The sequence below is a fragment of the Etheostoma spectabile genome, unplaced genomic scaffold (assembly GCF_008692095.1).
Source record: "Etheostoma spectabile isolate EspeVRDwgs_2016 unplaced genomic scaffold, UIUC_Espe_1.0 scaffold00570140, whole genome shotgun sequence".
In the NCBI taxonomy this organism is placed as follows: domain Eukaryota; kingdom Metazoa; phylum Chordata; class Actinopteri; order Perciformes; family Percidae; genus Etheostoma; species Etheostoma spectabile.
In genome coordinates, this window is record NW_022605559.1 from 1 (window position 1) to 52,781 (window position 52,781).

The 52,781-nt window shown below is 41.6% G+C and overlaps 3 non-coding genes and 2 pseudogenes across 3 annotated transcripts; 3 read left to right on the forward strand and 2 right to left on the reverse strand.

Moving 5' to 3' along the window:
- Positions 1-10,163: 10,163 nt before the first annotated feature.
- LOC116685659 (uncharacterized protein K02A2.6-like) lies at positions 10,164-11,451 on the reverse strand (annotated as a pseudogene).
- A 16,074-nt stretch (positions 11,452-27,525) lies between these two features.
- LOC116685660 (uncharacterized) lies at positions 27,526-39,462 on the forward strand (annotated as a pseudogene).
- Positions 30,097-30,168, forward strand: trnae-uuc (transfer RNA glutamic acid (anticodon UUC)). Its single transcript has one exon. It is a non-coding gene; the product is annotated as a tRNA-Glu (tRNA).
- trnas-cga (transfer RNA serine (anticodon CGA)) lies at positions 32,223-32,304 on the reverse strand. Its single transcript has one exon. It is a non-coding gene; the product is annotated as a tRNA-Ser (tRNA).
- A 5,895-nt stretch (positions 39,463-45,357) lies between the features above and the next one.
- trnam-cau (transfer RNA methionine (anticodon CAU)) lies at positions 45,358-45,429 on the forward strand. The gene has a single exon. It is a non-coding gene; the product is annotated as a tRNA-Met (tRNA).
- The last annotated feature ends 7,352 nt before the right edge of the window (positions 45,430-52,781 follow it).

The following is a 52,781-nucleotide window of genomic DNA, read 5'->3' on the forward strand; positions in this document are numbered from 1 at the left end:
TCTACAGGGGGCAGTACCTCTTTGTACCTGATATCATCTTCCTTTTTTATCCAATTTTCCTCCTTTTTCTTTGTAATCTCCACTTCCTGAGTCTCACACATCTCTACTCCTTTTCTATTGCTATCAGTTTTCTCCCTCTGATTCACTGCTATCTCTCTAATTTTCCTTAATCCTGCAGCGACCCATACCTGTCTTACCTTTTGTGCTTCTCCTGTCTCTTGATCTCTTTCCCTTTCTCCTTTCCTGTCCCTTAAATCTTTCTCGTACCTTTCCTCCAGATGATCTGCTCTCTGCTTGTGGCCTGAACTACCTGTTTCCTGTATTCCTCCGCTGTTCAAGCCTCATTCTCTGACTGAATGGCATTCTCATAACTTTCCATTTGCTGCTCTGAGAGTGCGCGATCCTGTTCTACAGAAGGAGAGGAGCAGAGAGGGAGGGGCTCGGGGGCGCGCTTGGCTCTGTCCCTGTCTGGTCTGGTGCCTGAGTCAAGGAAGAAAGTAGACTGTGTGCCGCTTGTCACATCTATTATTGGCTATAGTCCGGGGGTCTGGGGGGCCTTTAGTTCGTCAGTCTGAGTGGTCGGATGTAGCAACATAGGATTGTCATGTCTGGGTTCTGATTCTGTCTTGTTCTGAAACGTAGGATCTTTGGCTCCCTGGACTCCTTCGTTTTTTTTTTTTTTTTTTTTCTGGCATGAATTACTCACGCTTTGCCCCATTAATGCTAATTCATGAATTTTTCAGACCCTGGGCCTCTAATTCTTTTACCCTTTTCTTGAGTTTGATCGCGGTATCAAAGCCTTTGAGTCAAATTGTTTTATACTCTTCTAACTCCTGTCTATATCTATTTCTGACCTTTCCACAAATGTGCCAATATGTAGTTGTGGTGTCCCTCTGCGTAATCCTGAACGAGAGGCCACACACTGTCTTTGTTTCTTTTTTTAAAACCTTTTCCTGTCTTTTTCAGCTGTCTTACCTACCATTCCGCGCATTATCAATTCAATTTGTTTTTTTTTTTTCCAACGTTTATAGGGCCCGACGCCTACACCATAAGTTATGATCCCTTTGGCCTCCTTACGACTCCAATTTATGATTTATTATTATTATATTATTATTTATTTATTTATTTATTTAGTTTTTCAGAGAATTATTTTAAACTTGAGACTACCTTTCACACTAAATAGTCAATGTTAGTGCTATCCTTCATGATCACCTCAGTGTCCTACCTTTCACGACTCTTTTTTAGACGCTACTTTCGTCTCTGACTTTCTTCACACTAATTAAGCCAATATAGTTCTGCTTTTTTCATGTCTACTTCAACATTACCCTTCACACTTTTTCTTTAAAGTGCTACCCCTTGAGTCTGACTTTCTTTATATTATCACAACAAAATTAGTCACATATGGTACGTTCCTAGAATCCAACCTCTATGTCTTGATGTCAAGATTAATCAAAATACCTTTTCTAAATTGTCAACCAAACCAAGGACCTCACCCATTCAATTTAGTTTTCTCCAATATAGCAGATTTGATATCACAGGTTCTGCTTACCTTTTAGGTGGCCACCCTTGGTGAATGATTAGAGTTGTCCGGTTCTGTTTGTTTGTCCAATAGAACCTCTTCCTCCTGGCTAGCTCGCCAAAATGTTGGGGCGACATCCTGCCCTTCTAGATTCTTTCAGGAAGAAGGGTTCAAGTCCGTAGTTGGATGAAAGAACGTTTAATACATGGAATATTCCAGAGACAAGGTTAAAGAGAATTATGCATCCATAGCTCTCCCTAAGTTTGTCTCACTCTTTTCCCTTTCTGCCATGATCTTATGTGCACAGGGGCAGTTCATTTGCTACCACGTGACATGTTTGTGGCCTGTGTTTTGTCTTCAGAAGGTTAGTGCCAAGCAGAGCTTGCCTGCAAAATAGATAACAGGTCTCAGACTTCTACTGGGAGAGACCTTCACCCCCAAACACAGGACGTGTCCCTACACCCTTGGCCCTGCTTTTCAGAATTAGACTCACTCGGCAGAGCTATGGTTGACACATTGTACCATACCACTTATCAAAAGCACAGTAAACTTTATGAACTATCACACTGAAACCTAGCAGACTATGTGTAAGCTTTTGCTCTTTAGCTCAAAATATAATGACTTTAACACACATTATTATATTGCACTACCTGATTGAATGATGTTCATGCACCATGATATAATATATTTAATCCCAACACCGGTCAGGAATGTTCATCATTGATGGTCATAAAAACTTCATCTGCCTCTATTAATATAACAATTCTTTTCCTTTCTTCAAGCAGTAACTAAACCCCTAACCAACATTTTTTACCTGAAAACCAATGTATGTGAGTGTCAAGTAATGTTATTGTTGGATTCAGGTCCAAATTTGGACATTTTAGTGCAATGCAAAGGTGCATAACAGATTGCTTTCTACTTACCTGGAGCGATGCAGAGCAGGGGGGGCCAACTAGTCAAGGAACAGCAAGAGACTTGGTATTTAAGAATACAAACTGACTATGTGACAGATGTGTAATCTGTCATCTCCTGCCTTCTGAAGCTCTAGCCAGGCGCCATTCCTCGCCTGAACAATATGAGTCATTCCAGTAAGTGAAAAGGAAACTCACACCTACAAAAATAAGTTTGACGGATGTGACTCCCTGATGGTCAAGTGGCTAGGATTCGGTACTCTCACAGGTGCGGTCTAGGTTTGATTCCCGGTCAGGGAATGGTCAGGACTTGACACACTGTAAAAAAAAATCTGTAAGTTTACATATGTTTTTAAATACAGAAAAACACCAATAAATTACAAAAATAAACTGAATTTAAGGGACAACTAGTACGTGTGAAACCACCTGTGGGAGTGGAACATGGATGTGTAGAGATGGGCTTTCAAACAATGCACCTTTTGACATTTTGACATGTCACAGTAGGAAAAGCAAGGGTATGAATAAAAATAAATTATGGCTCAACTCAATTTACATTTTTACAGTAGACATAAGGCATTACAAAGTCAAGAAACTACAGTGAGGAAAATAAGTAATTGAACAACCTGCTATTTTGCAAGTTTTCCCACTTAGAAATCATGGAGGGGTCTGAAATTGTCATGGTAAGTGCTTCTCCACTGTGAGAGACATAATCTATGAAAAGAAATCCAGTCGGCTTCCCCAATTTCTGAGTAACAGGAAAATAGCCAGATAAGCATACATGTGCAGCTTAACCTCAAAAAAAGCCATAAAGCAAATGCTTGTGGCTTAAAGATCGAGCTCCCGCTCATTGTCAAACGTATCACTTTATAGAGGCGCAATCAGTCACACAATGCTCATTCTTGGCATTGGAATGTCTAAACATTACAATTCTGAATAGAGATAAATAACCACTGAGTCAAACGTATCGCTATTTGGAATTTTAATGTTCAGACAGAAGCTACATGCAAATGATGATGAGTGTAATATCGCAACGGTTCAGGAATAAGTTAAACATGTTCTGAATGTATTCTAACAGTGATAGCAGACTGCTGAAACACAACTTTATCTCGAGCAAACACTTACCTGAAAACCATGGATATGTTATTAATGGCGCTGGTTTAAATAAACTTTTGGGTGCCCTGTCCTCTATCTTGACGCAGACTACATGGTGTATACGGAAGTCAGGCAGTTCAGGGACACCTAAAAACAGATGCTTCCCATACTGGCGGGGTTGTGAAACAATTGTTTGTACACTGATCAAACCACTTGACGAAATGTGAAATGAATTATGTTCTGGGAAAATCTTTTTATTCATAAATTCTTATTTTATGTATTTTTATCAAATACAGTTAAAAAACGAAATCAAGAACACATGTATTGTTTTTTTAGCAGTCTTTATAAAGCCAATCATTTTAGAGTGAATCTCAATGTATACAACCAAATACAACCAAAAACAACCAAACGGGAACGTTGTGTGAAGGTTCAGCGCAACCGCAGGGGAACGTTAAAGTTGGTTGGTTCTCTTATGGCGATTTTCCACTGCGTGGTATCTACTCGACTCGCCACGGCTCTACTCGCTTTTTTTGGTTTTCCATTACAAAAAAAAGTCCCTGGGACCTGCTACCAGGTACTTTTTTTAGTACTACCTCAGTCGAGGTTCCAAGCGAGCCGAGGCGATACCAAAAGGTGACGTGGTTACCTGCAGACTGCTGGTTGGTCGGAGAGAATCGTCCCTTATGACCGCGTTTTTAGCAAACAAGAGTGCGGAGTGTGTGTCCAGAACAAACGGAACATTTAATACAAATCTAGCCGGACACCGACAGATTATCCACTCTCTGCACTATTCTCACTTTTCAACTGTTCGGGCTACTAGCGGCTTAATGTCGTTTCCAATATTGCACACTGTTACTTTAAAAAACAAGACAATATATATAACAAAAGTTTTTATTTAGCTTTTCAAGTAGCGCATCAAACCCTCCCAAACTTCCCGGTCTTCTTCCTCTGCACCCTGTGACAGTGTCCCCCCCGGCTCTGCTGTCCCAGATGCATCCCAGTAGTTGTCATACGTCTGTCCGTGACTCTCATAAAGATTATACGAAGCCCAGTAGTCAGAACCAGAGGTTTCACCGGTCGGACATCGCCCACCAGACGTTCTGCGGCGGCGATTTTACAAAGCGTGAATGCTCTGAAACACAAACAGTACACATCAGTCATGTTGGTGTGTAATCATGGTTGTTCATGTACTTTATAGCGTATAGTAAATACTGACTGCGACGCTGAACACATGCAGATGTTAGCTAACGTTACCAGGAAACTTAACTTACCCTGTTGTGTCGGCGAACAACCGTCATGTCGACGTCTGAACTCCGTCAGAATTCCCAAACTCCCGTTTTTTTAGCGGTGATTTTTGTTGCTTCCTTCAGCTTCTTTTGAAACAAAACATTTCTTCTGGCCGCGGCGAGTAGCCGACGTGCTGTTGTGAGTCGCGCTGAAAATTACGTCATCACGCGTTGCTATGGTGACCAGCCACGCTCAGGCTTTACGCAATCTGCAATGGAAAACGAACATAGAATGGGCCGAGGCGAGCCGAGCCAAGCCGAGGCGAGCCGTTACCAGCAGTGGAAAAACGCCATTAGGGAACGTTATAACCTAGAGAGAACGTTCCCTAAACGTTAGTTTTTGGTTTGGCTTGAACAAACCTTTAGAGAACCAAAAACTAACGTTCCCTAAACGTTCTGTGTTAGTGGGTATCCAACTAGTATCACAACTTAAAACAGCTGTTACTGTTAAGTCTTTAGAAAAAATCCTGAGATCCAGTTGTCAGGAAAACAACCCCATAGATTAGCACTAACTAAAATCCATCCAATGCCAATGCTTGAGTTAGACCAACGTCAAAGTCTTACAGTAAGCAACCTCCTTTGCTCATGATCTTCTCAATAGTTGTCTCTTCTGGCATCTTCTGTGTAGTGATATAGAAGCAGTGGAAGTGGTTCCTTACACAGATTTACCATCTTTAATACTGAATGCAGCCATTTCCACTCAACTCCACCTTCTTTTTGATCAAGTGTCAGTGGTCTTGACTATTGTAAGTAATGAATGGCTTCATGTATAGACAACCATCATCCCAATGTATGCCATTAACAGTCTTTGAGTGGTCAATTAGAGTCCAATGACTTTCTTTGGTGCAACTCATTTTTCCTCCAGATAGAGCTCATTCAGCAATAGAAAGTACCAGTTAGTGCTGAATATCTATTCAAAAACTCCTATTCTTTTATTTATTTAGCTAGCGGTGGACAACTGCTGAAATGTACTGCCTCTGCATGTGTTAGTGTCTGATGATGAACTCACAACCAAGACAACCCCAAAGAGAAGCACTTATGGACCCAATAATCATCAGTGTCTCCATTTGAGATGATCTGAATGTGATTACAATGACATCCATCTTCATTTACAGTCTGTAGCATTGTCACGTTCAACTGCCCCAACAAGTAGCACTTACTGAATTCAGCAGTCAAGTCAATGCTAAAGTTAGAGTAATAGGAATGACTTACCAAAACAATCATTTATCCAGAGACACAATTTGGAAAGAATTATAACACATTTTAGCATTCTAAACAAGCATTCTCCCAGCTAACAATTTTTGGTTCCCAGAAGGTTCTGGAAACGTTTGTTTTTGCTTGCGGGAACGTTGCGTGAAGGTTTGGTTTGGTTGTCTGGTGTTTTAATTGGAAAGTTTTCTTAACGTTAAGGGAACGTTAGTTTTTAGTTCTCAGAACATTCGATGTTACCAAAAACGAACGTCCCCAGAACGTTAAGAAAACCTTTTTGATTAAACAACATACAACTAATCCTAACCTTCAGGGAACGTTCCCGTTTTAGATTCCCCTAACTTAAAAAAAACACAACCTTACACCCATACCATTTGAGTGTATGTACGTATATACACATACATACATAAATTAGTTATATTAGCAGGAAAGAATGGACAGGCAAACTTTAATATTCACTTCAAAACTTTAATATTCAAACAAAATAAATACAAAAAAAGATAAGGGTGTAGTGTAAATGTAGTGCAAGATGTATAAAAATGTGTTTGTAAAGTATGGGCAAAATAAGTCAATAAAAAAAAAATATATATATATATATAAAAAATAAATTAAAAAAAAAGGGGCTCCATGGTTTCACGGTCAGTCCTTCTCAGCTGGCCTATAAAGAAATAAACAAAATTTAGACATGCAATACTAAGAATGAACACATTGACAAAAGCAATTTTTTATGAACATCACGCCGAAGAACTTCAATTTACCGTCTGTGTGGGGCAAACTTCACAACTTGCCCAATCAAATCCTCCGCTTCTGCAGCAGTCAGAGCAGGGAAGTTTTTCTGGCAGGCCGCTAGAGTAGAAGTCCAAATGAAGCAAAGTTAAAAGTCAAATTAAAACCTCTTGTCAGCCAAGCTAAGCATAATACTAATGTGAAGAATAAAATAACACCTGCCTGTTATAACCCTGCATACAGCCAGGTCCTGGAAGGCTTTCTTTGATTTTCTTCCCCGCAGGCTGTAGTGTCTCAGGACATCATTTGTTGGTGGTTGTACTGGCATCACCTCCAGTACAACCACCGAGGGTTGACAGGAAAATTTGCTGTAAAACATTTTGTAACAAATTATACATATAGTGTAGAGCTTGTACAGTCAAATTTTGTAAGAGAAATCAGTTCACATTGGAATTTAGATATTAAAGATATTGGAATTTATGCAATTATATAGTGTTTGTCTTAGGGCAGGACTATGGCCACTTAATTACCATATTGTTCCTCCTCTCCGGTTGACAAAGAGTCCTGTCAAACTCCTGCAGCTCGGAGACAGTCGAGCAGGGCGACAGCAGGAAGTCTTCAACGGGAGGAGCAGGAGGTGACAGGGAGCGCTTTAAGAGCTCATCTATCTGATCCTTCAGGTCATGGATGACCTGTGCCATGAGGTGCATGGATGCCCTCATGCCTAAGAAAAAAAAACTGTTTGTTTAGTACTCAGTTATCATACACACACTCACACATATGAACAACTTCAGTCTTCTTACCTCTCATTTCCATCTTCCTGTCCGAGCCACCTCCCTCTGTAGGACTACTCACCTCCTTCTGTGTGAGTTCTTCTGTTTACAACAACAAAAACGTTATGTTACTCTAGTGCTCCTTATCATTAAATTGTACATCATTGCAAATGCGAAATTCTAAGCAACTGTACCTGTTGAAGGTAACTCTGGATGCCCATTGGCTTTCAGTCCCACAAGAAGATCATCAAGAGCAGAGTGCTGAATCTGGTGTTTTAAGGCCCAGTGTTGTAAGACGTTTCTGAGGGAACTTTGTGGCTTGCGTTCCTCGCTGCAGGAGTCACTGGTCTCATTCATAAGTTTGTCCATGGGCGTCTCCCACATTTCCTGACAAGTTGCAGAAGCAACGCTGCTGCTGTCCACCTTATAGCTGCTGGCATTATTCACAGCAAGTTCTGGCTCCTCTTCACACTCCTCAGGCATTTGCTGCAGTGGGTGTTGATGAGGTGGTGGTGGTGGTGGTTGTTGTTGTTGTTGAAGAAGAGCCCGGTCCAGTAGTAGCATCTCTCGTTGGGCCCTCTTCCAGCGCTTCGTGTAATCCTGCCTATCTTTCCTTTTCACCGTGTACAATTGTACTGCAACAAATGTGTTCCTGCTGAAATCAAAAAATGTGCAGTGTTAACAATGCACGTGGCAGGATTTCTAATTGTAGTTTTTAATGGGAAGACAGCAAAATAAATTAAATTTAGTAACAGGTCTTATTTGTAAAAAAAGAAAAAACGCAAGCAGGTTGACATGACACAAAACACAGATTGCATGCAAAGCATGTAACACTGGTTGTGGTGATTAGCTGGACGTAGGTTCAATCTGAACCATTGATCATTTATTCTCAGTCAATATTTTCGGCTGTGACAGTAACTAAAGTTATCATAGCGTTACAATAATTGTGTCAAACTCGCTATTTTTAAAGACACAATGCTCGATACAGCAGGAAACTTTGGTCGTGCTACTAGCTAGTTAGCAGCTAGCTAGCTAGTAGCACAAAGCTAGTAGGTTATCCTGCAGTTTCGTAAACAGAGCTTCTCTGTTGCCAGACTATAACAAAGTGTTACAACCACAACATTATGTAACTTTATCACTTACTTTTTGTGAGAAGTGTTGCCGTTGTTTTTCCAAGACAGTAAACGCTGTACTAGGCTCTTCTGCATTTATCCCTTTCTTCCAGCCAATCAGGAACGTCCATGTTACTTCACACATCTTGACGTCAGGTAACCTGGCCAATCAGCCTTTTAGAATGTAATTTCAAACTGAAAAACTCATGAATGGAGTGTTGCTCTCTCCGGCACATACGTATCCCACAATGCAGTGTGTTCCCGGCATTGTCTGAACTGAATAGGTATGAATAACCATTGTCAAACGTATCACTTTATAGAGGAGCAATCATGGTCACACAATGCTCGTACACAGCATTGGAATGTCTACACATTACTATTTTGAATAGATATGAATATCCATTGAGTCAAACGTAAAACTTTATAGAGGCGCAATCAGTCACACAATGCTCATTCTTAGCATTGGAATGTCTACACATTACAATTCTGAATAGAGATGAATACCCATTGAGTCAAACGTATCACTATTTGGAATTTTAATGCCCAGACAGAAGCTACATGAAAATGACTGAGTGTAAAATTGCATTGGTTAAACGTTAGTTTTTGGTTTGGTTTGAACTATCCTTTAGAGCAATGTTTCCCAAACTTAGGCTTTACCAAAACTATTCGGAATGGAGAAGAGAGGCCTCAGTGTGTATTATGTGGGGAAGTACTCAGTAATGAGAGTTTTAAAATGAATAAACTGGACAGACATCTTCAAACAAAACATTCACAGCATCGGGGAAAGTCCAAAGAATTTTTCCTTTACAAAGAAGAATCCCTCAAGAAACAGTGTTTTGACAGCGGAAAAGTAAGTCAATACATTTTTTCTGTTGGTGTACATTAGCATTTTAGATGTTTTTGTGTGTCAGTTAATTTGTGACGGCGTTGCTAGCTAGCTAGTGTTGGGGCGACATCCTGCCCTTCTAGATTCTTTCAGGAAGAAGGGTTCAAGTCCGTAGGTTGGATGAAAGAACGTTTAATACCATGGAATATTCCAGAGACAAGGTTAAAGAGAATTATGCATCCATAGCTCTCCCTAAGTTTGTCTCACTCTTTTCCCTTTCTGCATGATCTTATGTGCACAGGGGCAGTTCATTTGCTACCACGTGACATGTTTGTGCGCTGTGTTTTGTCTTCAGAAGGTTAGTGCCAAGCAGAGCTTGGCCTGCAAAATAGATAACAGGTCTCAGACTTCTACTGGAGAGGACCTTCACCCATACACAGGACGTGTCCCTAACCACCCTTGGCCCTGCTTTTCAGAATTAAACTCACTTTGGCAGAGCTATGGTTGGACACATTGTACCAAAACAACTTATTAAAAGGTCACAGTAAACTTTATGAACTATCATACTAAAACCAAGCAGACTATGTGTAATGCTTTTGCTCTTTAGCTCAAAATATAATGAATTTAACACACATGATTAATATAATGCACTACATGATTATAATGATGTTCATGAGCACACATGATATGAATATATTTAATCCCAACAATCCCCCTTTTGGTCCCACCGGGACCACCTTCATTGGATACCTATTCAGTGATCAGAACAAAATGACAAGCGTCCCGGAATTCAATCATAGAGCATCCCAGGATACATTAAGAAGGTTTCCACTCCCCCTTTTGATCTTTTTTAAAAGATCATCATTAACTAACCACCTACTGAACAGATCCCGGAAATTCTCTACACAAAATCAGAATCACAGTCACAATTACAACAGATATTACAAATAACAATGCAAAACGCTTCATTTGGGAATGGAATTTCATCTTGACTGTTGACTGGGATACCTTTATACCAGATTCAGAACCTCTAACCTGGGCGTTTTCAACCTTCACTCTTCGTCAACCTTGTGTCCACTTCTTTCTTCAACCAGGGATTGGACTAATCACCTGGAGTTGGAGCTTGGGAGGGGATTATTCTGCCCCTTTGCTGGTCCCTTTGCTCTTTTCCGCTCTTCTCTTCGTCCGAAGGGATGCGTGCGCCTCCTTCCAGTGCGGCTTGCACTTCCCTCAGTGTCCGTCCTGGCTCCTCCGCTGGCGTGCACTGACTCCAATGATTCCATGTTTCCCCCTTTCTGCGTAGTTTCACTGCATGGCTGGTGCGTTCAGTCACCTCGAATGGACCGGTCCACCTGGGTTGGTCCACTTCCTTTTTATCTCTCTGAGGCTGACCCAGGCAGCCTGGGGGACCGTGTGGGCTGTGGATCTCTCACCTTTCTGTTTGGAGAACCTGGACACAAATACTTGTAAATCATAAAATAGGCTTTGGGCAATCTTTTTACTTTACTTTCTGCTGGCCCAGTAGCCGCTAGACCAGGAAATTTTCTGCCTTTTTCCAGCTCAAATGGGGTCAAGTGGACCTGTTCACAGAAAAACAAATTGTCATTAGAGCAATAGGCAAAGCATCAACCCAATGCATCCCAGTCACACTGCAGATTTTGCTCAGTTTCTGCTTTATGTTTAGGTTCATTCTCTCCACTTTTCCCTGTGATTGTGGATGGTACACTGTACCAAACTTATGCTGGAGCCCCAGCATTTGTTCTACAGTTTGTAGGTCTGAATCCTTGAAGTGGGAGCTGTTGTCAGACCTTATCCTAGAAGGAAAACCATGAGTGGGGATGTAATGGTTCATTAGACATTTTACCACTGGGTTGCTGTCTTCCCTTTTTGCTGGCCAGGCTTCAGGCCATCCTAAAAAAATTGACTGTCACCAATCGGTATTGGCACCCTCTGCTAACTGTCCCCATATCAGTAAAGTCAATGATTACCTCCCTCATTGTGTCGCACGTCAGTGGGAATGCTCCCATTTCTGGTTTCACTGTTGGTTTTGGGTTGTATTGCAAGCATGTCTGTCATTCTCTTACCCAGTTTTTGTCATGTCTTTCATGTGTGGATACCATCAGTGACATAGCGCTCTGTCCAGCTGGTTTGATCCCACATGTCCTAATCTATGTGTTTCAGTCAAAGTCTGTCTGGTAATGCTAAGAGGTAACAGTACTCTCCCGTCAGGTCCGCGCCAGATTCCGTCCACCTCTCTAGCTCCTCTGTTTTTACACTATGTTTCCTCTTCTGGGATAGCTTTCAAATGTAGTTCTTTTAGGGTGTGTTTTGTGTTTCATCCTCTGGTCTGCACACTAGTTGTCTGCATGCACGGTTGTCGTATCCTGCACTCCTTTTAGCTGCTTCATCTGCCATTCTATTTCCTTCTGCCTTTTCTGACTTCCCACTGTCATGCCCCCTACATTCAATCACTGCCACTCCTGCAGGTTCCTGTAAGCGATGCACTAACAGTTTAATTTCCTGTTCATGTCTAATTGGCTCTCCTGATGCAGTTACAAACCCTGTTCTTACCCATTGCTGGAGGTTTAAGTGACAAGCCCCTACCACATATGCTGAGTCAGTGCAGATGTTTACCGTTCGCGACGCTCTGGGTCTAACGGGAGACAGAAAAAGCATTAGCCAGATCAATGCATGTGAACCATTTTTGTGTAGGCAACAAATTTGTAAAGGCCACATAGGGATTTAGAACGGGACATGTTGGTGTTGCCAGATTAGCATGTATTTTCTTAAGTCGTGCACCATAGGCCTTGTATTGTGTGAGAAATACCTTTAAAAGCCACCGGTTTAATGGGGTACTGAGACTGTCTGATCGGTAGCGAAGTTTTCATTTCAAATGTGAGGGGTTTACAATGCACCAACCCTACATCTGTGGAGCCAGTACTCCACATGGATTCAGGAAGTGAGGTCACCAGGGCAGCCGCGTCAGGGTGATCAGTCATTTCTCTACCATGTGACCTGGAAATGAGACAATTCTCCAAAAAAGCAGTATCATGCACATATGGCGGGAACGTGTGGATGCAGTATGTGTCAGTACTGGGTGAGTAGAAAACAAGGTCAATCTGAGTGCGTCTAAAATCTTTAGAAACTACTGCAGATTTTATCATTGGGCCTAATTCCTTAGCTTGATGTTTGGGGTTTATTGCCTGAGTAATGTGGGGAACAGATTCACCTGACATTTTGTACCAGGACATTTTTTCAGGGGTGAGTTCTACCTCAGCAGCTACACCTTGGGGACCTGCATAGATGCTAGTGGATTTTAAATCCCACTGTTTACCAAATAGGTTATCGGAAAACTCATTATAATAGAGAAGGTCATTTTCTCTGTCATAATGGAGGGTGAGGTGTGGAGGGTCAGCAGGTGGTACATACGGACGGAGGTTGCAAATCCAGGGTTTCCATTGTAGGTAGGCGGACAGGATGCCAGTGTCAGTGGGTGTCTCAGGGAACAGAAGAGGAAGTGAAACAGGCAGTTTCTGTCTTTTCCCAGAGAAGCCTACAACAGTCACAAATCGTTCTGATAGAGGTGCATTATTTGTGTCATTCAAAGTGGAGTAGGTAGCTCCTGAATCCACTAAAAATGGATAGTCTTTCCCACCTACTTCCACTGCAAGGAGAGGCTCTGCCAAAGCCCTCTCCGTAGCTTCCCCTGGGCCCCCTCAGTACATACCCTCGTACCATCCTGGAGCCTGGTCACCTTCCTGTGTCAGGGGATACTGGCCTGGGTGTCCGTAGCTGGGAGCAAGGGTGGGGTTTGGGGCCTGGTGTCCCCCTTGTTGTCCTCTGCCTTGCCCTCTCTGCCTTGGTTGAGCATGTGGGCAGGCAACTTTCCAGTGGTCCATGGCACCACACAAGAAGCCTCCACTCTGTCGAAGTGGTTGGGGTCTGTTGAAACGAGTTGCAGCCCCCCCTGTATGTACCCCTGAACTGACCTCTGGATGGGAAAAATATCCCTGGGGAGATGGGAAAGCAGGAGGATAGGCTTGCTGAGGAGCAGGGAAGGGAGGAGGGATCTGGGGAATAGGATCACAAGGGAAAGGGGAGGGGTTGACTGGAGAGGGTGGAGGATATGGGTTAGAATCAGCAGGCATTGTTACAGACATTTGTTTCTGAGAATCCTTTTTATTAAGTTTAGCATTTGCTTCTGCTAACTGTAGTTTCAAAATCTGTGTCTGCAGCTCTGTGGTTTCACTCCCCTTTTTGTCAGCTTTACGTTTAGCAATATCTAAATGATGTCTAACATGTTTCCGCCACACCGCATCTTCACAATCATCATCTAAATTTGGATTTTCTTCCAATTTTACACACACCTCTGATGGCAGCCCCGCAAACACCGCCTTCCTGAACCACACAGATGTATTGCCCTTTTGCTCTGGATTTTTTCCTGTATTAACGGAGCTTGATAATGTTAAGAGTTTCCACGTATGTGTGAGCGAGTGTAGTAATGTTGTGTGTTTAAGCCATCTTTAGTAGCTGCATCTACAGGGGGCAGTAACTCTTTGTACCTTATTTCATCTTCCTTGCCATCCAATTCTCCTCCTTTTTCTTTCTAATCTCCACTTCCTGAGTCTCACACATCTCTACTTCCTTTTCTATTGCTATCAGTTTCTCCCTCCGATTCACTGCTATCTCTCCAATCATCTAAATCTCTGCAGCGACCCATACCTGTCTTACCTTTTGCTTCTCCTGTCTCTTTGATCTATTTCCCTTTCTCTCCTTTTTCCTATCTCTTAATTCTTTCTCGTACCTTTCCTCCAGAGTGATCTGCTCTCTGCTTGTGGCCTGAACTACTCTGTTTCTTGTATTCCTCCAGCTGTTCAAGCCTCATTCTCTAACTGAATGGAGCATTCTCATAACTTTCCATTTGCTGCTCTGAGAGTGCGCGTTCCTGTTCTACAGAAGGAGAGGAGCAGAGAGGGGAGGGGATCGGGGGCGCGCTTCGCTCTGTCTGTCTGGTCTGGTGTCTTGAGTCAAGGAAGAAAGTAACTGTGCCGCTTGTCACATCTATTATTGGGTAAAGTCCGGGGGTCTGGGGGGCCTTTGGTTCGTCAGTCTGAGTGTCGGATGTAGCAACATATGATTGTCATGTCTGGGTTCTGATTCTGTCTTGTTCTGAAATGTAGGACCTTTGGCTCCCTGGACTCCTTAGTTTTTTTTTTTTTTTTTGTCTGACATGAGATGACTCACGCTTTGCCCCATTAATGCTAATTCATGAATTTTCAGACCTTAGGCCTCTAATTCTTTTACCTTTTTCTTGAGTTTGGATCGTGGTATCAAAGCCTTTGAGTCAGCCAATTGTTTCTTACATTCTTCTAACTCCTGTCTATATCTATTTCTGACTTTCCACAAATATGCCAATAATGTAGTTGTGGTGTCCTCTGCGTTATCCTGAACGAGAGGCCACAACACTGTCTTTGTTTCTTTTTTAACCTTTTCCTGGTCCTTTTCAGCTGTCTTATCTACCATTCCGCGCATTATTAATTCAATTTGTTTTTTCCACAGTTTATAGGGCCCGCAGCCTACACCGGTAATTATATGATCCCTTTGGGCCTCCATTACTCCAAATTTATGATTATTATTATTATTATTATTATTATTATTATTATTATTTATTTATTATTTAGTTTTTACAGAGAATTATTTTAAACTTGAGACTACCTTTCACACTAAATAGTCAATGTTAGTGCTATCCTTCATGATCACCTCAGTGTCACTACCTTTCACGACTCTATTTTTAGAGACGCTACTTTTCGTCTCTGACTCTTCTTCACACTAATTAAGCCAATATAGTGCTGCTTTTCATGTCTACTTCAACATTACACCTTCACACTTTTTCTTTAAAGTGCTACCCCTTGAGTCTGACTTTCTTTATATTATCACAACAAAATTAGTCACAATATGGTACGTTCCTAGAATCCAACCTCTATGTCTTGATGTCAAGATTAATCAAAATACCTTTTCTAAATTGTCAACCAGAACCAAGGACCTCACCCATTCAATTTAGTTTTCTCCAATATAGCAGATTTGATATAAACAGGTTCTGCTTACCTTTTAGGTGGCCACCCTTGGTGAATGATTAGAGTGTCCGTTCTGGTTGTTTGTCCAATAGAACCTCTTCCTCCTGGCTGGCTCGCCAAAATGTTGGGGCGACATCCTGCCCTTCTAGATTCTTTCAGGAAGAAGGGTTCAAGTCCGTAGGTTGGATGAAAGAACGTTTAATACCATGGAATATTCCAGAGACAAGGTTAAAGAGAATTATGCATCCATAGCTCTCCCTAAGTTTGTCTCACTCTTTTCCCTTTCTGCATGATCTTATGTGCACAGGGCAGTTCATTGCTACCACGTGACATGTTTGTGCGCTGTGTTTTGTCTTCAGAAGGTTAGTGCCAGCAGAGCTTGGCCTGCAAAATAGATAACAGGTCTCAGACTTCTACTGGAGAGGACCTTCACCCATACACAGGACGTGTCCCTAACCACCCTTGGCCCTGCTTTCAGAATTAAACTCACTTTGGCAGAGCTATGGTTGGACACATTGTACCAAAACAACTTATTAAAAGGTCACAGTAAACTTTATGAACTATCATACTAAAACCAAGCAGACTATGTGTAATGCTTTTGCTCTTTAGCTCAAAATATAATGAATTTAACACACATGATTAATATAATGCACTACATGATTATAATGATGTTCATGAGCACACATGATATGAATATATTTAATCCCAACACTAGCTAACATGTCGTTGTTAGCCGCAATTGTCTGTCTGGCAGGCTTGTTACTAATGTGGGTTAGGCAGCAAAGTGCGTATTTGACATTTTTTTTGAGGGACGTTCTAAAACGCTTAACGTGAAAAAGCTTAACGTGGTTTAATGTACCTAAACAACGATCAATCATCACCATGCTTACCATGGCCATATCTTGTCATGAACACTTAAACCTGTCAAAACAACTAAACTGAAATCCAACGATTGTAGAAGTTATCTCACGTTAACGTTTTCTTCTTCATTTGTGTCTATGGCGAGGAAAACGTGGTTTAATGTACCTAAACAACGATCAATTCTCATCATATTTCTCTCACATATTGCTCCTCAAAACCAGTGAAAACTGTTAAAAAATCGGACCCAAAGTCCTATTATTCTGGACGGTAGCTGACATTAAGCGTGTCGACCAATCATGAGAGAAATATGGTGATGATTGATCGTTGTTTAGGTACATTAAACCTCGTTAAGCTTTTTCACGTTAAGCGTTTTAGAACGTCCCGTTTTTGACGATGGAAGAGTCAGTAACGTGGGTGTTGTGTTTGTATTACTCGAGCGTGTAAATCCCGGCAAAATGCAGCGTGTGAGACTAATGTAACAAATGAGAGTGGTAATTTTTAATGATTCTCCCTGTTATCTATCAGGCATTCAAAGGGAACCGAGCAGCGCTGAAGGCATCATACCAAGTCAGCTTCCACATTGCCAAGGCAAAGAAGCCCCATTCTATTGGAGAGCAGCTGATAAAACCATGTTTGAAAGATGTGTGTCTCTCTGTCTTGGGTGAGGAAGCAGCAAACAAAATCAAGTCGATCCCACTGTCAAATAACACTGTTGCAGCCAGAATAAAAGACATGGCAGAGGACATTCAAAAGTTAGTTACAGAGGAAATATTGGAACATAAAATGTTTTAACTGCAGCTAGATGAGTCTGTTGATGTGGCTGGGATTCCCCAGTTAATGGTCTTTGTCAGATACATCAGTGGTAAAGATATCAAGGAGGAGTTCTTGTTTTGTGACCACCTACACACAACAACAAGAGGAGAAGATATTTTCAGAGTGGTGGACAAAAATTTGAAAGCCCTCAAATTGGAATGGATGAACTGTATTGAAATTTGTACTGATGGTGCCAAAAGCATGACTGGGTGCAGGTCTGGTTTTGTGGCCCATGTTCGTAGTGTGATACCAACTGTGAAGGTGACCCATTGTATCATCCACAAAGAAGCTTTGGCCAGCAAAGCATTTCAGCCTGACCTTGGAGAAGTTTTTGATATGGTTGTGAGAGTAGTGAATCTAATAAAAAAGCGACCACTACAATCAAGGCTCTTCACAGAGTTATGCAGGGAAATGGGGGCAGAGCAAGAGCACCTGCTCTTTCACTGTGAGGTGAGGTGGCTTTCCAAAGGAAGAGTTTTGCAGAGAGTGTGGGAACTGAGAGAAGAGGTCCTGGCCTATCTCAAGAATGAAGACCCAAATCTTGCCAAGCATTTTCAGGACAAGCAGTGGCTGGCAAAATTTGCCTACCTTGTGGACATTTTCACCAAGGTCAACACACTGAACACAAGCCTTCAAGGGAAGGACAACAGCATATTGGAGCTGGAAGATGCAATTCAAGGATTCATTGCACGCCTGGGACTGTGGCAGTCCCAGCTGGATAGAGGAGGACTGGCAATGTTTCCTGTCTTGTCTGCGTACCTAGAGAACACAGGTGTTTCCCCTGAGTGACTCTGTGAAACAGAACATCGTTGAGCACATGTCTGTTCTACAGGAGAACTTTAAGCGGTACTTCCCTGACTCTCAGGGATCTCCAAACCTTCAGTGGGTGAGTATCCTTTCCAAGCTGTGCCATCACTAGAGCTTGGCCTAAGTCAGACAGAGTTAGAGGCACTGGTCACACTGCAGGTAAGCAGTGCCAGTAAGATGCTATTTGAGACCACCCCCCTGGCACAGTTTTGGATTTCTCATCTCCAGCAGGTGGAGTTCTCCTGCTTAGCTAAAAAAGAATTAGAGGTGTTGATTCAATTTGGCACAACATACTTGTGTGAATCTGGCTTTTCGACTCTAGCATACCTGAAAAACAAATACAGAACAGACTAAATGCTCAGAATGACCTCAGAATGGCACTTTCCAAAACCAAACCTAGAATAGATCAGCTGGTTGATATCTTCAACCAGCCACATACATATCATTAAATTCAGCATTATTGTTGGTGTTGGTACTGAGGGATGATGGGAGGGGATGAGAAAATGAGAAAGACAAAGGGGTGAGACACAGAAAGGAGAATAGTGACCTTTTCTGTTTTTGTTTACTGTTATTATGGACTAAATATACTTCATAGACATTTAAATTCATGGTTTGTTCCGTCTTTGGTCCACTGTTTAAAAATGTAGATGTTACAATGATTCATGGTGTATGTTTGTAAATTTGGGTCCAGGGGAGACATCAAATTTCTCTTTTGGGTCTTGAGCTGAAAAAGTTTGGGAACCACTGCTTTAGAGAACCAAAAACTAACGTTCCCTATCGTTCCCTGAACGTTCACTGAACGTTCTATGTTAGTGGGGCTCCAACTAGTGTCACAACTTAGAATAGCTGTTACTTTGTTTTTAGAAAAAATAATGAGATTCAGTTGTCAGAAAAACAACCCCATAGATTAGCACTAACTAAAATCAATCCAATGCCAATGCTTGAGTTAGACCAATGTCAAAGTCTTACAGTAAGCAACCTTCTTTGCTCATGATCTTCTCCATAGTCCCGATGTTTCTTCTGACATCTTCTGTGTTGTGATATAGAAGCAGTGGATGTGGTTCCTTACACAGATTTACCATCTTAAATACTGAATGCAGCCATTTCCACTCAACTCCACCTTCTTTTTGATCAACTTTCAGTGGTCTTGACTATTGTAAGTAATGAATGGCTTCATGAAAAGACAACCATCATCCCAATGTATGCCATTAACAGTCTATGAGTGGTCAATTAGAGTCCAATAACCTTCTTTGGGGCAACTCCTTTTTCCTCCAGATAGAGCTCATTCAGCAATAGAAAGTACCAGTTAGTGATGAATATCTATTCCAAAACCCCCATTCTTTTATTTATTTAGCCAGCGGTGGACAACTGCTGAAATGTACTGCCTCAACATTTGTAAGTGTCTGATAATGAACTCACAACCAAGACAACCCCAAAGAGAAGCACTTATGAACACAATAATCATCAGTGTCTCCATTTGAGATGATCTGAATGTGATTACAATGACATCCATCTTCAGTTAGTCTGTAGCATTGTCATGTTCAACTACCCCAACAAGTAGCACTTACTGAATTCAACAGTCAAGTCAATGCTAAAGTTAGGGTTATGAGAATGACTTAGAAAACATTTCAGCATTGTTCAACCAGTAATGGAGAATATCCTCTTTAACCATTTCTTCATGGAGGAAATCCTGGACTTCAGAGGTCGGCAAAACTACCCCAACAAGTAGCACTTGCATAAACAACTCAAGTCAGTGTTTGGGTAGTTTTTCTGCCAGATGAATTCACTTTACTAGTGTTGGGAAGAATTGTGAAACAGACTGTTTCTGCATATGTTCAGAGATGTGTCTGATGATGAACTCACTACCAAGACAACCCCAAAGAGAAGCACTTATGAACCCAATAATCATCAGTGTCTCCATTTGAGGTGATCTGAATGTGATTAGAATGACATCTTAAGTTACAGTCTGTAGCATTGTCATGTTCAACTGCCCCAACAAGTAGCACTTACTGAATTCAACAGTCAAGTAAATGCTAAAGTTAAGCTAATAAGAATAACTTAGAAAACATTTCAGCATTGTTCAACCAGTAATGGAGAATATCCCTTTTAAACATTTCTTTATGGAGGAAATCCTGGACTTCAGAGGTCAGCAAAACTGCCCCAACAGGTAGCACTTACTGCATACATAACTCAAGTCAGTGCTTGTGTTTGGGTAGTTCTGGTGCCAGATGAATGCATTTTACTAGTGGTGGGAAGAATTGGGAAATAGCCTGTCTCTGCATATGTCTTAAGTTATGTCTGTTGATAAACTCACTACCATGAACAGATTGAAGTATGTGTGTGTTTGAGGGGTGATGGGGGTTGGGCAGGCCATTGCAGCAGAAGCAGGGCAATCAAAGCTATTGTAGAACTGGTTGAGTTGGTTTGGCCCCCCCCCACCCCCCTCCAGGAAGACCAGGACTAGGTGGACACCAACACCAAGCCCAGTATCAGACCCTGTGGATGTAGGGAAAGCATCTGAATACCTCTGCCTGCTTTGATTTGTACTCAACAGAATCCAGAGTTAGTCCAGCTGCCACAGTGGAGATCTGCTGGAATCCAGTACAATAGAGGAATGGAGGAGGACCAGGACCCGGAGCAGTGGCCCAACCAGGTCCCCAGAGGACCAGCAGCAGGCCCGGCTTCTGGTACCAGCCATGTTCAGGTCAGTGTTCAGGACACAACAACCAGTCTAAACTAAGAGGCCTGTTCACAAGACCTAGATAGTGGATTAGGCCGGGGTTTTCCAGGGTTTCTGGATGTATAAACAAGGCTAACAGCTAGCCTGCTCCTGACCAGGCTAACAGCCTTTGTTCACTCAGCAGTGCTTTTACCTTCTTATTGTTATTATTAGGGGTCCAAGCCCGAGGATGCGTGCACCGCGGTATCGCAAGGCGATACGCGGTTCACACAGCAGGGCTGTGGAACCCTATTGTTTTCGCTAGGTTTTTCCTTCTTCTTCTTCTTCTTCTTATTATTCTTCTCCGCATAAACCTGGTGCTGCAGCCTAAACCGTACATGGTGGCGACGCGCCATTTTCAGGACTGGTCCGAAAGTCCGCAAAGACCTCAGCAAAAATAATTCATCCACTTCTACCACTAGGTGGCGCTATAGCAGAGAAAAAACACGTTTGGCTCTATAACTCCCAAACCGTACATCGGAAATTTAAAAACCTTACATCCACGCGTTCCCTGGATCCTACTGAATCTCGTGATATAGGCCACGCCCATTTCCGCCTAGACTTTTATGCGTGAAAAATCGCGATTTATCATAAACCAACTTTTTCGAACTCCTCCGAGACCGTGCAATGGATCTGCACGAAACTTGGCACATATGATCTCCAGACCAACCTGACACAAAGTCGTATAAAGATTATTTATAGAATAAGAATTGCTTGTGTTACGCGCAAGCAAAGTTTTGTAGCTAGCTATGAAAACATTGCCGTTGCCATATCTCGGCCAAAATAAATGCTATCAAAGCAAAACTTCACAACATTACTTGCTATGACCCCTTGAGGCTCTGTAACAAATCTGACGAACATTGGCCACTAGGGGGCGCTACAAATACAAAAAAGTTTGTTTTTCATGAACGTACTTTGCCATATCTCGGCCAAAATACGTGGTATCAACACCAAACTTGGGGTGATTGTTTGGCGTGCCGCACGGAAGCTTCATACATAATTTGGTAACGATGGGCCACTAGGGGGCGCTATAATCGACGTTTTTTGGTTTTGTGGACAAAGTCAATGCATTTAAATGGGAAATTTGCTATTGCAATATCTATGCCACAGTAAATGCTATAAAAACCACACCAGTAATGATTGTTTCGCCCACTGCCTGGAGGCTCACTGCCAAATTTGGTAGACGTGCCCTTAGGGGCCGCTCTAATCAACATAGAACATTTCCCTCGAAATGTTATAGGCGTTGGCCACTAGGGGGCGCTACAAATACAAAAAAGTGTGTTTTTCACGAACGGACTTTGCCATATCTCGGCCAAAATATGTGGTATCGACACCAAACTTGGGTCAATCGTTTGGAATGCCACACGGAGGCTTCCTACCAAATTTGGTAACGATTGGCCATTAGGGGGTGCTATAATTAACGTTTGTTGGTTTTGTGGACAAAGTCAATGCATTTAAATGTGGAATTTGCAATTGCAATATCTCTGCCACAGTAAATGCTATCGAAACCAAACCAGTTGTGATTGATTCGCCCACCGCCCGGAGGCTCACTACCGAATTTGGTAAAGAAGGGCCCTTAGGGGGCGCTCTGATCAACATAGGACATTTCCCCGGTTCGCTGGGGACGACTGGCGCGGGGAGGCTTGGACCCCGTTGAAACTGCGTGCAGTTCTAGTATTTATTATTATTATTATTAGCAATATATCATATACAACTGTAGCATTCTGCTGTTCAGTAAAGTCCTGATATTATTTTAACATTGTGAGCATTATTTAAATAATATCCATGTGACAGTCATCGGTGCTGTTACGTTGCATCTATGAAGACTAATAAACTGCCGTCATATGTTGGTAGAAGTCTGGTGAATAGAGTATTACAGTTGTTGAGATCATTAGAAAAGGCTGATACTGTGCTAAATGAGTCAGTGATGAGAGAATAATGTATAACTTCCTCTACACGTGTTTCTATAATGGTTCTAACAGCAGCAGGCTGGCCAGAGACCAGCACATCTCTTTACATCATTTATTTCTTTTTGTATTCATGAGAATAACAGTATATCCCTTTTCCATGTGCATTGTATTTGCCATTCTTAGCACACAGTGTTTTCTTTCCAATAAACCAGGACTATAATTTGGGATGATTCTACAATTCTTTAATGTCCAATCCTCCTTATTTATAGTCTTAGTTCACTGGACCAGTAACTGTATAGCGGAGACTACTGTACACTCATGTGCAACAGGACGAGGACACCTCAAGGGTTTTTGTTTATATTAATATATCACAGTGGCGGCTGGTGAAAAATATTCTTGGTGGGGCAGTTTATGCTGGGAGGGGGGGGGTTTGGGGTTCCTTTTTGAATTTTGCAGACGTGATTTCCCGCATTCTGGTGCATTGTACGGTGACCAGCTGGAAGATCCCACATCATTCACAATGATCAATTCATGTGTTGGTAAATTGTAATGTATCAAACATATCAACTCATTTGTTATTTCATGTAGGCCAATAAAGTAAAAACGAGACATTATAAGCTGTTGATGCAGTTTTAAAACAGGTAGTTAGTCCTACACTTAGACTAGGCAACACAGGCTCTGATTTATTAATTTAATGATCATAAATGCATATTGTGTTGAGATGTTTCTTTTGTTGTAGACATGATTATAGAATATCAGCAGTTAAAGTTATATTTGGCCACTATGCAAAAGAAGCTGTGTGCAGTCAATTGAGGAAGTGTTTTAATGGGAGGCCACTGATACATAGAAGGTTATGGTTGCTAGAAGTCACCCCCCCCCCCCCCCCGTGAGGTTATGGTAAAGGTTTGAGGGAGAGAAGAGGGCGTTGTGCCATACAGGATGTTAAAGTGAAAGTGTACCATGATGATTGAGTGGTAATGTGTGAGAGGTTTAATGGCAGGAAATAGTCAAGTAGGGATGGTGTTTAGGTGCTTGGTCTAAAAGGTCAAGACGAGGAGGGAGGGGTTTTTGTCCCCCCCCATTCACAGAATGAACAGACTTCTGCCATTCCGGGGTGAGGGGAGAGGACACTTCAATGGTTTTTATATATATTATATATTATTATATATTATTATAGTTTCTAGATTTCAGAGTCCAAGAGAGAGACAGAGTTTGTCGGAGGTATGTAGGCTATGCATCACATTCTAGCATTGTAGATAAGTGTTTTTATTTTATCTTAATAGTAATTTCCTGAGTAACATTATCTTCTGCTAACTTTTAAAGTGCTCGTATTATATTTGTAGACTGCTTACTCATTCAGGTGGTCCACCATCATCTGCCACACTTTTGTGTTTCATTACAGCGTTGCAGTTGTTTCATTAAAGTTTGCCTGAAAGATTTAGAATATTTCAGAACATGAAGAGTGCATTTGCTTTCATTAAAACATTAGCAATATTTTCCTTCATTTTGTCATAAATTATTGATGAAGAGTTAAAATTGTAAGTAAGAGAAAATCCAGGGTCTAAAGAAGGTTTTTCACTAACTCTCTCTGTTTGTCTGTTGCTATAGAAACGGAGAGGCAAGGGACCCAAATGTCACCACTGTCAGCACTGTGAGAAATCCTTCACAACATCTGGATATTTAAAGGTTCATCTGAGAGTTCACACTGGAGAGAATTTACACAGCTGTGATCAATGTGGGGCAGCTTTCACACAACAGTGTTACCTAAAAACACACCAGCGCATTCACACTGGAGAGAAGCCGTACAGCTGTGATCAATGTGGGAAAAGGTTTTCTTATAGTAGTAACCTTGAAAGACACCGGCGTGTTCACACTGGAGAGAAGCCGTACTGGTGTGATCAATGTGGGAAAAGGTTTTCTCACAGTAAAAATCTTAAAAATCACCAGCTCATTCACTCTGCCTCGTTGTGAAGATTTTTCAGAGCCAAGCTGTTTCCTCCTCCTCCTCCTCATGCCCTGATAGGTGTGTTCTTATATTCTGATCTTCTCTCCTCATTGAAGGCTGACCAGCAGTAACGACCATTTAAGATTAGGAAATATAACGTGTTTGCATTAAAACACTACCAAAGGAAACACATTCTTCTGCTCTGAATTAGGCAGACTAGTTGCTAATAGGGTATTGCTGCCCTCTGCTGTTTGTTACCGACATTCTCATAAATTATTAGTTTTTTATTATAAAGTCCACAACTGAAAAAGTACACCATCCTAGTGAGAGTAATACATATAGACTATAAAGTGAACAGTCAGCCTAATTAAATGTTCATTTAAAGCTTGGATCCCAAACTTACACACAGTGCCCTCAAGTCAACCTTGCACAGTGTTATAGACTCCACTAATCCACAGCTGCGGAAGCACCTCGCATGGATGTCCCTTCATCATCTTTATCCAGCTCCCGACAGAACATGTCCACATTCTTGGCTGTAGTGAATGTGAGCGTTCTCCCTCCGTGGGTTACTTTCAGGGTGGCTGGATAAATTAGAGAGTTTGAGACACCTTTAGCATGTAATTTACACTGTACTCCTATACATTCCTGGCGCTGCTGGACGGTGAAAGCACTGTAGCCAGGCTTAAAGTCCAGCGTTGAATTGGAGTTATTGCTGGCATGATGGCGCCAGTGTGTGAGGCAGGCCGTCAGCAGCTCCGACTGTTGTTCATGTTTATATTGCTTGTAACATTTGTGGCACATACTGTCAACGCTCTACTGGTGTATGATCGTCAAACGCTGCTAGATCTGAGAATATCAGCCAAAAGTCTTGTCAACTTTGATTATTATGGACAGAAAACTTTGCCCCCTTTCCTATCTGACATCCCGACATACCTCTGCCGCGCTACAGCGCCACTCCCGCGGCGAAAGCGGCATCGCCGCCGGGGTAAGCGTGGTGGCTGTCTCGTGAGGCTGAGGGCCAGATTGGTACGTCCTGATCGGGGTGGATGCGGAGCGGGCCTCGCCTTTGTGCCGCTCGACGTTTGCTGGATCCTGTTGCTGAGTGGTTGGTGCCAGTGGTGGGCCCCGTGGTGGTGTCCCGGCCCCGCGGACCCTGCAGTCATCGTCTCCGTTGGCGCGGAGTAAATCTGGGGAACCTGCGGCCTCTGCGTCGGGCCTCCTGGCCGGCTGGTCGCCCTGACCCGCCAGCTCTTGCCAGGTTTGGTCTGGTAAACGCCAGATCGCTTGCGAATAAATCATTTATTCTTAAGGACTTCTTCATATCCCGGGAGCTGGATTTCCTCTTTATATCCGAGACCTGGCTGAGTGTTGGTGAGTCTAGTGTCTTCACTGAACTTTTACCTGATGAGTGCTCCTTTTTTAACTCTCCTCGGACGTCTGGCCGCGGAGGAGGAATTGCGACTGTTTTTAAGAATGACTTTAATTGTAAACAGTTATCGCTGTCCCTCTTCACCAGCTTTGAACTCAGTTTGTTTGAGCTGGGACCCTCTCACACGGTGCTGTGTGCTGTGGTCTACCGGCCTCCCAAATACAACAGACACTTTTTAACTGAATTTTCTGTGTTTTTGGCTGACATTATGCCTAAATATGACCGGGTCCTTATTGTTGGAGATGTTAATATTCATGTGTGTTGCCCTGATAACCTCTTGGCGCGAGACTTTTTAAACATCATTGACTCTTTTAATCTTGTGCAGTATGTACTTGGGCCTACACATGAACGTGGTCACACACTTGATCTTGTTTTATCTTATGGTTTACCTGTTCTTAACCTGGTGGTCTGTGATCCTTTTTTCTCGGATCATATGCCTGTACTGTTTGAAGCTGCTGTTCACTGTCAAACAGTGAAGCCTCGCGCCGCTGCACGCAGATGTCGCGTTATTAACCCTTCCACTGCCGCTCACTTCTCCGCGGTTTTCAGCAAGATCTGCATCATTCCCGAGTCTGTGTGTGATGATACAGAGGCTCTTAATTTATGGTTTATCGACACCTGTCAAACTGCTATAGACATTGCGGCTCCATTAAAGACCAGGCAGCAGAAAGCCAAATCAGAGCCTTGGCTGAATGAAACTACCCGCACTGCCAGACAGGAGTGTCGAAGAGCTGAGCGAAAGTGGAGAAAGGACAAATTGCAAGTGTCTTTTCAAATACTGAGGGATTGCTGGCGTCATTACCAATCCACTGTGAAAGAGGCTAAAAGAAAATATTTTTCTGATATTGTTCTTCTAAACGGTTGTAAACCCCGCATGTTGTTTAAAGTTATCAACTCTGCTCTGAATGCACCACAGACTCTAATTGAGGCCTCTCCTGCTGTGTGTGAGAATTTTCTTAACTACTTCATTGATAAAATCACTTCTACCAGAGCACTTATTTCACCTTCTGCTTCCGACCCTTCGGTGTTTGTCCCCTGCCCTGCTGTGTTTGACACCTTTGAGCCTGTGACCCTGCCTTTTCTGCAGGACATTGTGGGTCATCTGAAGCCCTCGGGTTCTCCAGCTGATACTGTCCCATCTAAATTTTTTAAGGAGATTTTTACCACTGTTGGGCCACCTTGTCTCACAGTTATTAACAGCAGCCTGTCTTCTGGAGTAGTTCCTGCGAATCTTAAACATGCAGTTGTGCTGCCTTTATTAAAGAAACCTGGGCTGGATCCTACTATTTTGTCTAATTTTAGGCCTATCTCCAGATTGCCTTTCGTCTCTAAAATCTTAGAGAAGATTGTATATTTCCAGCTCATGGACTTTTTAAATGAACAAACAATTCTCGAAAAGTTCCAATCCGGTTTTAAACCATTGCACAGCACAGAATCAGCACTTTTAGAGTTTTTAATGATATTTTTTTTAGCTACTGACTCTGGTCACTGTGTTGTTCTTGTACTTTTAGATATGACTGCTGCATTTGATACAGTGGACCATGAAATCCTGATTGCTCGTTTGGAGCAGTGGGTGGGCGTCAGTGGCACAGCACTGGAGTGGTTCAGGTCCTACCTGTCACATCGGACTTTCTGTGTCGGCTTTGATGACTCGGTGTCCTCCACTGCTCCTCTCTCATGTGGGGTTCCACAGGGCTCAGTACTTGGCCCTCTTTTATTTTCTCTTTATCTACTCCCACTTGGCTCTATTCTCAGGAAACATGGCATTTCTTTTCATTGTTATGCGGACGACAGCCAGATTTATGTCCCCCTCAAAAATCAGATTCTAACACTGTGAACCCACTGCTACAGTGTCTACAGGACATTAAGGCTTGGATGTCCTTAAACTTTCTAAATTTTAATTAAAAAAAGACCGAAGTCATGGTCTTTGGTGGCACTTCTCTGACCTCCTCCCAAGTTGATTTGGGTTCTTTGGCGCAGTATCGCCAGCCGATTGTTAAAAATTTGGGTGTAAAAGTGGACTCAGAACTTAAATTTGACAGCCAGATTAAAGCAGTGGTGAAGTCTAGCTTTTTTCAGTTATGGCAGCTAGCAAAAATTAAACCAGTCCTTCAGAGACAAAACTTGCTGTAGATTATGTGTGCTCTGTCCATGTTGATGGTGATGGTTGATGCTGTTCTGTAAGGATGGAATCCAAACCAGTAACTGTTTCTGCAGGAATCCCACTGGGTCATCTTTTTCAGTCCAATAATGCGAACATTGTTGTATCTCAATCTGTCCTCCATTTTGGCTAGCTTAAACTCAAATTTCTTCTCGTCATCAATGCAGGTTTCTTATCTGCCTGTTGTCTCCCTGCACCAGGTCTAGCCGTTGCACCAGGTCCAGTACTGTAGCTTCCTGCCTCTCAATCTCTGTCCTGATGTGTGGCAGCAATGCTTACTTTACTGCGTCGTGGACCGCTGATTGAAGCAAATTTGTTGCTTTTCCAGGACCTTTTTGCGCCTGCAGACATTCCACTAAGTCACACTGGTAACTAATAAAATGACTGACGTCAAATGAGAAAGAATGACCTGGTTTTTATTGTAAAATGCAGAGGAGGATGAGGAGCCTCAGCTCTGAGCAACCCTTGCGAACACCGGTCACGTGATCTTTTCTATAATTTAGAAAATACATGTTTAAGGACTTTAGGATGAACAGAAACAGCAATGTTCAGTATAGTACTTCTCCAGGCTGCTTTCTCATTTGGCCTTGACGAGGCATGGCTGCTCTAGGGCTATTAGTTTTAACCTTGAACACACTTTTGAACCCTTTAAATCTCCAAACTTTCCATCAGTAGCATCTCGAGACTACACAGCAAAAAAACTAATGTTTAAAAACCAATGTGTGGAAGGCCTGAATTTGGACTTTGGGTCAAATTCAGTTTAAAACCTTTTAAAGTTAACTCTGCCTGAACAGTGTAATTTCTTTTAACAAGGTGCCCTTTAAGTTGTATGTCTACATTAGCTTAAGTTAAGTGTAATGTCTTGTTTGTGTTGTAGTATCTATAGAGATTTGTGGTGTAGTATGGAACCATTGTCCTGTCTTTTATGTATTATGAAACTTCGTGGCGCCTGTCTTGGCAGGACTCCCTGGAAGAAGAGTTACTGTAGCTCAATGGGATTGTTCCTGGTTAAATAAAGGTTAAATAAAAATAAAATGAATCTGTAATATTTCCAAACATTCCTCTCTTCATTACCGACATACTGGAAGTCGGCCATGTTTAATTGGATGCTCTCCAGTTATTGTTGTTTGGTAGGTTAACATTATATTTTCCTACTTTGGGGACTTTTCATTTCATATACTTTGTCTGACATTTTCTATTCCCTGTTTGTATTTTCTGTGACTGCATGTGGTTTTAAATCTGTTGGAGTTTCTTCAGACTTAAGCAAAGACACTGATGATGTCATCCAAAAGACACATAAAGGACAGCAACCTGTTTCCAGAGGACACTAAAGAATGACGGAGCAGCAGGAAACAGAGCAGCTCAAATAGCAAACAGCTGATTTAATCATCTGACTCGTAGAATAACGCCAATGATTGACTTGTTTTAAATGTCTGGGAATGTGGAACAGCTCCATGCTGACTACCTGAAATCAAACAAGGCCACATGCTGATTATTGGGGACTTGATTTGATGGATTTATTCTTCCTGTTGGGTCTCTGTTTAAATTGAAAGGTAAAGTCAGCGTCCACTAAAGGTTGTGCTGTTGCTGCTGACAGACTCAGATTATTATTCTAAGTGTGTAACAACATTATGGGATGGATCCCTACAGAGATAGACCTTTTAGTTAAAGAGGAACATCCTTTTAGTTTGGATCCTTTAGTTTCCAACCAGACCAGATCGGTGATTGTAGGAACAGTGGAAAGATGAACCAAGACGGCTTTTCATATATATATTTTCCTTTTCTATTGACTATAGTTGTGTTAGTTATTAACAGAAATCCAACTGTCAACAATAAGCTTCTTTGTTCACAAACAAGAGAATGCCTGTTTCCAGCCAGACTATGAATTGATTCATGAAATCCCTGTTATTAATGTGTGGTCAGTCCCATATGGTCTAGCGGTTAGGATTCCTGGTTTTCACCCAGGTGGCCCGGGTTCAACTCCCGGTATGGGAATCGATGAAGGTCTCTAGCAAGATAAGTAAGCTCTTTGTTATTGGTCTTGTATTAAATCATAAATGTAGTTTGACGTACTACTTGTCATTAATGGAGGAAAATAGAAACAACCCCAGGTTTATCTTCTGCACTGTAGCCAGGCTGACGGAAGTTTACAGCTCTGTTGAGTCAAGTATTCCCATAGCTCTTAGAAGTAACAACTTCATGAGGTTCTTCAATGATACAATTATAACTATTAGAAGCAAAATCCACCAAGACCTGCCTTTAACTGGCACTGATTTATCTCTAAACTCAGGAACTTTAGAAAGAGCTGTAAAACCAGATATATGTTTAGACTGCTTTGCTTCACTTGATCTTTATCAATTTAATTCAATTATTTCTTCATCTAAGCCATCAACCTGCCTCTTAGATCCCATCCCGACTAGATCAGATCAATCTCAGTTAGTACATGTTAACGATGAATCCTCCATGCACGCCAAAGTTAGTCATGGAGTCCCACAAGGATCTGTTAAACTCAGATAAAACTGAAGTTATTGCTCTCGGACCCAAGCACCTTCGTGACGCATTATCCAAAGATATAGTTACTCTGGATGGCATCACCCTGGCCTCCAGCACCACTGTGAAGAATCTTGGAGTCATCTTTGATCAGGACATGTCCTTTAATTCCCACTTAAAGCTAATTTCAAGGATCGCCTTTTTTCACCTACGTAATATTGCAAAAATCAGGAATATCCTATCTAAAAATGATGCAGAAAAACTAGTCCATGCATTTGTTACTTCTAGGTTGGATTACTGCAATTCTTTGTTATCAGGCTGCTCGGAAAAGTCCATAAGGACTCTTCAGCTGATCCAGAATGCTGCGGCACGTGTTCTGACGGGAACCAGGAAAAGAGATCACGTTTCTCCTGTTTTAGCTTCTCTGCATTGGCTTCCTGTAAATTTAGAATAGAATTTAAAATCCTTCTTCTCACCTACAAAGCTCGTCATGGTCAGGCTCCATCTTATCTTAAAGAGCTCATAGTACCTTACAACCCTGCGAGAGCACTATGCTCCCAGAATGCAGGGTTACTGGTGGTTCCTAGAGTCTCTAAAAGTAGAACGGGAGCCAGAGCGTTCAGCTATCAGGCTCCTTTCCTGTGGAACCAGGTTCCAGTTTGGGTTCAGGAGGCAGACACCGTCTCCACATTTAAGAGTAGGCTGAAGACTTTCCTTTTTGATAAAGCTTATAGTTAGGGCATAGAATCAAATATTGTTAGGGAGTAGTAGTTAGTCACATAGTTTTCAGATTTATCTATCATATAATCAAGAATATAATAGAACTAAAGGGAGACTTGGCATACAGCCCGATCCAGTTGGGGAGAGTTCTAGCCCGACCGGGCTGGAGCTCTCTTTACCTTGTCTCTCTTGGTTTTGTTGTAATAATAGTTTTAGACAGCTGGGGACTTATTTTGATACACTGAGCTCCTCTCTCCTCTATCTTTCCATCTTTTCATTTATGTGCATCCTTATCCCAGAAATTCTTGTTACTAACCTAGCTCTGGGGAGTCATTCCCCGGAGTCCTTATGTTCTTTTTACCCCAGCATGTTCCCTTGGATCAGAGAGGCTCCAAAATCAGGGTAGCAGCTGTCGCCATGGTCCCGCTCCATGTTCTGTGATGCCATGTTCAACTGCTCCACTGCAGTGCCCTGCTACGTCCTGCAACGTCCTGCTGTGCCTGTAATGCCGCACAGCGTCCTGCTATGCCATGAACTACTACAAAGAACTGCTACAAACTACTAATTTTTTCTATTTTTGTTATTGCCACTCTTCATTAACCCCAACCGGCCCGTCAGACACCGCCTACCAAGAGCCTGGGTCTGACCGAGGTTTCTGCCTAAAAGGAAGTTTTTCCTCGCCACTGTCGCACTGTTGCTGCTCTGGAGGAAACTACTAGAACTGTTGGGTCCTTGTAAATTCTGGAGTGTGGTCTATCTGTATAGTGTCTTGAGATAACTCTTGTTATGAATTGATACTATAAATAAAATTGAATTGAACTTGTTCTGTAGTTAGAAATCGCTGTGAGCAGGGTTTGAACCTGCGCAGGGAGACCCCTTTGGATTTCGAGTCCAACGCCTTAACCACTCGGCCATCACAGCTGTATAATAGGTTCTGTTTTTACAGCGGAGAACCCCTGAGGCCTGACAGACTCCATTACAGTTGGTAACATCAATCAGACAAAGATAGAGCCTATCTCACAAGTACCTTGGGCAGTTCTGAATGACTGATGGGGATTACCAAGCACTTCAGTTCCAAAGGATCATTCGAATCTTGAGGGTATTTAGGTGTAATGTGGGTAGTTAATCCACCCCCTTTAGATGATCTGATTCATTTCCAAACCAGTCCAGATTAACGATTAACAAGTTTTCTAAATCACATGTCAATGAGAAACATACATGTGTACAGATAAGGCTAGCAGCAACAGCGCCACGTCAGAAAAGTTTCTGGTGTGCGAAGACCAAGAAAATGCCACGCAACAGAAATGCCATACTTCCACCAACTGCGGATCAACTCCGCCTTGTGTTATCTGCAGTCTGTCAACACCCACCAGGTCCGGATTTGTTGCAGGCCATGACGGACTGTATGATAACGCGAAATAACAGGATGTAGTTTCTATAAACAGAACCACAAAACCTGATGAATGAACTAGCTCAAACTTGCATTGCTCTGAATTTCATGAGTTTTCGTGTATCATCTTAAGCCTGTATTAATGTAGTGTTTTTGTGTGAATGTAACAAACCCGTTTCATCAGGTAATTCAGGTAATTATTGCAACAACTTCTTGAGTCTGCCCACCTGCACCTATTTAAGACAGTATTCCACTCCACTGTCATAGACCGTAAACATCTTTATGTTGTGTAACTGTCTTTTAACAGGGACTAACGGAGGCGGTCACCAAGGACGGCAAAGCCACGACCAGCAGGGAGACAGAGGCCAAAGAGAGATGTTGAATACATCATTTGCTATATTAAGGATTGTCTTTCTAACAATAAATGCTTTAAATTAACTGGTTTGTCCGTGTCATTAAGTTCTCTGGCTTGTGTATATAATATTAACTGGTTTTCAAGGTCTATTTTCCCATCAAATTGGGACCTGGACAGAGGAAACTTCAATTATTTACTATAATTCAACAATTATATTCAGATGCTATCTGTTTTTATAACTCTATACATGTTTAAAAAAGAAAAGTAGCTGTTAAAATTAGCTTGCAGTTTACTGCATACATGTAACATTAGCTTATTTTACAGGTCAAGAAATGAAAAATATCAGCAACTACAAGGTAAAGCTACCACAGGCAGGTATGACATGCAGTAAACTGTAAGTGAGAAAAATTAAATAGTACTGTCGACACGTGTCAAACATGAAAAGTCATACCATTGATAAAAATCCGCCAACACAGTAAAGGTAGGTGTGTGTAATGGTCAAGGGTTGTTACGTTCATGATGAAGAAACTACACAGTGGACTTTAACCGTATAATATACTTGTGATACAACTGTAACAGGACAGGTTGACTAACCTAAAACCTTCTCCTTGTCTGCAGTCTGCAAGCAACACCATCGTCGGCAGCTGTCTGATCGCCCTTCATGTTGAATAATATACTTGTGTGTACAGTATATAGTAATGTTGAACATGTACACCTTACGAGTTGTTACAACAGCATCAGAACAATTCCATGTCAAAATTGAACGGAAATAACGGTTTGTTATATACACACGCCCAATAACTTAATGACACGGACAAACCAGTTAATTTAAAGCATTTATTGTTAGAAAGACAATCCTTAATATAGCAAATAATGTATTCAACATTTCTCTTTGGCCTCTGTCTCACTGCTGGTCGTGGCTTTGCCGTCCTTGGTGACCGCCTCCGTTAGTCCCTGTTAAAAGACAGTTAACACAACATAAAGATGTTTACGTTATGAATGCTATAACATACCGTTATTACACGGGAGTGCTCATACATGTTAGCCTTCGTTAAACGGGGCTAGTGAAGTTAACATGGTGCAGTGTTACCTCCAGTCTACAGTACAACCAGTGATAAACACACAAACTTTCTAAATCTCTGCTAACGTTACGCATATACGGTAACGGCATATAAAGAGAGATGAATATGCCACCGTGCATTAAACTTTACAAAGACAGCAACCTAGCTAGCTAACAGCAGAATATTATATAATAGGTTCAGTTAGCTAACGTTAGCTCGGGGTGTATCTACCTAATTATTATAGGAATTTGTACAAGCATTAAAGCGTTAAGCTTTACATTAATGTAAAACATTAACGGTGATAACAAATGTACGGCACACACTAAAGATTTAAATTATAACTTCACCGTCAGCCATGCCGCTCGAACTCCCGCTGAGGTCCGCTATTATTATTTTTAACGAGCCGGCAAAGGCCCGCGCATAGGATTGTGGGTGATTTGGGACCGCGAAGGATACACATATATGCATCCTTCTCTGTCTATGGGAAATTTTTATGAATGAAGGACTGAGTCCTTGGAGGAATTCGGAGGATTCTTGACATTGGAACTTTGAAACGTTTAGCGTTAAATCACCTTCTCTGTTGAAGTCGATCTTCGTGGAGAAGAAGGGGCATCTCTTCATACTGAATTTACTCAGCCATCAAAAACGCATATGCAATTTCCTCAACCATTTTTGCAAACTACAGGTTGCCTACAGATGATCAAACAGGATGTAAACACGTTTGTAACTTCCTTTTACATGCTTTGAAGGCTGACGGAAAACGTGTCGGACTTCACCGCCGCTTCTTGTCCCCGTCCCCTGCTGCTGCCGCTGCTCTCGTCTACTTACAGGCGAGGCGCAGTTCATCTCGAACGAGCTTATGAGAGTCTCCTCCTAGACTTCCTTATGTAGAGGAGGGGGCCACCCACTAATGGCTCACTCAGGAACACCTGAGATAGGCAGAGAGGGAGAAGAAGAACAAGGGGAGAGCATAACACTGCACACTAGAAATGCTAATAACGGTTTGATGTGGCAGGGCACCTTTAATTAATAATACCATGTATCACCTGTGGATCTTCATTATTCAGAGTGAATGTTATAAGGTTTATTTTCACAGATGCCATTTCATTAAAGTCAGGTGAAGAGCCCTCACTTAATAAAGTGAGATACACATCACTCTCCCTTCTCCTGATTGCTGCCAAGCTGATTCACCTGCTCCCAGCTGCACAGCTGCAATCCATCCACTAATCAACTCTGCACCATAGCAACCACTCTCAGCTGGCCACATCCTCAGCTTAGTCATTGAACTGTGCGTTCTTGTTTATGTCCTCATGTATTTTGCTTCTAGATTCTCTGTCGGCCTGCTTATCGTAACCTTTTTCCGTCAAATAATTCAATTCCTTTAACTTGATGGAAAGTGTGTTACGCCCCAGTCTAGGGGTGCCTAGGACGCAACATAAATCGGTTTAACTTGCCCCATTTTCCCGTCCCCCAAGCAGCCACAAAACATATGTGTAGGTCACAATATTTTTATTGGACACAATCATTTATATGTATTCAACATAAAGGTTAAGTAAACAAAGAAATAAAGGTAACTAACTAACTGTAGGGTGGCCTATTATTAAAACAACAAACAAAAACAACCCTGTCTTGAAAGTAAGATAAGATACCCTAACAAACCATAAGGGCCCAAAGAATTAAAATGACTTAACTTCCTAACTAAACAAAACAGGAGAAAAATAAACACATTGAAAGGTCCAGGAACTGCATAGGACAACATAGCAAAGAAACAAAGTGTGGCAGGTTGGGAGGCAAGGAGAAATGGGCTGTGTCTCAAATCGCGCTCTTCCTTAGTGCACTTACAGAAGTACACTTCGTGCACTACGTACTATCTTACATAGTGCGTAATTTGACAGAGGAGTGTGGTCTCAAATCGCGCACTTCCATGTGCACTTACCGGAAATGACGATCACATTTCATCCCTTCTTCTTCTGTACAATTGGGAATTTCTCCAGGGAGAGCATTCCAGTCTGCTATTGTGTTTCGCGAAAAATAATTCCTGCTTTATTTTTGATATTGTAACAAAAATAAATGTGATATATTTGCTCCGTGTCACGCTAGGATGACGATTGCGACCCGACCGTCATGTCCCCCCCCCCCCATTAGCTTCAAACAGTACACACAACTGTATCGTAATATTCGTTCTTACTGCACTCTTAATTATACCCATTCTTTGCAGTCCACTCTTTTATGTATATACTTATGTTTCTGCTCTAAAAAATAAGTAAAATATTCATTCATTACGTTACTGTTCATTTTAATGCTCAACGGTTTCATGAGGACATTGTTGCCCATAGATAAGACTGTTGTTATGAAGCATTACCCCTTACAACTTACCTAATAGACAAACCATCATTACATCTTTTATAAAGTTGTATTTTGTTCTAAATGGTCTTCATACAGTGACAATACAATAGTGAAAGCAAAGGTAACAGAATTGACATTTAAATAGACCATCCTTTATATTCATTATGTTTGCTACAGTCATGCAAGTGTAATACAAAAGATAACAAAGTTAAATACTTTTAATAATTTTATTTAAAAATGTGCTTGTAGTTCTGCAGGCTCCCCCCCCCAGGCCGTAGCTAGTCTGATGGGGACAGGGACATGAGGGGGGACTTCAGACTCTCCAGGGGATCCTTCTACGGTCTGATGGCCATCGTCACCCCTAAATGACGGCCCTCCACTCCTCGTTTGTCCCTGAAGAGACCGGTTATGCAGGATAATCATCAGGGGGAGGCAGTATAAACAGGATCTACATCAGGTGGAGGCAGAAACAGTGGATACGTTTTAACATTACGCTACTGTTAACGTTACTGGCAATCAGCTGATCGCTATTTCGCTGAATCGGATCATCGGATTATGTACAACTTGTTAAGATCATACATCTAACACTAAAATCGTCTACAATGGGACGAAAGTTTAACACAAACAACAGTATACTACAACACATGTAACGTTAGCTTAGAACTTATTTGCCAATATGGTTAAACTTCCGCTGTTAGCTAGCTAAGGTTGGCTTGCTAGCACGTCAAATTACGGTACTAATAAACGTTATAATTCGTGGTACAAAAATTATTATCGACTGTAAAATTAACCAAATATACATTTACAAATGGCTTATATGTATAGCAAAAACACTCACGTTCAACTTTGTATTGCTCCGTCGGTCTCGCTATCGCGTCTTCGGCCGCCGCTATCAAGTTTTTCAACGGTTGTTAGCTCCGCCCTTTCCGCTACGTAGCCAAGATGGCGACCGTTGAGTGTGGAAAGTGTCCATCGATCTACACTTAACTTTGAGACCGGTTTGAGTGCACCATCCGGGTATTTTAAGTACACTGCATTTGACCGCACTTCGACAATGTGAACGCACTATGTACTCAAAAAGTTAGTATTTAGTACAGAAGTGCGCGATTTGAGACACAGCCTTGGTTTCTCAGCGGGGGGGTTGCTGAGTTGGGAAAATCTGTTAGAAACGCTAACAGGCTGGTGGCGGTCCGACGTCTTGGAAAGCTTACGACTGTCTCTTCCTCGTCCTCGCACAGTAACCCACGCACTATGTATTCAATCAGAGTACAGGTTATCAGATAGCACAACAAGGACTTTAAATGTATATTTATTGTATTACACTCAGGTTTTTATGGGTGTTACAGCCAGTATGAGAACTGTAGTTTCGATTTTTATAGACGAAATAAACTTGACATGTCATTAAGTTTACTCTACAGCAAGTGTAGACATTTCACTTTGATAAACATGAACACACTTAATACTGCTCCAAAGCATACCAATTAGCAGAGGATGGTTTTGATCCATCGACCTCTGGGTTATGGGCCCAGCAAGCTCCCGCTGCGCCAAAGCTGGGGAACAATAGTCTGTAAGGGGGGGGGAAGAAGAGGAAAAAGGGGAAGAGGGAGGGAAGAAGGAAAAAGAGGAAAAGGAAGAGGAAAAAGGAGGAAAAAAGAAGAAATGAGAGAAAAGATGAGAAAGATGCTAAATTACCCACAAAGTGTAAGAGTTTTATAGTTTCTATTAAGTCAGATTTGAATTTAATTGCTGAAATTGGAATGTTCCTGGGAAATAAGGGAAGTTTAACGTAGATTCAAAGGTCACAGGTTCGATCCCCACCTAGCACCAGATCTTAGGTTCGATCCCCACCTAGCACCAGATCTTAGGTTCCATCCCCACCTAGTGCCAGAAGATCCAATTCCACTGTCCACAACTTTAATGTTCTACTAAACAAAGTTTTGGAGGAATAAGATATTAGTAAGGTTGGGAAACAATTTAAACAAATAATTTATGACGTTTAGATTGACTTTTGAACAATATATCTGTTTTTAGTACTGCATACATTTAGTAATCGTGCTATATTTGGTCAATATTAAAAGTTAGTCTTTATAATAAGTATTGTTTAGTAATAAATAATTTTCATTTTCTTTAAACAATGTATGACAGGAAAAACCAAGCATTTTTAGTTCTCTTTTCTCTAAAAGCTGGTATGTCTTACAGTAATCATTGCAGGGAAGTAGGGTGTATAAAGGCAAGTCATATGCTCAGCAGTGTGTACACTATCATTTAGAATAATATTGAAATGAAGCCAATTAATATAATACATGCCAACTTTATTAAATTACTGATCTCAACAAAACAATATGTCTTTAGGTAACGAATAATATTGTTTAGCACAAGAAATGACTGACTATACAAAGGTTTTTACGCCAGGGAGGAAAATGAGAGAATCAACAAACTACTTCTGTACAAAGAGTAAAACACACATAACATATAAATCACAATACATCATAGTATTGTTTGCATAGTAAAATCTAACTATTTACATTTTCTATGTACATTATACATTTAAATTTTTGATTTTTTAATCTGATCTAACCACAACTCTTTTGACAGTGTTTCTGTATTTGGGCAGTAGATAGTGCCTTGATATTGGCTGTGCCCAGTTTCTGCGGTCCTGAATTGTCCACACTTCCTGCAAGTGTTGTACTCCACCTTCCTCTTATTAAACCTTGCCTTAGAGGCAGGGCGACCACTGGCAGGTGGAGGTGCGGATGGAGCAAGAGGGGCAATCGGTATATGGGGGGCACGGTATGCTAGTGTTGGAACAGCAAACAAAGTTCCTGGGGCTTGAGGATAGACAGAGGTTGCTTGAGGGAAGAACGACAGAGGACCAGAAGCAGGAGGCTGTGGAAAAATCTGATTCTGGGCTGATGGCTTTGGCATAATAGCTTGTGGGGCAGCGGTGACAGGGGCAGGAGGCTGTAGAAAAAGTGGATTCTGGGCTGATGGCTTTGGCATGATAGCCTGTGGGGCAGCGGTGACAGGGCTACTCCCTGCCACCACTTTGTCTTTGCCAACCCCACAGTGCTTGGGGCAGGTTGTAAACATGTTCAGTGCAGTGTGTTTGAGGAGGAGCAGCAGCGTGGATGTTGGCAGGTGGAAGGGCCTCCGAGGCCACAGCAATTCGGGCAGGTAGATTTATTCCCTGCAGGATCAGTGTAACATCCTGGCGCTTCACCCGTTTATTATGCCACTGCATGAGGTTTGTTTGATTGATCTCAACCAGCTGCAGTGTAGTGCTCTGCATGATGGCTCCATTACCCAGAATAAGCTGCCGGATTTTGCGGTAATCCTGCAGGACACAAGTCCATCTTGTAGCATAGTCCTGTACTTTACCCTTTACTTTCCTTTTGGATTCTTGTGTAAATCACAGAGTCTGATACAAATGGCTTCCACCAAGCGGCAGCAGTCTGGCCACTGGGCAGGGGAGGCAATGGATCCCAGCACACACCGCTTCAGGCTCTCCACACCAGGAGTAAACTCTGCCCGTAGTTTTGGAGACCTGAACTTTCCTACTATGAGCCTGTCTTGGTGTCTGGCAGCAAACACCACCCGTTGCTGGTCATATGGCAGCAGGCTCTGCCAGAGGTCAATGATGGTGCTGGCCTGTTGGTTGCTCAAGGTCAAACCAGTATGGTTCTTCAGACCCACCAGATACTCTGCTAGACTGTCCACAAGATCCATTCCCGGCATGTTGTGTTCATCCACAGCCTGAAAAACAACATCAGACAAACGATTAAAAGTTATCACTAATATTACGCACATAATACTATGGAATAATTACCCATTTAGGTATTCTTTTTCTTAGCTATTCTTTAATCCCTCTTACTAGTTGTTCTTCAGGCATGGAGACGGCTGCAGGCTGGGTAGCTGGGGTGGACACAGAGGCAAACTAATAAAAGGCATTATTAATTAAATGCATTATAATTAAACAATATGTGGCATCATACCTGAGAAGGTTTCCTGGCCATACTGAGGTTGGGCTTCAGTGTTGCAGTGTGTGAGCCACCGAACCGTGGTTTGAATAACTGGGGAAGGATGAAATGTCCCAAGTTACAGTAAATGATCATAGAGTTGTACAGGTCAAAGCAATATACATGGAATTAAAGCTACTGTTTGCATTGATTCTGTTTATATGTTTCATTGAATAGTAATGCTGGGTACCATTTCAAGGGATAATTTGGGTTGCACTGGACCAGCAGAGGGTCCAGCAGCAGTTGGAGCAGCAGGGTCAGCAGCAGTTGGAGCAGCAGGGTCAGCAGCAGTTGACGGAGCTGGGCCAGCTGCAGCAGCAGGTGTGGCTGTCTGCACATTAGTTTTCTAATACAAATATCAAAGAAATCAACAGCCACAAATATAAGTCAATTTTAACAACATACATTATGATTGCATCTTTAGTATACTTCTATCATTTAAGTATCCCAATGAACTTTACCTTCTTAGTGTGGAATCCACACGTGCAGACCTGTGCTCCACCAAAAAGAGACATCTGCCCCCGCTGCTGGAGTGGACACTTCTCTATCTGTTATTAACCCATAAAAAATGCACCAGAATGTTACATGACATTAATTAATTGTTGATAGTTGTTAAAAAAACATGTAAAAAGCTGTACCTTAAGATAGAGGTCATGCCATCTCTTTTGCCTCGGGGCCGGTCTATTCCCAGCATCAGTAGGCCAGACCCCTGTAGCGGCAAACGTCCTCAGCCGGGACAGCCATTCATCGTCCCCCATGGCACGATGCCTCTTAGCCTTAGATGCCATCTGAGATTAAAACTCAATAGGACAATAGAGCAATAATGTCAATAGTTAGACACTTAATAAGGTCACTTTATTGTATCCAAAAAGACAAAACTACAGTATAAGATTTAATCAAATAATTATATATTACAGGCATGACCATGGAATAGCTCATTTCTATCACCTAAATCTATCTACCTTTATCTTATAGTAAAGCATGTTGTAACATTGCTAGTACAGGGGCTTGAGGCATAATTGAGGCTTATTATAATCATTATCAACATTAATATTATTGTATTACAATTATATTTTATTGTCAACAAATGCTACAGTGGACTGAAGTTGGGGTAAACGTTTGAATGCTAATCTTAAAGTAATATAAATTATAAGGGACTGATGTCAATTCAATCAATTTATCAGTTCTCTCTCTCTCTCTCTCTCTCTCTCTCTAACGCTACTAAAAATTATAAAATATATTATAATAATAATATTTTAAAATAAAAATTAAATTACAGCTAACGTTAACTTAAGATACTGACGTTACTTAACATATTGATGTTACTTTATACATAACGTGATACACATAACGTAGCCTATCCTGTTGACTAACGTTATACTCTTCTCAACTAGAAAAGTGCACCGCAACATGACTTCGCAGGCAAATAAATACATAGCTACATACATTACGTGAACATGTAACAGGTTTAATGCACAACAGTTGACGGTGACGTTTGGCCTAACGTTACCGTAGCGTTAATACACTAGCTACTACTGCTTACAGCAGCATAACGTTATAAGCTTGATCTTAACTAGCAAAGTGCACAACAATATGACATTGCGGTCAAACAAATACATCAATTACATGAACTTTTGACAAGTTTAATTCATGAGAGTTGGTGCAGTAATAACTTACTTTATTTTCGTGGAAAAATACCGAGATGACTCGCTTCTTGCGATTGCAGCAAAGCTGCCATTGAAGCAGAAAATGCGTTTTGATTGGTAGGAAATGGAGATGGGCATTGCCAAGAGGAGGCGCTTTTTGATTGGCAAGAAATGGATATGAAGTCTCTCATGATTGGCAAAAAATGGAAGGGAGCTTTGGGTTTGATGGTAAGAAAGGAGATGAGAAAGTGGACAAATCTGTTCTGGGTAGCGCCACTCTGTCTGGAATTTCTACCCAGGTCTATGATTCACCATTTGATGGAAGGTGGCAACCAAGGTTCCAACCCACTCACGGGTTCGAAAGTTAAACATTTGGTAGACTTTGCAACTATCTTTTATGTGAGCTTCCTGATTACTCACATTGATCATTCACATGTAACACTTGTGATTGGCTGGTGTTTAAAAACAGGGCATTGTGAGAACAGATATAAAAACATCAGTAAGGAGTCTACCAAGTTGCCTCTTATCATTTTAGTTTGGACACACAGTGAGGCTTACTGCGATGGTTGGACTGGGTCGACTAGGGTTTTCTGCTGCTCTTGTAATTGTCCCCAAAACTATGGCATCATGGAGACATGGAAGAAAGTCACTAGGGTGGCAATGTGCTTGACAATAGCAATACATTGCGGGATGTTAATGGCATCTTATTGACCTTGTCCCCAATGTGCAATACAGGCTAAATCCCATGGTGGGAATCAAGATCCATCAATGTTTCTGTCCACCTGTCCACCTGAATCCAGAAATGTCCCTGCCAGATGGGAAATAGACTGACAATTTAGTCAACATTGTGCAATTATCTTCAAAATGTCCAACTGAGTCCACAAGTATACCTGCCAGATGGGAAATAAATGATAACTGTCTTCATGGTCTGAATGTGTCAAATATTGCCGGCCATGCCCCCATTGAGTCCAGATGTGTCCGTTTTTGTTCCTGATCCATGCTATGACCCCAAGAGTGCACAATTTACATTTGAAAGCTGTGGGGAAAGAGGGTTTCAAAGCTAATAGAACATTCAACAAGCAGTTCTAACACACTATACTGGCCACTCAGGATGAGCACTGTATCTCTGACTGCAGAAACACAAGTTCAAATTCAGTGATACCTAATTTTATGGTTATTACGGGACTGAATACAAGTGATCTGTTTAAAGGGTAGCAGGGGGATTGGGTTGACATGATGATGGGATGCAAACTGAGGTAATCTCTGCAACAACAGGTGCTGCTGGGATTTGAACCCAGGATCTCCTGTTTATCAGACAGGCACTTAACCAACTAAGCCATACGTCAGATCCAGCAATGTTTTCTGTCCACAATGGCCACCTGTGCCCAGAAATGTCGGAAAGGCCTAGTTTTAAACTACATGCAGACACTATATAGGTTGATTTTTTAATTTCACCAGTACTCTGGCTTAAAGGTTCCACTGAGACTTGAAATCGGATCACTGGATTCAAAGTCCAGAGTGCTTACCATTACACCATGGAACCACTGTTCTAAAAGGCAACATTGGTTTGTCAGCAAAGCTTCTTTCATAATATCAACACTTTCTATTGAAAACAAACAACAATCAGAAAGAAGATTGATGAAAATGCAGCGATTGGTGGCTAACTTAATTCATTTATGGAGCTAAGCGTTCACACATGATGTGGAAAAATGCAAGTCAAGAAAAGGTTTAAAGGACTTGCCACAAACAATTATTCCGGCAGTAGATAGGTCTACTGTGTACACATGGAAAGTTTACTTGGGTTGATAATGCAGATGGTCACAAAAGGTGCGGCTGTACTTTCAATTCAGTATCTGTGCAAATTAATATCCACTACAATGTAGAGAATAGCTGAGTCAAGCTTCCCAATACCATGTCTCGGAAATCAGTTCTAGAAGGAAACAATTATGTAAGAAGTGGGATTTGAATCCAAGCCCCAGTGGAGACTGCGACCTGAAAGCAGAGCCTTGGAACGCTCAGCCATCCTACCTTTATCTTGTTTATCCTTATCTTCTTTAATAGTTTTTTTTATAAATTAATTCATAAAAAATATGACTAACATGTGATTATTTTTAATGTTATTTTAATAAATAATGTTACAATTATATGGCTAAGTAAGCAATAAAACCTTAAATGAGCCTTCTTGTTTTTTTTGTTATGTATCGGCGAAAAGTATTATGCTTTTGGGTCGTCTGTCCATCTACATCAGAATCACTACATTGATCTGTGAAGGGAAACTCTGGAAGAGACTGCTTCTTTGAGCCAGATTTGAAACAGTAACCTAAGGATTTTGGATTTATGCTTCTACAGTCCTCCACTCTACCAACTGAGCTATTGAAGGTCAACAATTTATGAACACACTTCCATTCTTCTTATGATTTGATAACACATGACCCCTGGAGGAAATTCGGAATCATCAGGGGCTGTAGCTCAGTGATAGAGCGCACTTCACAGTCTCAATGCCAAGATGTATTACAAGATTTGAAGTGGACATTGTATTTCCAGTGATGGTGGTATAGGGGTGAGCATAGCTGCCTTCCAAGCAGTTGACCTGGTTTGATTCCCAGCCATCGCAGTAGCTTTCTTTGAGTGATGTTACTTGCTTTTTTAACAAGAAGTCAGCAGAAAGGTACTTGCCCACATAAAATTAGATCTTTGGGCTGCATGAGTATGGACAAGTGATAATCACGATTATTTTGATCAATATGAGATCATAGATAATTATCACAATTATTTTTGATTTTCTACTCCAAAGTGCTGGAAAGTAGGTTTCACCAATTGTTTAACCTCAGGTTGACAAGGAACAATCTCGGCAAGGTAATTGATGGATGATTCTAGTTACTTCACCAAGTTCAGCCCAAATGACACAGCTGCAAGACATCACATGGTTGGCTTCCAGCTATGTAATAGATGCAAATGGCATTGCTGGATGCAACTTCATCATTTGTGCTGAACTGTAATGTATTGGTGAAGTAACTAAAACATAAGAGGCAACTTGGCAGAGGATTGGCTGAAGCATCCTTTCCACCACTTTGCCACCCGTAAGCTGATGGAACCTTTGTTGCCACCGTCCCTCAAAATGTGAATCACAGAACTTCCATCCCCTAAGCCCAAACAGCAGAGCAGAGTGGCGCAGCGGAAGCGTGCTGGGCCCATAACCCAGAGGTCGATGGATCGAAACCATCCTCTGCTAAATCTCATCATTTGTATCAGCACTAGGGCTATTTCCAGTCTGTGGATGTTTAGCAAAGCATCTGTTGCTGCAAGTGAAAAGGAAACTTAATGGCATGTCAAGTTTAAGGGAAACTACAGTGCTGATACCTGTTGTAACACCAATTCATCTGGAACATAATACATGTTATATCTATACAAATGTTCATTTTGCAATATCACGTAGGTGAAAAGATTCCTCACAGTGGTGCTGGAGGCCAGGGTGATGCCATCAGAGTAACTATCTCTTTGGGATAATGCGTCACGGAGGTGCTTGGGCCCCAGAACAATAACTTAAGTTTTCCAATTTCCATCAAGGAAATATGGCTGTGATCTGTCAGTGAATAGAAAGGCAATGGTCAAGTAGTTGTTTGGCATGTAGTGTTTTTTGGGCTCCACTGCCAGATTGAGCTTCTGATTATATTATACAACAGACTACTTTTGACACAAAACATTTAAAAAAAAATTCCATTGCGTGCAGTTGAAGCAGGATATGAAGAATTGCCAACATGCTGTACTACAATTTTGCTTCCTCCTCATCTGTGTTAAATTAACGATAAACTGGACAGTAAATACGGATTAGGTTTGTAACAGCTCCTTCCTTCAGGGCTCGTCTGAGAGTTGAACCATAACCTCTCGCACCCAAAGTAAGAACTCATACCGCTAGACCAACAAGCCACTTAAAAAACCATTAGCAATTTTCCATCAAGTAAATGTGACTAGTCAGTGTCTCGAAAGGCAAAGTAGTCCCATCCAGGACCTAGCGCACCCTAAGCAAAAATAAACATTTGGTAGACCTTATAACTATCATTTATGTGAGCTTCCTGCTTACCTTGAAGGATATTGAAGGAGACTACTGAAGCAATAATTAGCAAATACCTGTTAAAAAATGTCATCAACACCCTTCACTCTTTGCAATGTTTCTCTGACATTTTTTATTTTAGAATATTGTAACCAGCATTAAGTGAGTAGTTTTAGGTCTGTGTGAATGTGGGCCGAGTATTTACCTCGGCTGAACTTGTGAACATCTCTTGGCATATTCACTGTCTGATCAAGTCCAGGTGCTGAAAATCTCTGATTCAGTTTTGAGGGAAATGGGATCTGCATGTGCTTTCTTACCAGGAAGTTTCTGGAGGTCCAAATGGCATCTTTGATGGCGGCCAGGGTGAGCCATGATTTGCAAAGTTACATGCTGGTATCTGTTTCTTTGGCCTGACGGATGGACAGAGACCAAAAGCATAGTACTTCTTGCCAAGACTAACAAGAAACAAAAAAAAGAGGCGGGGGAGAGAGTACGTAAGAACGAAAGACAGACTACTGCCTGTGTCAACTAAAGCCTGTACTGTCTTTTCCTTTTACTTTCACAGGGACAGTAACATCAGAGGTGCCAGGTATGCAACATATTCTGGAATCAGACATTTGCTTCACTGAGCAATTGGGCCTAATGTGACCTGGCTGGCCACAACCATGACATACTATTACCCCGGGTGCTACAGCTGGAATGAGACTAACACTGGGTTTTCTTGGGACATTGGAGGGCTTAAACACAAACCCCTACCCACCCAGACTACCAGAGAATGTCCTCTCCGGCTCTTGCTGGTCTGCTGGGTCATTCTTCTCACGTCCTGCTGTTGAAGGCCCAGACGATAGCCTCTACCGTTTGCCTGGCGGCCATGAAGGTCTCCAACAGGTCTACCGCTTGTGCCAACAAAGGCAGGGGTGCGCTCTCTCACCCATACCTGAAGCTTGGGGTGCAGTCTTTGTCCAATATAATCAGAAAGCTCACTCTGGCAGTGGAGCAATAAAAACCTTATGTGCCAAACAAACTACTTAACAAATGCCTTTTGAGTCACCGACTGATCACATTTATTGATGGAAAATTGCTAATATGATGTTGTACGGGGCTTGTTGGTCTAGGTTATGATTCTAGCTTCGGGGCGAGAGGTCCCGGATGAGACTACTTTGGATCGAAGTGGAGGTATGGATTGACCAATGTGGTTATTTATTGAGTGTGATGGACAAGAGACTGTCACCTATGTGGCAAATTCATCACGATATTACTATTAGTTTTACTGGCAAAATAAAGTCTGTATGTTGGTAAAATATTTCGTATCAAATGTTTCCTGTTGTCAAATGATATCGGAATTCTGAATTGGGCAGTGGAGCCGTGAAAAGACCCCATGATAATCTACTTGACCATAGCCTTTCAAGTAAGTGACAAATCTAAGCGCATTTCCTTTTTAAGCTGCATTTCCTTTTTACCAATATTCAATTTCCAATTTTGGCAAAAGTAGTCTGTCGTCCAATAGATGGTGGAAACTAAGCTTATCTGCTGTCACTTTTGACCAAAAAATTCAAGTTCCAATCTTGGTACAATGTTTTGGTCAAAAGTAGTCTTTCGTCCAATAAAATCAGACAGCTCAATCTGGGACTGTTGCCATAAAAACACCACATGCCAAACAAACTACTAATGCGGTTAGTGAAAAAACATAATATTCCAATTTTTTTAAAGTAAGTTGTGGTCAGTATATCAATGCTGCAGTAAAATCAAGCATCACAACACCTATTATTTTTCTCTCGTCCATATCCTTAAACCAGTCATCAACCCTCTGAGTCAGGGCAGTGGCAGTTGAGTGTTTTCCTCTGTATGTATGCAAGCTGAAAAACTGTAATTAATATTATTTAAAAACTAAAACTGAATCGCTTCATAAACAATTCTTTCCATTATTTTACAGAGAATTGGTATAAGCTTATTGGTCTACTGTTTGATCCAGAGAAAGGCATTTTCTTATTCTTTGGTATTGGCACAACTTTACATATTTCCATGCTTGCAGACATATATTTCCATAAAACACATATTAATTATGGAGCAATAGTAGGAACAATGATTGAAACTATTGGCTTAATCCACTTATATTCAAGATAGTCCACACCAGGTGGTTTATTTTACAATTCATCGAAGCTACATGTTGTACTTTCCATGATCTTATTTATCAATGTTTTTGACAAATCCGTGTTGTGTAGCTGTGTAGTATTTTTAAGATTATTTTATTTACGAAATAATCATTGACACAATTTGCTATACACTTGGTTTAGTAAGAAAATCACCTTCATTTTTCTATCTAAAAGGTCTATCTCTGTAGGGATCCATCCCATAATGTTGTCACACACTTAGAATAATAATCTGAGTCTTTCATCACTTTAAGTGGATGGAAACGTTCTCTTCTCAAGGAGTTAAACACAGAAAAGAAACGGCAGAAAGGATAAATCCACCAAATCAAGTCACAAATAATCAGCATGAGGCTCGTTTAATTTATTTTTTTTAACTACAAAACAAAACTTGAGAGCGAACAATTAAAAATGGCCAACTTCTAGTTTGTTGGTAATGATGAGAGGACCAATACACAAATATTTTCTAAACTCACTATATAAGGGTGACAAAAATGTTTTCCTAAAATAAAAATTACAATGACTTTCTGCCAGCCAAAAAGATGTATGTTTCTAGAGATGAGAAGAAAGTTTTTACAAAATCAAAAGTTTCAAACATGTCTACGTTTTCCAACCAAAACGTCTTTAAACGTCTTAATGTTTCTCCTTTGGCCTTCTCCTTCCCACGGTGGATACATTGTGGTTAGGGTTGGGTACCAAAACCTGGTACTAGTAGGGCACCGGTGCCTTAACACCGGTATCTATCGGACCGAATAGTAACGGGGATTTGGGGCCCTCGTTTCGGTTCTACTGAAATACCAGCGCTGCCTTTTTCCATCTAGTGGTGTTTTTGTCATTTAGCAGCAATTGCTCGAAAAAATACGTTATTGTTATTACATTTTTTTTCCATTTATTTTGGACCATATAGCAATAAACAAGCTGTTCTCAAATGTTCCTTAAATGTTTGTTTTTTAATAATATATACATTAAAAAATATTTTTAAAAGGATGGGGTCAGGCATCGATTCTGGTGCCTAAATGGGGTAAGGGTTCTGAGGACAGGCAGAAAACAGTCCAGCTGATCCACAATAACATACATGTTGATCAGAAGATAAAGTTACTGCTGGTCAGCCTTCAATGTGGAGAGAAGATCAGAATATCACAACACAGCTATCAGGGCATGAGGAGGAGGAAACAGCTTGGCTCTGAAACATGTTCACAACGAGGCAGGGTGAATGCGTTTGTGAGTTTTAAGGCTACTACTACAAGAAAAGGTTTTCCCACATTGTTCACACCAGTACGGCTTCTCTCCAGTGTGAATACGCTGGTGAGATTAAGGTTACCACTATGAGAAATGTTTTCCCACATTGTTCACACCAGTACGGTTTCTCTCCAGTGTGATACGCTTGTGTGATTTTAAAGGCATCCCACGAGCAAAGTTTCCCCACATTGTTCACAGCTGTACGGTTCTCTCCAGTGTGAATGCGCTGGTGAGTTTAAGGTGACCCGCTGAGAAAAGGTTTCCCCACATGTTCACAGCTGTAGGTTCTCCCAGTGTGAAGCGCTGGTGAGTTTTAAGGTGCCCACTCTGAGAAAAGGTTTCCCCACATTGTTCACACCAGTAGCTTCTCTCCAGTGTGAATGCGCTGGTGAGTTTTAAGGTGACCACTCTTAGAAAAGGTTTGTCCACATTGTTCACACCAGTACGGCTTCTCTCCAGTGTGAATACGATGGTGAGTTTTAAGGTGACCACTCTGAGAAAAGGTTTTTCCACATTGTTCACAGCTGTACGGCTTCTCACCAGTGTGAATGTGCTGGTGTGTTTTAGGGTACTTGGTAGTATGAAAGCTGCCCACATTGATCACAGCTGTACGACTTCTCTCCAGTGTGAACTCTCTGATGAATCTTTAAATATCCTGATGTTGTGAAGGATTTGTCACAGTGCTGACAGCGGTGACGTTTGACTCCTCTTCCTCTCCGTTTCTATCAACAGACAGAAAACCAAGAGAGTGAGTTAGTGAGGTGCCATGCTGTAGAGCTATCTTAAACTAGAAACAACATTTAGAGCATGTCTATGGAACATGTTTGACTGACGCATTACCTTTCTTAATTATCTGCCTACATCACTATTATGGAGTTGGCCTATGGTAAATGTAACATCCAGTGTGGTTAGTTTGTGATAAATAAACTACTTTTGATCAATTTATGTGTGGTCTCCATTTGTTGCCAGCCTTTAGCCAGATGTTTAGTAACAAATGGGGGATCATCAGGATTTTTAGTGTCGGGAAAGTTGTAAAAGATTTAAGCTTTCAGTGGTATCTGTAGGGGTTACCGTGTTGTCTTCATGTTGCTGGAACAGCCTCCTCCAGTAAAGTAAATGGGAACCATTGTCCCTGATAGCCATTAGCAATGAGGGGCACCAGTTGACCTTGACCTTTTGTTTGAGGTTGTCGTTTTTGCTAAATCAAATGTGTATAGCCAGCAGTATTGTGTAAGTAAGTAATATGGTAGTGTAATGTGGTATTGTCCACACAAGCTCCATTTCCTCAAGCATTTCTGAAGCTCAGCAGAGCTTTCTGCTGTGCTCTGGAATAAAAACTGCTGAGCATCACTGACTCCTCTGAAAAACACAAGCGTATGTTTCAAAAATAGCTTTGATGTACAGTTGTGTTCAAATAATAGCATCACTAAACTCAATCATATTTTTTGGTAAAAGTGATATTTCTACAAGGCAAATAATAAAAGTCCTAGAAAACCAACAGTCATGACCTGCATGCTGCTCATTCTGTGGAATTGAATCTGTAATTGAAAGGAGCATGTTCAAAATAATAGCAGTGTTGTGTTCAATTAGTGAGCTGATGATTCTGTGAAGAAACAGGTGTCAGTTATGGCCCATATTTAATCTATATACTGTATAATACATATTTAAGGAAGGAAGGAAGGAAGTACATGTTGTGCATGCTTGTTATAGTGCATTTCACGCTGAAAGACTCAGCAAAATGGCTCGTTCCAGACATTGCTCTGAGGAACAGAGGACTTTGATTAAAAAGTTGATGTGAGAGGGGAAAACATATAAAGAAGTGCAGAAGATTATAAGCTGCTCAGCCAAAATGATTTCAATGCCTTGAAATGGCATCCAAGCCGACCGACGTGGGAAACAACCAAAGGACACATTGACTGGCAAACGGAGAAATGGAGCAACATTCTGGGGACTGATGAGAGGGAACTGTTCTTTTGGGTCTAGGAGCCGCAGACAGTTTGTCCTCCGCCCCCCTGCACTGAAATCAAGCCCCAGTCCACTGTGAAGACAGTAAAGCATGGTGGTTATGGGATGTTTCTCATACTGTGGTGTTGGGCCTGTTATCACATACCAGGGATCATGGATCAGTTCCAATACATCACAATACTGAAGAGGTCATGTTGCCTTATGCTGAAGAGGAAATGCCTTTGAAACGGGTCTTTCAACAAGACAAGGACCAAACACACCAGGAAGGAGCAAAGTCTTGGTTCCAGATGAACCAGATGGATGTTATGGAGCGGCCAGCCCAACCCCCAGACCTCAATCCCAGAGAACACTTGTAGGGGGACATCATAAATGCTGTCTGAGGCCAAACCCAGTAAGAAGGGATTATGGGATGTAGTTCAATGGTCCTGGGATCCAGGTGCTCCATGCAACACAGATATGAAGCCAGTTCTCAGAAATAATGGTTATGCAACTAAATATTAGTGCAGGGATTCAACCCTGACACATTTTCAGTTTATACAGTAAACAATTTGAGTTTGTAAAGAAAAATGCAAATATGCTAATATTCCTACCCCCCGCACACTCCACCCCTGTACAAGGTGTAGCACACAAACTTGATCAATGTGGTAAGTGTTCTGATTTGGCAGGGGAATGAACGGCCAGTGTCCCGAGCATGCTGTGGTATATGAAATTAAAAGCTATTCTAAGGATTTGGAAGCATTATTCACTTCTTTAAAAACACAGCTGTTATTCTGAGCACAAAGGTATGTAAAGGTTTTGCATACAAGGTGTAATGATTGGGTGAAAGGGGGGTGGCCTACTACACCCCCCCCAACAATACAAGCATGTCCATGATCTGCGTTTGTAGATAAACAGACAGAGTGTGGGAGAGATAGTAAGGGGCCATGGTGGAGAGGCTAAGTAAAACCAGAAGCATCGTTCAAGCGTCTGTGTTTAAGTTTCACTGCTGCATTACCATGGTTACGCTGTGTGTGGGTGTGTGTGTGTGTGTGTGGTGTGGTGGGGTGTTAATAAAGTTGGATTGAATATCTGCGTTTGGCCTTTTTGTTTCCGGTCTAGACATGCTCTTTATGGAAAGACCTAGGAGATAAATAACATCCCAGAGTCGGTCTAGACCTGCTCTTTATCTTTATGGAAAGCACA